The sequence below is a fragment of the Balaenoptera acutorostrata genome, chromosome 3 (assembly GCF_949987535.1).
Source record: "Balaenoptera acutorostrata chromosome 3, mBalAcu1.1, whole genome shotgun sequence".
NCBI classification, from domain to species: Eukaryota; Metazoa; Chordata; class Mammalia; order Artiodactyla; family Balaenopteridae; genus Balaenoptera; species Balaenoptera acutorostrata.
This window is the reverse complement of record NC_080066.1, coordinates 62,404,337-62,472,711: the sequence shown is the minus strand read 5'-3', so window position 1 is coordinate 62,472,711 and position 68,375 is coordinate 62,404,337. Positions and strand designations below refer to the sequence as shown.

Sequence of the window (68,375 nt, the reverse complement as noted above, 5' to 3'; positions counted from 1 at the left end):
AGAAGGAACACAGCCCTTGCTGACACCTTGATTTGAGCCCAGTGAGATCCAGTTTGGATTTCTGGTCTCCAATACTGTAAGATAATAAATCTGTGTTGTTTTAAGCCACTAAGTTTGTGGTAATTTGTTACAGCTGCAATAGGAAACTGATACAGACTGTTTGCTTTTTTCTAATTGATTTGAAGATGTACTTTGTATGTTCTGGATATTAATCCTTAATCAGTTATCTATGGTGCAAATACCTTTTCCCAGCTTGCACTTTATCCCCACCCTTCATATTCCCCCAGCCTCACTCCCTTCTATCTTCAGCCCTTGCTCAATGTGTCTGCAGGAGGACTCTTGGTTAACTTCCTTCTCCCCGGACAATAAACATAATAAATAAGTAAACTATATATGTTAGCAGGTGATAAGTGTCATGAAACAAAACTGAGCAGGATATAGGAGAGCTTGGGATGAGGAAGGGCTGTAATTTTAAACAGGGCCTGTCAGGGTAGGTCTTACTGAGAAGGTGATATTTCATAGGGGGTTAGCCATGTGGATATCTAGGGGAAGAACATTTCAGGAAGAGGAAACAGTGAGTGCAAATGCCTTAAGACAGGAATGTGCCTGGCATATCAGAAGACGAATAACAAAGCCATCTTGGTTGGAGCAGAGAGGGCTAGGGGGTGCGGAAAGGGGCTCAGATAACAGAGGCTCCATAGGCTCTTTTAAGGACGTTGGTTTTTAGGTTAAGTGAGATGAGGACACTGAAGGGTCTTGAGCTGAGAATTGACATCTAACATGTTTTAAAAGGATCACTCTGACTGCTATGTTGAGAATAGACATATTCTCAGGAGGCAGGGCTGGAAACATAGAGGCCATTAGGAAGCTGTTGTGGTGGTGCACGCAAGAAAGGTGGTAGCTGGGACCAGGAAAGCAGTTGTGAGATGCCAATGAGAGAGGAGTTCCAGAATAAGGAGAGGGTCAAAGGATGGCTCCAGTTTTGGACCTAAGCAAGTGGAAGAAAGTACTCATCACCTGAGATGGGGAAGGCAGCCAAATAGGACAGATTCGGGGGGCAAGATTAGAAATTCAATTTTGGACATGTTGGGTTGGAGATGTCTATTAGACATTCAAAGGGAGATGTCAAGGAGAAAGGTATGTGAGTCTGGTATTTTATTTTTTATTTTTATTTTTTAATTTTTGGCCAAACCTCGCGGCATGCAGGATCTTAGTTCCCCGACCAGGGACTGAACCCGTGCCCCCTGCAATGGAAGTGCGGAGTCCTAACCACTGGACCACCAGGGAATTCGCTGAGTCTGGTATTTTAGAGAAAGGCCTGGGCTGGTGATTTAAAATTTGGGGTATTATTGGCAGAAAGATGGTGTTGGATGCCATGAGCCTGGGTGAGATCGTCAAAGAAGTGAATATAGAGAGAAAAAGACAAGAGGACCACTCAACTAGTAGTCACTCTAGTGTTAAGAATTATTGGAGAGGGGCTGCCCTGCTGGCGCAGTGGTTAAAAATCCGCCTGCCAATACAGGGGACAGGGGTTCGAGCCCTGGTCTGGGAAGATCCCACATGCCACGGAGCAACCAAGCACGTGCGCCACAATTACTGAAGCCCGCGTGCCTAGAGCCCGTGCTCGGCAACAAGAGAAGCCACCGCAATGAGAAGTCCGTGCACTGCAACGAAGAGTAGCCCCCTGCTCACCGCAATTAGAGAAAGCCTGCGTGCAGCAACGAAGACCCAAAAAGCATCCAATAAATGAATTTTAAAAAAAGAAAAGAATTATTGGAGAGAAGCAGATGAACCAGTGTAGTAGAAGGGAAACCAGGAGAGTATGGTCTCCCCAGTGCAAGTGAAGACAGTGTATCCAGGGAGAAGTAGTGATCAACCTGGTCAAATGCTACTGAGAGGCTAAGAGGAGGGCTGAAAATAAAATTAGGTCACTGATGACTTTGATAAGCATAGTTTCAGTGGAGTGTGAGGGTGAAAGAATGGATAGAGGGGTTTAAGAAGAGAAAGGGAGGAAAGATGTTGCAGGCAGCTAGTAGAGATGGCTATTTTGAGGAATTTGCTGCAAAGGTGAGTACAGAAATGGGGAAATAGCTGGTGGGGAAAGTGGAGTTGAGAATCTATGTTCTAAAGATGTGGGTTGACTCTTCCCTCAATACCTACATCTTGTTGGTTGTCATTCCAGTCTGTTCTACCCCCATAGAATCTCAAATTTACTTCTCCCCAGCCCATTACCCCTGCCCTACCTCAGGCCCTCATCATCTCTTGTCTGCATCACTATAGTAATAGTACAGTGTGTCCACCGCGCTGCCACCAGTGGAGTCAGCCTGGAAACCACTGGCCACAGTTCTCCCTTGCTGATTCCCTTCCTAAAGGAGGAAAGTTGGCTATCTGGATGGGGGATGGATGCTGTTTCCTGTGCCCAAATCAGGGTCGCAGCAGGAAAGACAGAACACACTCCAATTAGAGTAATGTGAAGAGAATTTAATAAAGGGACTTTTCCCAAAGGCATGGGCAGGGTGTAGGGAACCACAAAGGTTAGTGCAGTTGCCTGAGATTAGTAACTGCGGGCCCTGTTACCCAGAGGTTTGAAGAGGGTTGGAAATAGAAGATATAGGTTCTGGAAATCTCTGTGAAGCTGCAGAATGAGTTTCCCCCAAGAACCTGGAAATAAGGTGGCCACTGTGAGATAGAAACCACCCTCCCTCCGTCCCTGAACAGATATGAGAGTAAATCCAAGGTGTAAATGTGCATAAATATGTGACTGAAGCATTTGGGAACCAACTAAAGACCATCAGGGTGGTGACTGGGGGCTCCTCAGTGGGGTGGGGCTACACCAGGCCCCTAGCTGGGTGAGCAGAGATCCCATCAATTGTATTAAGTGAGCTAATAAAGGTAAAATGTTTACAGGAGCCTAGCACTCAGCAAGCACTAAGAAAGTAGCTGCTACTCTTAAATCCAGCTTGGAGAGAGGCTCTGCGAACAGAAGATCAAAGAAAAGGGGTGCCCCCAAAGCAGCTGGGGAAACATATTCAGGCTCTTGTCCTGGAGATACTAGGCTGAACTGAGTCCTTAGAATCAAGGCTGCCCCTATGGCGGGGGACAAGATCTCAAGGCTTCTTGGCTGAGAGACTTATACCATCCTTTCTTCCCCTCCTGGGGTTTCCAGGTTCACTGGGCTAAACTTCTGGTAACTGGGCTTCCTAAGAAGCAGCCCAAACTGCCTTGATCTATTGATACAAATATTTGGGTCTGCCTGACAGTTGAATTTCTCTGTGTAAGTTAATACCTGGGCTTCTGGGGTTTGGACATAAGCCTGTATCCTGGCCAAATGCCAGCTCTGCATAGGGAATTGGATCTATTCACTGCACCAATGAAATTGGTTTTTGGAGCCAGAGGCCTGCATATTACACCCCTCAAAACAGCCTAAGGTGCCCACCTTTACAGCGCTACCTTGTGCCAGTTAATCTGCAACAAGTGGGAGGAATGAGAATGAGGGGGAAGGAAATTCTAGTTAGAGCGGTAGACAAGGCTCCAGGGCATAGCCAGGAAGGGGAGTAGGGCCCAAAGCCTTTGCTTCACCTTAGGTACCTCCTCCTCCAGAAAGCCTTCCTTGATCCTTGCTCAACCCAGGCTGGAATAGGTGCCCTCCCATTCACATTTCATGGCACTGGTCTCACCGGGCAGGGAACATCTCTTTACTTGTCCTGACACATCTGAGCTTCCGGTAGGTAAGGACAATGCCTTATTCATCTTTGTAGACCAAGGGGCCTGGTACAGAATACTCAGTTAATGTTTCCTTGAGTGCAAGATTGAATGAATGAGAGACAGAATGAATGAATGAAGGACAAGAGGGTGGACTTGTCATTTGACAAGAGGGTGTCAAACTCTCCGACTGCCTTGTTGTACTGTAATCTCCAGTGCCCAGCACAGTGCCTGGCAGAATCAATGCCCAGGGTCAAGTCCCCTTTACCTCTTCCCGGAACCCTACCCTGACCACTCCTCTCTCCTGGGTGCTGCTGGCAAAGACAGGACATCCAGTCTCCGCTGGCCGCCGCACAAAGCAACACGGAACCCGTTCGTGCCCCGTCTTGTTCCCGTCGCTACAGATGTAGGGTCTTGTCTTCCCCCGCCCCGAAGGAAGTCGCCCAGGACAGGGGTGCTCCTGGCCTTGTCTGGCTAGGGTACTAGGACCCGCAGCAGCCAGTATCCAAACTATCCAAACCTTCTCAGGCTTCTTCCATGAGGGCGCCGCTGGCTCTGGGGCCCCCTCCAGAGAGCAATCCCCGGGCGGCGCCACGGCCCCGTCGCCCGCGGAGCTGGGGTGGGGGGCAGGGGAACGAGAGGGGGGCGTCTGCGGGTCTCCACGCACACTTCCTCAACCCTCTCTCCGGGGTCCCGGCTCTGGCGCCCTCCTTGTAGCACCGCACTTCACAAACTTTAGGAGTTTGTCTCACTTGCGTCGCGGAAAAGGCAGGAGGGTGACGGAGCCCAGGAGGCGAGGCGGCGGCCGCAGAGCTCCGTCGCGCGGCGCTTAAGCCCCTGGGGGTGAGAGGTGTCTCCCCGCCAGGGCGGACGGGCTGGCCCTATTCCCCGACCGTCTCCTCTCTCTCTCTCTCTCTCGCATCCCGATCTCGGCGCAAGTGAGTGAGGGCGACAGCCAGAAGGAAAAGCGAGGAGTAGGCGGCAGCCCCGGCTCCTGCGCTCCAGGCCAGTGGGAGGGCGGAGCCGGGCAGTCCCCGGCCAGCCAGGACGCACGGAAGTGCTGTGGAGTTCGCCCAATTCCCCAGCCTGCTTTTCCTTCTCCCTCCCTCTCCCCACCCCTCACCTCCCCCCCCTCACCTCCCCCCCCCACCCGGCTATTCCCTCCTTCCTCTGGACGCCACCTCCCGGAATCGCCTTTTTTGTTGTTGTTTTGGAGCTGGCTTCTCACTGGCGGCGCAGAGGGGCTGCGAACGCTGGAGAGGAAGGCGGGCTGGGGGCACAGCCCGCCGCCCACCGGCGGGACCCGGCGGGGCAGAGCGGAGGACGGACAGTCGGCTGGGCGCGCCATCTGCTCTCCAGAGCTCACTCTCCAAACTCCTGTTGAGTGTGTGCGTGCACGCGAAGGGTGGGGGTCCACGTCCCGCGTGCGGGACTGGTTACCGCGGGGTTACCTTTGGCCGGGGGTCCTTGGACTCAGATCTGGGTCAGCTTCAGGCTCAGAAACTACTGAGGAATTAGGCAAACAAAAGAGGCCACTCAGCTAGTGGCCAGAAGTCGCCCGAGCGCCTCGTCGCGTCCCCTCCTTTCCCCGGGGCGGGGGCCGGTCACTTGGGGGCGGGGAGAGGGCGCCCCAGCCGGCTGGGGGCTGGGGGCCGGGCCGGGCCGCCGGGGTCGAAGCGTTGGCGGCCTGTTGTGTAAGCCTCAGTCCTTGTTTTCCCGGCCTGGCTAGTTGTGAAGCCGGACACATCCACCCTTGGATTCGATTCAGGAGGCTGCTGCTTTTCTCCTTGCCCCTCTTGGATTTTCTGGATTTTTGAAAACCCAGTGGCCCAGGAAGAGGAGGAGGAAGGAGGAAGGAGCAGATCTACAGAGGAATGTGAGAGCCTCCCAAGGCCTGTGGAGCCAGAAGGAGCTGGGAGCCAGAGCTGCCGGGGTTTCTGGGACGGTGGTTTCTGAGTGATTCTCTTCTATTTTAGAACATTGTTCCAGTGGAGAGTGTCGAATTCTTGCCCTCTCAGAGCTGACTTCTCCGAGTCACTTGACTTTGCTTCTGGGAGTGGGAGGAGGAGAGACTCTCCCTTTTAGGGGCTGAGGAAGGAAGGGAGGAAGACCATGGACATGAGCTCTCCCTGCCCACAGGCGTGTGCAGGGAGACCTGTTTCTGGGCCGTGGACATTGCTTTGAAGAGAGGGAGGCTGGACACCATCTGTGGGTGCTGAGACCCCGCCGTAGGGGCTGAGAGACTGAGGGCTGTGGCAGACCTTGAGTTGCTAGTGCATTCTTGGACACCCTAGCAAGTGTCCCCAGTTCTGGGCAGGACTCTGTCCTCATCTTTCTCTACCACTGGCCCAGACATGGCACTAAAAGGCCGAGCCCTCTATGACTTCCGCAGCGAGAACAAGGAGGAAATCAGCATCCAGCAGGATGAGGACCTGGTCGTTTTCAGCGAGACCTCGCTGGATGGATGGCTGCAGGGCCAGAACAGCCGCGGTGAGACAGGGCTCTTCCCCGCCTCTTACGTGGAGATCATCCGTTCTGGCACTAGCTCCAACCATGCCGACTACTCCAGCAGTCCTGCAGGCTCTCTGGGCACTCAGGTGAGCTTATACAACAGCTCCAGCGTGGCAGACCCTTCCTGGAGTGGTGGGGGCAGTGGCTTCCTCTCAAACCAGGGTAGTTTCGAGGAGGACGATGATGATGACTGGGATGACTGGGATGATGGATGCACAGTGGTGGAGGAGCCACGGGCTGGTGGGCTGGGCGCCAACGGGCACCCCCCACTCAACTTCTCCTACCCTGGCGCCTACCCCAGCCAACACATGGCCTTCCGGCCCAAGCCACCCCTGGAGCGGCAGGACAGCCTGGCATCTGCCAAGCGAGGCAGCGTGGTGGGGCGCAACCTCAACCGCTTCTCGTGCTTCGTGCGCTCTGGCGTGGAGGCCTTCATCCTGGGTGATGTGCCCATGATGGCCAAGATCGCTGAGACATACTCCATTGAAATGGGCCCTCACGGCCCCCAGTGGAGGGCCAACCCCCACCCATTTGCCTGCTCCGTGGAGGACCCCACCAAACAGACGAAATTCAAGGGCATCAAAAGCTACATCTCCTACAAGCTCACACCCACACACGCTGGCTCACCTGTCTACAGGCGCTACAAACACTTCGACTGGCTCTACAATCGCCTGCTGCACAAGTTCACTGTCATCTCGGTGCCCCACCTGCCAGAGAAGCAGGCCACAGGCCGCTTCGAGGAGGACTTCATTGAGAAGCGGAAGCGGCGGCTCATCCTCTGGATGGACCACATGACTAGCCACCCCGTGCTGTCCCAGTACGAGGGCTTCCAGCATTTCCTTAGCTGCCTGGATGACAAGCAGTGGAAGATGGGAAAACGCCGGGCCGAGAAGGACGAGATGGTGGGCGCCAGCTTCCTGCTCACCTTCCAGATCCCCACGGAGCACCAGGACCTGCAGGATGTGGAGGACCGTGTGGACACCTTCAAAGCCTTCAGCAAGAAGATGGACGACAGCGTCCTGCAGCTCAGCACCGTAGCATCGGAGCTGGTGCGCAAGCATGTGGGGGGCTTCCGCAAGGAATTCCAGAAGCTGGGCAATGCCTTCCAGGCCATCAGTCATGCCTTCCAGATGGACCCCCCCTTCAGCTCCGAAGCCCTCAACAGCGCCATTTCTCACACGGGCCGTACCTATGAAGCCGTGGGTGAGATGTTCGCCGAGCAGCCCAAGAACGACCTCTTCCAGATGCTCGACACGCTGTCTCTCTACCAGGGCCTGCTCTCCAACTTCCCCGACATCATCCACCTGCAGAAAGGTAAGAGCCAGTGTGGGCTGGAGACCCTTACAGCATCTGCACTCTGCTGGGCACTGAGGGTATGAGGATGGCCTAGACCGAGCAGAACGGCGCAGCTAGTCTTTCTGTCTCTGTCTCATTCATATGTTCAACAAGTGTGTCGAGCACCTGCCACCTATTCTAGGTGCAGGGATATTATTATGGGCAGGTCTGATCCCTGTCCTCGTGGAGTTCACTGCTTACCTTCTTGTTGTCTGTTCGTTCGTTCATTCATTCATTCGTTTTCTCTGTTTCTGTCTCATTTACTCATTTACCCATCATGCATTGAGCCCTTCAAGATATCAGGCTGGGGTCTGGGAACACGGAGCTGACTGGGGCCCAGGACTTGCCCTTGAGGAGCCCGCAGGCTCATGGGGGACACGGACACAGACCCAGATAACAAGAGCGCAGAGTGTAGCCTGTCTTCCCACTTGTCACAAGCTTGCCTCCCTGCCTTTGCAGCTGCAGAGCCTGTTCTCACCGCTGCATATCCTATCTGTGAGCTCCCTCCCTATCTGTGTTGCTGCATATCCTATCTGTGAGCTCCCTCCCTATCTGTGTTCGGGAGGGTGGCTGTCCCTATTTTGCAGATGAAGAAGCTGTGTCCACAGAATGGTGGTTGCACAAGGGGTCCATGGCCCAGCTGGGACTGTCCCGTCCTCCTGCACCTCCCCAAGGACACATCCATCTTGGCCACCTCCCAAGCCCAGCCATGTGTTCAGTTCTCACGGCCCCCTCCGTACGGGAGGGACAGGATGGGTCCTTGTTACTGTGGGGCTGTCAAGGAACTTCCAGGGAAGTGACTCATAGCCGGGTCACCTAGGGGCACCCGGGCTGGGCTGGGGGAGGAAGCGGGGGTCTAGGGCACTACCCACACAGTCCGTCCAATTCCCCCTTCCCCAGCCTGCCTTCTCTTCTTGCCTGAGCAGTGAGTCAGGAGCTGACCCGGCAGGTGGCTGAGTCTTGGGGACTACAGGCAGGGCAGGAGAGAGGTGTGGTCTTCCCCAGGGCTGCTTGGTAACTAAGGAAGAACGTCTGCAGGGCGTGGGGCTGGCTCCCAGGCCCCTAGGCCCTGAGGTCAGGCCTGGCTTGGTGGGGAGTTTTCCTGTGGGTGAGGCCAGGAGGCAGGCCTCTGGACTGAGCCTGGGGGACAGCAAACACCACCACACTACCTGGTCCCCAGGAGAGTCTGGAGTAAACCCGCCTTGTTCTCCTTTACCAGGAGGTTAACTTCTAGAACTTCTCCAGCTCCCAGCCTCCTTTCTCCCCTCACTTTCTCTTCCTCCTTCTCCTCTCTGCCCTTTTTTTTCTCTTCTCCACATTCCTCTCTTCCTCCTTCCCTTTTTTCAGCTTCAGGAGACATGAGGCCTGAGTTCTGGTCTTGGCTCTGCCCCCAGTTTGCTATGTGTCCCTGGGAGGTGCTTTCCCCTCTCTGAGAGTTAGTTTCCTGATCTGTAAGACAAGGGAGGGTGGACACAGTGAGCTCTTAGGCCTTCAGAGGGATGGGTAAGGGAGAGACTCCTGAGGAGGGTCTGGTCGAGGACAGAATGATGCCTTAGATCCGGCTCTGAGCTCTGGGCAGGGACTGGGCAGGGATTGGGCAGGGATTGGGCAGGGACTGGGCAGGGGTGGTGGCTGGGGCCGGCTGGGGCAGGTGTCACCCTGTGCAGTAGTAGAACCACACTCACTGCTGTGCTACGGCCTGGGAAAGCTGGTTCAACCAGCTCCTTGGATGGCATGTTCCTGTGTGGGCAGCAGGATGGGGGAAAGCAGGGGCATAGCTATTAAACAGCTGCCCCCATGCAGTGTCTGGGGACCCTCACCCAGGGCAGAGCGGGGGGCAGGAAGGCAACCCCATACTCAGGGCTCCCAGGCTCCCACTGAAGCAGGAGGGGGTAAAGCCAGACTGGCCTTTCTGCCCCTGGGGCAGGGAGACAGAGCTGAGAGAGGCCACTTCTGAGTTTCCACTGGAGGTGTTTCTAAGGTGAGGGGCCTGGGGTGATGTGTTCAACCTCAGGCAGAGGCTGCCCCACCTTCCCGGACCCGGAGGACCCCTCCCCATTAAGCCAAGTTCTTTTGGGCTTACTCTTCCTCCTTCTGGGCTCTGCACTGCCACTCCTAGGCCCGTGGTGGGGCAAGTTAGGGAGGGGGGCTTGGAATCTGGCTGAGACAGAATTGGGGGAACCACAGCCTGATGGGGGGAGGGGGGATCCCATGTTGGCCCTGTGGATGGAGCCCTTTCACAGAGGAAGGAGCAGGAAAATTGGGCCCTGGGTCCCCAGGATTCTGTCCAGCCTGTTCATACATCTGAAAGATGGCGAGCATGTGGGAGAGGCCTTGGAAGGAAGGAGATGGGAGGCCTAGGAGGGGTCAGGAGACCAGGATTTGGACAAGTGTTGCCTCTGAGGTGACCCTGAAAGAGTTTCCTCGCCTAAGAAAACTTAGGAAAAATGAGCCATGGAACCTGGTTGGCACTGAGGTGCCAGCCTGTCTGCCCACTGGCCCAGCCCCTGGAGCTCAGTTTAGGGGTCTCCTAAGAGAAAGGCAACCATGTAATTTACCATCCAAACCAGGGCAATCTTGGGGGTGAAAGAGAGCCTTAGTAATAGTTACCCTGGGACAACAAGGGGCAACAGTGACTGTCCAAGGCCCCTGCCTGAGAGCCAGCCAGGGCAGGGCTCGGTCCTAAGACTCATCACAAGCCACGGAGGCTGGTGTGGTTCCCTCCGTTTACAGATGAGGGGCAGTGAGGAGGAATGATAATCAGAGCAGGAATTGGAGCCCAGGTGTCTCTGACTCCACAGCCAGGCTGTTTCTACTGTGCCAGACAGATAGGGGAGGGAGCTCCCTAAGGGATGGGTGCCTGGGGTAGACAAGCCAGAAGGGGAGGGAGCAGGGAGGGGGTTGGGTGTTCTAGCACTAACTGAGCTGGCATCCTCGGCAGGCTGGAGGCAGGCCCTGGACCACAGAGCATGTGTGGAGGGGCCATGGAGCTCACAGGTTGGCCAAGGCAAAGTGGACCTTGGAGGACCAAGTTCTTGCCTGGGGGAATAGGTGGGTCCAGCCTCTATGCTCTGGGCCATCATCTAGCTCTCCTTCTACCTCCCCTCCTAGGCTCCCATGAACACAGAATTGTATCACCAAGAGCCACCACCAGCTGGGTCTTGGCTGGGACTGAAAAGCAGTTTGCACATAGTTGCGAGTAGCATCGGGAGCTCTTACTCTGTCAGGTGCCATCCTAAGTACTTTAAACATATTAGTTCAATTAAACTCAGCTATAACTATAGGATGGATACTATTATCCCATTTTACTGGTGTGGAAACTCTAAAGCGCTATTCCGCTGTGAGCGATTGTCAGCAGCATCACATCTAGTCCAACCTGCCCCATTTGACAGTGGGGAGACCTGTAGCCCTTGTTGGAGGTGACACAGTGGGACTAGGATTCAGACCTCCTGCCCTCAACCTAGGGTGGGCGGTAACTACCTCCAAGAGGTAGGGACAAGACAGATCAAGGTGGCATTTTAGGGGATATGCCTGGGACCCTGGGGCTCTGAAGCTCCAACCCTCCTTTCCCTGTCCCTGGGACCCAGCCTACAGGACAACTGCCAGGTGAGGAGGTACCCCTGGGTCCTCAGCTCTCAGATTGAGTCCTAGGTGGAATGTGTGGGGTGACGGGGGACAGGCCTGAGCCCTGAGTCCCAGTCTGTCTCTGGGGTGCATTAGTGTTAGCTGGTCCCAGTCCCACATCTGAGTCACAGGGTGGAGGGGTGACAGAGAGCAGGGTGGGGCCTCCCCCTTCCCCCACAGCCTTCGCCCCCCATCTCTGGCTCCCTGCCTGTCTGCGGATACCTAGCAATTGCAGTAGATTCATTCCTATTATCTGGGCCTCAGTCTCCTTCATCTAAGGCCATGGGCAAGAAAAGCTTTCTTAAATGCAAGTCCACCCCCAACGCACCCAGACTTTCTCAGGAAGGTGGAATCCAGGCTAGTAGGTGCCCTTTGCTGAAGCCTGACTCTAGTTTCTTTGTTCTACTCTTTTCTACTTTGCTTCTTATGGTTCTTTTTACCCCTTGGGACCTTCTCAAATTCCTGAGTCCATTGTCTGGATGCCCCACACATATGCCTGGGGGACCTGGCCTGGGCTCCCTGCAGTAGAAGTGGTGTCTACCCCCAGCTGTGCAGGGATACCTCTGGGCCAGGCATCCCCCACTTTTGGAGCAGGAAAGAGGCTGCGAGCCCCTCGGCAAGTGCCATCCTGCCAGGCCCTGAGTTTCCTCTGCACAGTATGGGGGTGGAGAGTGAGGGGGTGGTGGTGGGTGTTGGACAGCTAGTCTCTAGGGCCCCTCCAGCTCCGAAGCCTCTCATGGGGTCCTGATCTTGGGCCTTGGGGTGATCCCTCTCCTGCTGCCCAGACCTGGGCAGTCAGAATGGAACAGGAGGCGAGAGAAGTGGTTCAAGGAAGGTGGCAAAAGGACTGAGTGGCCTGGGAGCTGGGGACTGCAGAGTTCTTTTGGGTGCTGTGTGAGCAGCCCTGGAAATGCTCCAAATTTGAGTCTGTCCGCCTGAAATGCTACTATTTGCCAATTAGCCACACACTTGCTATCTAATATAGGTACTGCTCCTTCTAAAGGCATTCAAAGTTATTTCCAGCATGTAGTAGATGCTCCATAAATGCATCCTGAATGCATTTGAACAACTTGAGAGTAAAAGGAATACGTTTCAAAGGTCCACGAGAGACCTCCTTAAGGGAGAGGTGGGAAACATGAAAAACGAGCGTGTTACTTGTGTGCAGTGGATGCTTTGGAAGCGCTCGGGGAGTGCGCTGTCCTCCGTGCCAACCCCTCCCACCTCCTTAATCTTCTTCACACAGTGAATTCCCTACAGCCCTGCAAGGAGTACCTGCCAGGCGCAGGCAGACTGCCTCACCGCCTCAGCAACTGCCCCCACCGGCTTCAGCACGGAGTCAGTCAAGTGCTGTTAATTCAGAACTGAAATTCTTTCACCAAGTGCTTGTTGATTCATTCACATTCTTCCAAATTGGGTCCCTTCCCCAGGTTCATCCCCTGACCCCCTCGTCTGTCACCTGGTTATTATACTGGCTTCCTCTAGTCCCCTGGGGGCTGGGGTGAGGAGGGAGCAGGGCCTATATGTGGGGAGACACACACAAAGGAAAACTCCAGGTGGCTTTTGAGGCTCTGTTTTAGAATCGGCTGGGTGATGGGGGTGGGGAGAGCCCTGGTGAGCGGAGATGGGGAGGCGGTCTGCCTGGGGGATGCTCGTGTAGAAGCGGCGCCCCATCAGAGCCTTGAATTATGCATAGAGGGATCCAGGGGGCAGAGACTGGAAGGTAGGAAAGAAAGCTGAATTTGATGAACGTGGGGTCAGTGTGGAATGGGTGCAGGGGTCAACTCCCAGAGGGCCCCACAGACCAGGAGAATGGGGGACCTAGCTCTGCAGGCAGAAGGAAGCCAGGGGAGGCTTGGAGCTATGGGTGTCCAGCTTGGCTGCTCTTCAGGTGCTATGGAGAACCTCTCAGAGGCTGAGGCTGAGGTGGGGAGACCCGTGAGGGGCCTATGGTAGCAGTCCAGTGAGGCTGAATCAGCTTGGCAGACACATATCAGGATCTGCTGTGGGCTAGGCTTTGTTCTTGTTGCTAGAGACATTGAGCTCACAGCCCAGAAGGAAGCGGTCAGAGAAACCACAGGGTGGTAAGAGCTGTGGCAGAGGGAAGCCCAGGGCACCTGAGAGCATTGAGAGGCACCTGATGTACTGGGGCTGCAGGGAAGGCTTCCTGGAGGAGGTGATGTTGGAGGTGAATGGGGAGCCAGCGTGAGGGGTGACGAGGCCTGTGGTGGGTGGGGACGGCCTGGTTCTAGAAATCAATCAGCTGGCAGGGCAGGGCTGTGACTGGTCAGGTGTGGGCTGCTGGGGTTGCCACAGGTTTGGAGGGAAGATGGTGCATCTGGTTTAGGATGTGCTGAAGGTGAGGGTTTGGGGGACATCCTGGTGGAGACACCCAGGTGGCTGGACCATGGGTCTGGACTCCATGGAGTCCAAGAGCGAGGCCTGATTGAGCTGATGAGGGTATTGTCTGCCCTCGAGGGTTCTCACCGTGGAGTTAGGGAGCGAACTGGGGAGACCGGAGCCCTAACTTGTCCTTGTCCTCTGCTCTGCCTGTGCCAGGTGCCTTTGCCAAGGTGAAGGAGAGCCAGCGCATGAGTGACGAGGGCCGCATGGCGCAGGACGAGGCAGATGGCATTCGCAGGCGCTGCCGCGTGGTGGGCTTCGCCCTGCAGGCTGAGATGAACCACTTCCACCAGCGCCGCGAGCTCGACTTCAAGCACATGATGCAGAACTACCTGCGCCAGCAGATCCTCTTCTACCAGCGGGTAGGCCAGCAGCTGGAGAAGACGCTGCACATGTATGACAGCCTCTGACCACGTGTCCCTGGTCCTCTCCCCGCCCCTGGGGCCTGGTGGCTGCGGTGCATGCTGCCCTCCAGACCTTCCCACACCAGCAGTGCCTGGCTGGTCAGGGGTGGGCTTTGGAGGAGTCATGGATATCCCTGGGGAAGTCCCCCACCCCTTAGAGTTAGGGGCACAGCAGGGGTGAGAATGGGGCCAGGAGCCCTCCAGGCCAAGGCCTGGGCTGCTGGTCAGTCACTTGAGGTCAGGCCAGGGTCTTAGCCTCCCCTAGAGCCTATAGCGCTCGCTCACCTGGCCACCATCCCTTCGTTCATTCAGCAGACGCGCAGGCCTGCTGCGGCCCCGGGTCAGACACTGGGCATCCAGGGCTGCGACACGCCTGCTCTTGGGGAGTCCCCAGTTGAGGTGGGGGTCAGACCCAGAAACAGGCAGGGGCAATACAGAAAGATTGATGGTAAATAGCTCGCAGAAGGGACCACTCGTTCTGCCAGTCAGGGATGACTCTGTGGAGTAGGTGACATTCAAGTAGTGTCTTGAAGAATGACAAGGACCTACCAGACAGTAAGTGGGGACAGTAGATGGGGAGGGCATTCAGAGGAGAAGAACAGCATGGGCAAGGCTGTGGAGGCATGAAAAGACCCCATCTTCTCTCCTTTACCTTTCCCAAGCAAATTTGGTGCCCCCCTCGGTGGTGTCCCCTTGTGTGACAGAGGGGAGGGATCTGCCTTGCTCCCATGCCCCTGTCCCCGCCCCATCTCCGCCCCCCCCCCCCCTGCAGGAGGGGCTGCAGGCCAACTCCCTCCTGACTCCCCTTCACCAGCTGAGCCCCCTCACCCCTTGGCTAGGGGACCATGCAGCATCTTTGCCCTGGGCTCAAGGTGCTAAGACAAGCCTCGGATCCCAGGACCCTGGTGGCACCTTCCTGGAGGGGACACCCAAAAGTTACTGGGTATTTGAGTTCACCAGCAATAGCTCCCACACTCCAAGTAGGCTTGGGCCTCAGGCTCCCAGGGACCAGCTTACCCACCACCCCAGGGATCCTGGGCCCACCTGCCCACAGCCAGCCTCACTGTGATGCCAGCCCAGGTTCTGGTGGGATTGTGCTGTCTCCCACCCATGTTTACATCCTCGAGGGGGCTCCCCCCACACCCCCAGGCCAGGGCGTGGTCCAGCAGTGGGTTGGGGGAACTGACAGGTGCCACTGCTGGCCCCCCCAGGAGGTCGTGGCTGTTCCTGGCTGCTGCTGCTTCAATCTTCTTTCTTTCTTGTTTTCTTGATAAACCTTTTACAGTTAAGATAACAAAAATATGACTCCTTATTTGGATCCCATGGGGATGAGGGTGGGGGAAAGGATACAGCCCTAATTGTCCCTGGGAGCGATTGGACCAGATTCTGAGGTCGTGATGGGCACAACATTTACCCCAGAACCTCAGAAGTTGGGGGGAGGATGGTGCTGGAGGCAGGGGCTAGCTGGGGACCTCTGGGTGACCCTGGACCCCAGCTGGATGCATACCCTTCCCAGACCTCACTCTCCTCATCTCTCAAATGGGTGGAGTCCTGCCAGGGGTTTGGCTTTGCTGCTCTGTGATCTAGGACTGAAGGTCACGTGAGGAAGGGACAGTCTAATCGATAGGGGGTTCCTCTCCCCGGGAGGGATATCCCAGCCTTGCCCACAGGAAAGCCCCAGTCCAGGGGAGGGGGTGGTGTCTCAGAACCTGTGTCCTTCCCCAAGCTGTCCAGTCCAGGCTGCCCAGCCCTGCAGTGGCTGCCCAGTTGGAAACTGAGGTGGACCCCCGAGCTATGCCCTTGGGGGTGTCCCAGGCAGGATGAACAGGAATCTGTTTGCACACGGGAAGGAGGGGGGCTGGGGGGCCGCGGTTCTCTTGGGGCAATGGGGACTTGGTGGAGGGAGGGCTGCTGGGGTCTGGACATCAGGGGAGGCTTTGGCCGGGCTGGGGGCGGGGGAGCTCATGGCAGTGAGATGGAGGAAGGGGTGGCAGGTGCAGTGGGGAAGGGGCAGCAGAGGCTCCCTGTTCAGGGCAGAGTGTCCTCAGAGGATCTTTTGGAATGGGCCCCTGGCCCTGGGTCAAAATTAGGTCAGATTTGGGACTTTCTGTGGAATTTTCCCTTCTCTCCTCCCTGCCCTCCTTCCTTCATTTTCCAACCCATCCGAGGACCTTCCCACCCTTAACCTCTTCCCCTCTCCAACCTCCAGGCGGCCTTCTGCAGTGAGCGCTCTGACCATGGGCAGGGCGGTGGGGGGTCTCCTTCCCAGGCCCAGTCAGCGCTGGGGGCGGTGGGAATGCTCTTCTCAACACACAGTGCCTGGAAAGTCCCCTATTCATGCTTCTTGCCCTGGGAATAGTATTGCCCTCTTGTGTCTCTTTCTTGAGCGCGGGGCCACCTCCCATGCCTTCCATCCTCCGGGTGAGGGGTTGGTCTGACGCTTTTCTCAGGAGGGGCTTGCACCTAGGAAAAGCATCAGAACGTGAAGTCTTGGAATGGGCCAGGCCTCCTCCAGGCATCCTGAGGGCTCTAGGCAGGGACAGACATACATGTGAGGGGAAATGAGGATGTCACAACCCTTCTCTCTGGTTCCTTTCTATCTCTGTGTGGGTTTGAGTGTTGGGGGAATTTGAGATTTGTCTGGGCTGGCCGGAGCCTCTTTCAGCAGGGGACTGGGGACCAGTGTGTGTGTGGGGGGTATCCTGGTGGTGGCTGGGCCTGCGGGCTGGCCTCAGTCTCATGCCAGGCAGATGTTCCAGACTGAGCTGAGCCCAGCTGCCTCCAGTTTCCTCCCTGAGGCGGGTGGAAAACAAGGCTTCTCTTTCTGCCCTGGGCAACTACCAGGACCTGGAGCTGAAGGGTGGGGGACCTCTGATCCCCAGTCTTGGCCCAGCCCAGGAAAGGAGTCTGCTTTGTGGCCACATATGGGGGTTGGGGATGGAGGTGGCCCTCAGATTCTGCATCCTATTGCTTCCTGGACACAGGAGTGCCATGAACCACCATGCCACAGCTGTGCCACGGCTGTAACAGAGCCAGGCCTGGTCACAGACGCAGTTGCCCAACCCAAAGCAGACAGAGCCATACAACCTGCGCGCGGCACACAGGTCACACCTGGCTCCACACTCACACACACATATGCATGGTCATGTGCTTGCACAACTGCACTCCCAGCCACAGTGCCACAGACTGTCACACATTCACAGCCACGTCCACACTCGTCCACGCCCACATGCATGTTGTCAGTCTCAGCCACGTCGTCACTCACAGCCATACCATAGTACTGTGCACGGTCATACACTCGCGTAGTGACACACACACTCAGACACACATGGCCATGAAGTCACACATGCACATACAGATGTGTCACAAATGTAGATGCTCTTGGACTCCACCTGCACCGCCTCCTGGGGGAGCCAGCCCCGATCATCCGTCATCTGACATCACCAAGTTCAATTCCTCATTGCACAGATGGGAAACTTGAGGTCTAGTGAGCAGTGGCATTTGGCTGCATCACCCAGTGGGGCGGGGGTATGCTCTGGGGTCAGAGCCCAGTTCCCATCAGGCTCTGGCCTGGCCTTGCCCACCCCTGGGTCAGTCCCCAGGGCCAGGCTGCCTCTGAAGGCCCCTGGCTGAACCTAGTCAACAAAGTTCCAGGCATCTCCCATCTTCGGAGCCAGAGCTGAGGCTGCAGCATCAGAGTGCAGGAGCCAGAATGTGGTGGGCAGGGCCCAGGCCTGGGCGGGAGGAACATTCCTGCACCATCTCCTCCCCAAGCCTGCGAGGACTGGGCCCGCCCTGCCTGCCTGCCCGCTGACTCAGGCCTCCAGGAGCCAAGCCAGCTTGGCTCCCTCACCCACCCCCAACCCACCCCAACCTGCTTCCCCACCACTGCGGCTCTGGTACCTCCTTCCGCTGTTTGGGGCAAGAGGAGATGGTGAGCCCTGGCAAAAAGACCATGAGGAAACATAAAAATTCACCTCCCCCAGACATAGCTCAGAAGGGTTGATTGTGAAACCCCACTCCCGGGTTCAACAAAGCTTTTTTCCTTCGGTTTTGTTTTGTTAGTCAAACCCCAATGCAGTCCAGTCTGTTTAAAAAGCAGTGTCTCACACAGCTGTGGCCTCCTTGGTCCGCATGGCAGCCCTGGTAGGCATCATTATTCCATTTCACAGACAAAGAGACTGAGGCTTGGCCAGAGGGAGGATGGGAACTGCCTAGGATCACACAGTGGGGCCCAGGTGGGGCTGGACTTGAACCCAGCTCTCTGGCTTCATTCCCTAAAGTCACCTTGATTAACTCACATAGGTCTGGAGGACGAAGGGGTAGCAGATCTTCGCTCCAGAGTTGTGAAAGAATGGGAGGCTGGCAAACCAACTGCTGAAACGTGCAGGGACTTTGAGGGTCGGGTGAGTCCCGCCAGCCCCCCAGGGATGAAGAGGCTGAGGGCGGCATTGCACAGTGGCGTCTACAGTGACTCAGGGTCTCCGATTACAAATGAACATGTGTGAGGAACATCACTTCACTTTTCTGTAACTGACCTGAATTTCTCTTTTGCTTTCTCATTAACCAACCTGATAGAAAATAATCTGAAATCAATTTGGGACCCCTCCTTTCCCCAGGGAGGCATGTAAGTTTTGGGGATGGCGCATTTGAAGACCCTACACAGGCCCCTGGCACCTTGAATTTTAGAAGCTGAATTCCCTCATCCTATCACTCATATGAAAATTTGCCTGCATTCCACATTAAAGGTCTTTCACATATACCTACTTGAGCTGGGTTCCGTTAATTACTTGACAATGTCTTGTAGATATTTAATTAAATTTTCTTCATTTTGATTTTGTCTTTTCTTTCTTTTGCCTTTTGGTGTTCTGCTACTTTTTTACCCCTTGGCTGCAGACGTTGTGGGTTCTCGCAGGGCTCCTGGACCCTGGCACTGGGCCTGTGGTGCCCACCATGGTCCTAGGTTAGCATCGGACCCTTTGGTCATTTTCCCCTACCTCCTGCCTTCCCACCACCTGCTCCTTTGATCCCCACCCTTAAGCTTCCGTGGGTCTGGCCCTTTCTCAGTTTGGGGCACTCCAGATTCCCTCAATTGCCCCTGTACCTTGTGGGCCTCAGGGAACCTCAAGGGGCTGGCACAACCATTCCACAGCCTCCACCACATGCTCAAGCACAAGGCGCTCTGGGAGGCTGCTTACCCTGTGTAACCCTGTGTCTCCTGAGGTCTGGTTCTACCTGGGAAGGGGTCCAAGTCTCCACTCCCCCTGGATCTCCAGCCTCTGGGGCTTCTACCTCCCCCAGTGCAAGTGACACTGTGGTGGATACTGGATGGCCGGTATTGCACAACCACCCTGTATGAAAGAGATTATCAACATCATTTTACAGACCAGGAAATGGGGCCCAGTGAGGGAGGTGTAGAGTAGCCGAGCCGGTGTGAGTGGTACCCAGGCCTGGGCCACCCGTGTTGGGAGGCAAATGGCTGATGCCTGAGGTAGGAGCTGGAGGCTGGCTGGAGCCTGGAGGCACTTGGAGCCTCTTCCAGGCTGACCTTATTCCCTTTGCTGTCATTTTGGAAGCAGTGCTCTGGGTGAGGGTAGAATGAGGCACCAGCAGACAGCCCTTGCTGCCCCCCAGACAGCAAAGCCCCTTTCCCTCCACTCCTCAGAGGCAGGACCCGAGTGGCTGAGCCTGAGTGCAAATCCTCTCTACACCTACTTGTTTTAGGGATGTTTCTTAACTGTTCCATGCTTCCATTTCTCCATTTATAACAGGAGTTCCAGATGGCTGTTAGGAGGGTTATATGAGCACATAGCAAGTGCCCAGTAAGGAGTAGCTGGGATTACCAGCCTCTGAACAGCCCTAGAGAGAGGCAGGGCCAAGAATATTGTTACCCCACTAAATGAGTGAGAAGACTGATTGGATGAGCCCTCTAAGGCCACACGGTGGGTGGATGTCAGGGCTGGGCCTGGGTGCACAACCGCGACCGTGTGCTACTCTGTGCTGGGCATTGGGCTAAGTACCTCCCATGAGTTATCTCACTGGTCACAACGGTCTGGAAGGTGAGAGCTATTGCCAATATTTTACAGCAGACGGAGACTCAGGGGCACTGAGTCACCTGTGTGAGATTGTGCAGCTGCTCAGTGGTAGGGCTGCTTCTGCCCGGACACAGAGCTGTGCTGTTCCCACTGCACCAGGCCACCCTTCCAAGGCTGGCAGGCTGGGCAGGGTGGGGGCAACTGTCCTGCTGTAGAGCGACTGCAGGAGTGCCGGGCATTGAGGGGAGTGGGGCAGTGCGGGTAGCTGGTGGGGATTGGGTGGAGGTGGCCGCGTGCCTTCAAGGCAGCAGGTGGAAGGGCAGAGGGCTTGGCCCACAGAGAGCATCGCGCAAATATTCGAGTGCTAATTTTCTGTAGGGCCTCAGGCTGGGGTGTGGGAGCAGGATCTGGCTGCAGTGGAGGCGGCTGGACAGATGAGGCCAAGGGCAGGGAGCTGGGGTCAGAGGCAGGATTCTGGTGTCCAGGAAGAAAGTGAGTCAGGAGCCTCCTTGCTCAAGGGGCCAATATGGGGGCGGGAGTGAGAGTTGGGAGGGAAACGCTAGGACTGGGGATCCTGCGAGTGCCGTGCCGAGGCTGAGCGGGAGAGGGTGTGGGCTCTGGTTCTGGGGCTTCCACGTGGGGCAGGGTGGGGCAGGCAGAGGCGGGGCGCTGCGTCTGTGCCTGTGCCTGCTGTCCCGGAGTGTGTGCTTCCTCCTGTGTGTTCGCTGGGGGCCTGCCGGTGTGCGCGCCTGTGCCCGTGTGTAGGTCCCCACCGGGGCGCTCTTTGCCTGCAGTCGTCTGGCTGCACATGATTTTCCCCATGTCCCCGCCTGGAAAAGGCGACACCCCTGACCTCGAAGCTCTGGTCCTGCTTTGGAATCATGCTTAGCTCCTCTCTTTCTCTCGCTCCACAGCCACCTGTGAGCAAAGCCTTGTTAGCTCCTCAAAAGAGATCCCACATCTGACCTGTCTCACCATCTCACCGTGAGGCTCAAGCCACCGCCACTCCTGCCTGGACTACTGCAGTAGTCTCCAAGCTTTCTTCTGCTCTCTCCCGTTCCCCGATAGTCTAACAGGAGCCAGAGTGATCTTTTAAGACCATATTCTAAATCAAATCATGTCTGTCCCGTGCTTTCAACCTCCAGGGCACCCTGCCATTCTTAGGCCAGATTCCAAACTCCTGCCTCAGCCCACGAGGCCCTCTGATCTCACTTTGGAACTCTGTTCCTTTAGGTCACAGAATTCCAGACCTACTGGACTGCTATTTCTTACATATGCCAAGCTTGTTGCACCTCAGGGCCTTTGCCTTTGTTGGTCCGCTCTGTCTGGAATGTTCTTCCGCCCAGATGTCTGTGTGGTTTGAACCTCAGTTAATTTGAGTCTTTGCTTAAAATGTCACCTCCTTGGAGAAGCTTTCCTTAACTTCTTAGTTCTCGTCTTCTGTCCCTTTACCCTGCCTTACTTTTCTTCATTTTACTTACTATCAATTGCCAATTATATGTGTGTATGTATTTAACTTTTTATTTTGGAGAGTTTCAAACATATACAAAAATAGAGAAGCTAATATAACGGATCCCTGTGTGTCCATACCTCAGCTTCAACACTTATCAACCCTGGGCCAATATCTTACTCCCCCGTAACCCTTGCTTCCAGGAAACTCTAGCATCACACAACCTCCTCTGCAAATACTTCAGTGCAAAAGTTAGATTTTAAATGTATCTGTTTGTTAGAAGGCAGTCTACCAGGGAGCTGGTGTTACTCTGTCTTGCCCGGTGCTCTATTCCCAGTGCCCAGCACGGTGCCTGGCTCATAGCCAGTGACCCGGTATGTCTACACGGCTGTGTCTCAGGTCTCTGGGGAGGGGGTGTGTGTGGGTTCTGGTTTGCACAGGTCGGCTGCTGTCAGGGAGTGAATCTGCACGTGCCTGTGTGCGTGGCCGCACGTGGCAGTCCCTTGAATACGTGTGTGTGTGCACACGTGTGTGTCGCCGCGGCAGCTGGTGGCTGAATGCATGCTTCCTCCCTGGAGTCATCTACCACACCGCCCAGGACCCGGTGACTCGCTCTGGGGAGTATTTCCCTCTTTCTCAGCAAGGCATGGGGTGTGAAAGGGTGGGAGGGGGATACGCATCGGACCCCCCCCACCCCCGCTCTGGAGGGCTGGGTTCCAGGGCAGGGTGGCCCGGAGAGCCCCTCCCTGTTCTCCACACACAGCATAGCAGGAGGCTGTGCTGTTCCAGCCGGCAGAGCAGGCAGCCTCCTTCCTCCCTGGCACTGCAACCTGCCCTGTTGGGTTGGCATCAGCTGGGTGGGGTGTTGAGTAGCTATGTATGAGGGGTAGTGGTACCCCATCCTGGCCAACTCCTAAGGCTCCTCAGGTGACTCCTGGGTAGTTGGGCAACTGAGGCCACTCAAACTGGGGGCAACTGGGTGCCGAGTTCTGGTCCAGGGCTCAGAGCCCCCCATTCCCCACCCCAGTTCTGCACTGTAAGGGGTTGACCCTGGGAGGTGGGCAGCGGGAAGAAGTGCTTCCAGCCTAGCACCAGTGTACTCCTGGGGGCTGCTTCCACTCAGACCCAGCTTCCACAGGAGTGTCCCTCAGTCTGATCCCCAGAGCCCTGTCTGCTCCAGGGTCCATCGCCTCCTCGCTCAGGCTCTGCATCATCTTCTTCCCTCCACATGCTCTGCCTTAGCCTCAGCACTCCCTGTTCTTCAGGGCACAGCCTAGGCTCCTCTTCCAGGAGGCCCTGGAGCTCTGGACCCCCCTGAGTTCACCCCACCATCCTGCCCTCCTCCCCCCGGGCAGGCAGGTTCCAGCGGGCCTCCTCCCTCTTGGGTCCCTGGAGCCAAGCCTCTTCCAAGGTGGCCAGATGGTTGCCCCCTACAACCTCAGGGAGGTCCTCTGAATCAATGGGGCAGGGGTGAAGGGAGGAGGTCAGAGTGGGGCTGCTGGCTTCTCCTACCCAGAACTTGACCCCTTGCCGTACACCTCACTCTCCCTGCCCAAGCCAGCAAAGCAGAGTGTCTCCATGTCCCTCTTGGCCACACGGGGGATGCTTGCATTTGGCCTTCCAGGAAGACTGAACAGTTGTTCAGCACCTACTATGCTCCAGGCACTGTGATGCCTGTAATAAATTATAAAAATAACAATAACCCCAACTTTGAACATTTGTGAAGCACCTACAACATACCAGACCCACGCTAGGCTGTTCAGTAACAACTGCTCTTATAGTGTGTTTATAGTTTAGTGAGTGTTTACTACGTGCCTGGTGCTTTTCTAAGAGCTTTGCTACAGCAATGACCCTTTGAGAAGAAGCCTTGGTCAGTTGCTCTGTTTTTTTTTTTTTAATAAATTTGTTTATTTATTTATTTTTGGCTGCGTTGGGTCTTTGTTGCTGCACGCGGGCTTTCTCCAGTTGTGGTGAGCGGGGGCTACTCTTCGTTGCGGTGCGCGGACTTCTCATTGTGGTGGCTTCTCTTGTTGCGGAGCACGGGCTCTAGGCGTGCGGGCTTCAGTAGTTGTGGCATGCAGGCTCAGTAGTTGTGGCGCACGGGCTTAGTTGCTCCGCAGCATGTGGGATCTTCCCGGATCAGGGCTTGAACCCTTGTCCCCTGCATTAGCAGGCAGATTCTTAACCACTGCGCCACCAGGGAAGTCCAGTTGCTCTGTTTTGATAGGTCCTAACTCAGGCAGAGGAGTGGGCGCTGGCCTGGGCCTCTAGCTAGCCACATCCCATGGCGCCGGTACGGACAGGAAATGGGGCAGAAATGAAGAAGTGGGGCTCTAGGCAGAAAGCAGGCAGCCTGCTCCCCCAGGCCTGGCTCCATCCTCTCTAGGGTCAATTATCCCATCAGGAGTTCGAACAGGTGGGTGGACTTGTACAAGTTCATTGGGCAGACGCAGTCACCCCCTCTGCCCTCCCTCCTTCAGTTCATGTGTTCTGACCCCAGACTCTGAGGTTCTCAGGGCAGATCATGGGGTGCAAGGGCTAAGGTGCTGAGGCCTGGAACCTTCTTGGGGTCCCCAGGCCCTGCCCCAGCCACCTGCCCAGGTGCCACCCCCACAAGGCAACCTTTTAGCAGGGCTGACTCAGAAAGGGCCCTTCCGGCCTGAGTCACCGCCTTCCAGGAGTGCCCAGGCTCTGCCAGCCTCGCCTACCTGCCTGCTTGCTCAACAGCCCTTTACAACAGGCTCCGCCTTCCCCAACAAGACCTGGCAGGGCTCCCCCTGCCGCTCTCTGGTTCTTGGAGGTCTCTGTCCCGGCCAGTATGACTGGCAGCCCTGGCCCACCTGCACTTGCCTCGATGCCTTTCTGGGTGCCAGGAATCCCACTGCTGAGAGACGCATCCTTGGCATCTGGAGGGGTTCTGAGCCTCCAGGAGGCCCAGCTCTGCCAGTGAATTGCTGTGTGATGGTGGCAAGTCACTCCTCTAAGGTTGGGACTCCAAGCCCCCAAGCTGAATGCAGGGGTTCCTGTGGGTGGGGTAGAGGCGGGCCACCCTTGGCTCTGCCTTACTCCTTGCCTATAGAGGCTGGGATCAGGTGGTTAAACCAGCTGGCACAGGGGGTTCTGAGAAGGGGCAGGAGAAGCAGGGAGAGGCTGAGTAGGAGGGGTTCTGGGTGGTCTCCCCGCTCCTGCCCTATTTAATCCACTTTGACTCTATCTGTGGTGGGCTTCCACATTTGATGTGGTCAAAATGTTCTGCCCATGGGGTTCGGAGCAGATAGACCCCAGGTGTCTGGATGGGAGGGAGCCATGGGTGGGTGTGGAGAGACAGAGAAGCGAGAAGGGACAGAGTCAAACAGGCTCCTTAGAAACTTAACGTCTGCCTGGGCTCTGGATGGGGGCCAGAGCAGCAGTAGGGAGCCTCGCCTGCCCTCCTGGGGGATGAGGGAAGCTGGGAAAGGAAGTCTGGGTGGGACTGGTGGTCAGAGACCTTCTGGGCCTGCGGGAAGGAAGGGGCTCCATTCTGGCAATAGATGTTTCCCAATCATCTCTACATGCCTAGCACTGGGCCGGCTGGACACTGCCCCAAGGGAGCACACAGCATTGAACTATGTTTACTACAAGGTGCAAAGGGCTGGGGCCTTCGCCAGGCTTGGGGGCCTCAGCAACCTTGGAGGGGAGGGGAGTTGGGTGCCCCAAAGGCACTCCCAGTACTGGGGCAGCACATAGGCTGGGGGTCACAGCCAGCATTTGTTTTAGGGGGCAGAAGGGACAGCTTGGCAGCCTCCATCCAGCCTCTCTTGCTCCCCACCCTCTGCAGGATAGAGAGCTCTGGGAGGCCCGTCTTCCCTTCTTGATCAGGCCTGGGCCGGACAGCAGCTTCTCCACTCCTCTGCCGGCCGCTGCTGCTCTGCCCTGGGGGAGACCCAATGCACTGACTAGTGACCTTGGCTGGACACCTCCCTTAGTCCCTCCCTCAGCAGGCAGGGAGGGGCCAGAGAGGGAAGGACCAGCTGGATTGCAGAAGGCAGGGTGCAGGGAGCTGCTGCACTGTCCAGGGACCTGTCTTTGGGAGGTAAAGGTGGGAGTGGACAACCCCCTGCAGACCCCCCCCCACTGGATTGGACCTGGCTGCCGGCCTCACCCTCCTCTGCTTCAAGGACTTAGACAACCCATCTAATCTGGGCTTCAGGACTGACACTTGAGCCCTCTGTGAACTTACAAGGCATCAGAAGGAAGCCTTGGGTTTAGCTCTAGGCTCTGGGCTACCAGAGCTGGCAGTTCCCGTGTTGGGGACCCGGGGAGCTCTTCCAGCTCCCGGCTGAGGCTGTGTTTGGGTAGAAAATTCCTTCTTGGCCACTGGTTGACTTAACCAAGGGCTGCTTCTGTCTTTAGGGTCTCTTAGGACATCTGAAATGTGAAGCACAACCCACCAGTTATCCTGGTGGCCACAGGGGGCTCTCTGAGGAGTTGGCATGTTTTATGAGGACAGCAGCTATCAGTTAAATACTGTACCTCATTGCACTGAGAATGGAAATGTGAGCAGGAGGTAGGTTGGTCATGCTTGACATTAGCCCCTGCTGCTCCTTGCATGGAAAGGCCCGACACTCTGTAAGGAGAGAAGGAAGCAGCCAGAGCCAGCTGCCCTCCTACTCTGGACTTCCCCGCACCAGCTAGCTCATGCCGCTGGGTTAGGGCATACATGGTGTGGTAGTTACTCATTGGCATGTCTGGGGTTCTTCAGGAAGGGCCGGGTAAATTTCTATCTGCATCTCCCACAGCATTTTTGGCACCAAATACCCTTGCCAAAAATGCCTGACTAATCCTAGCGGTAACTACCCAGGGATGGCATTAACTGTGAGAGGACCTAGGATGGGATAGGGGCTGTGGAGAGAGGGGTCCAGCACATCTGGCCTCCATCTTGGCCCCACTCACTTGCTGGGGTTCCCTCACTTGTGACATCATCCGGGTACCCCATCTCTCCAGCGAGTGCAGCGTGGCTTCCAAGTTCTGCAAACTCTGACTCCTCGGCCCCGGGCAGTATGAGCTCCCCACTGCTGCCAACCCCAGGTGCTGCAGCACCCCTCGGAGGATGGCCTGGATGCTACGTATACCCCCAACACATCCAGTGGCAGCAGCATCAGGACCCAGTGACCAAAGGTGTGGTGCCCGGCTGGAAGAGCCCTCAGGAAGGGCAGCTGTGTTATTATGGTGGTTAGATTACTGACGGCGCTGCATGAACTCCCTGTGTTCCTCTTGGATAACAGTAGGGACAGCTGCTCACACAGAGCCCCATGCTTGCTCCATGCGGAACTGCCCTGTGTCATAACTTCCTGTCTGCACACCCGTCCCTCCCACCAGACTGTGAGCCCCACGAGGGCAGGAACTGTGCCCAACTCCAATAAAAGCCACTGACAGCAAAAAAACCAAAAAAACCCCCCAAAAAACAGAACAGGAGACCCAAAGAGAGATTTCTTGGGGGGCTGCCCAGGTACCTCTATCTGTTTAAAATCTGGAATCTTCAGGGCCCAGAGGAAGATGCTAGCACCCCTGGCAGTTCCCACTGGTCAGGAGTGGTTGGTTGGGGGGTGGGGAGGAGGAGGAGGAGGACCATGTCTCTTGCTTCCTATTGGAGGACAATGGTTCCAGCTCTATGGGTTCCACAGCTGCCATAGCAACTCCACTTAAAGGGCCAGCTCATAGCATGAGGAGAGGGGCTCAAAAGGAACCCCATCTTTAGCACCCAAGAGGCTAAACCATTGAGGGTGGTGGGCAGGGTTTCCCAGCTGGGGATCTGGCGATCTGGGCTCCTCTGGCAACCCCTACTCTGTTCCCCACACCCCCTTCACCATCCTTCCTACTGTGGGGTCACTTCCCAGCTCTGCTGACGTCAACTTGGGTCTGGTGATGGGCAGGACATCCTGGCCCTTGGCTCAACGTGGCCAGCTCCTGGGACTGTGGGAGGGCCATAGGCAAGGAGCACTTAACTCTTAAGTTTGTATGTGCACCTGTGTGTGTGTGCATATGAATTACATAGGAAAGTGTTTATCTCTGTGTTGTGTTTCTGAAGGTCTGAAAGTGCACAGCTGTGAGCACAAGTGCACATTGTGTGTGTGTGTGTAAGATGGTCAGAGGTTCCTGGACATTCCTGAGCACTTGTGCACAGGTTGGCTCCTATCCTCAGTGCCTGGGAGGAACCAGCTCCTTAAAGGAACGAATGGTGAGTTATTTTGTAAGGTGGGTAGCAACCTCCTTAAGCCTGGGGTGTATATCTGAAATCTGCAAGGGATTTACCTAATAAATTGAGGTCCCACATTTAGAATGGGTTCCGAGGTTGGTGTCCCAGTGAAAGACCCTCTCCCAGGTCCTGCCCACTGTCCAGCCCAGGCTTGGGGGGGCCGGATCTGTGTCAGCCCGTGCCAGCTCACTAGGGGCAGGCCAGGCCAGGCCGTGTGAACAGAGAGGGTGTCATCAGGCCTCTGGAGAAACCTGAGCTGAGGCCAGATCCTGCCTGGCAGGTCTGCCACCCTCGTCTCGGCTTACACTCCCAGGGAAACTGGTCGCCCTGGGTGGAGACTGGCCCCAGATATCAGGGCCCTGAGGATGCAGCCTTGAGCTCCCGGGAGAAGCAGGGCAGAGTGTGGGGTGTGGCGTGGAGACGCCCTTGGCAGGGCCTCTGGATGAGGCTGGCCTGGGGCGTGCTGGAGAGACCAGGCTTGAAAAGGAAGCTGGGGCCAGGATCGCGAGCTCTGGGTATGGAGGGATCTCTGCAGAGCCCCCCACTTATGGGTCCTGGCCACCTTCCACGAGGGGGAGGCTTTCAGTGTGGCAACAGGAGTTGGCTGTGCCTCAGGGGTCTGGTCTACTCTATGGTTGCCTTGCTGTGCAAGGCTCTGGACAAGCCTCTTCTCCTCTTTCTCAGTCCCCTCTTGGTTCTCTGGGGGCCCTTCCGGCAGTGATCTACCAGGATTCTGGGTTTCCTCCCCAAAACTTCTGAGAGTGGGGGAGGCTCTAGGAGGCTGGATGCTGAAATGCGAAAGGCATTGTGGGGAGGGGTGGTCCAGGGGCAGCACCATGGGGAGAGGGAATCTTCTCTCTTGCCCTAACTCCTGGTTCAGGTGTTACAGATGTTGAGCACAAGGAAGAGGTGATGCCGCTCAGCTGCCGAAGCCTGGCCGGTGCTCTCCACCCCCATTGCAGCTGTGCTCAGGCCCCAGCCACCCCCTCCCACCTCCCCCCCCAGAGCTCAGACAGCTCTCCTGCTGCTTTTCTTCTGAGGACTTCAACCTGCTTCCAGGGCTTGGGGTATTCCCTGGGACCCAGAATCTGTCTCCATTGCCCATGACCCTGGGAAACCCTCTAGAGGGAAAGGACCAGAGAGTGGTGGCTCCTCGGCAACTCATCGAGGGCCTTCTGAGGATGCTGTGTCTCAGATCCATCGCCGACCACACGATGGACTCTTGGGCCATGTACAGGGACAGCTGACTTTTCAGAACCCTTGCTGCTTGCTCTGCCTTTGAGAAGCAGCACTCTTGGTCCTCTTGTTGGAAGGGTAAAGACCAGCAGAAATCTTCCTCGTGAAAATCTCCAGGGAGCTGAGGGAAGGCACCTCTGGTGGTCCCCCTCTTCCCCCAGCCTTGGGATCCCCAAGTCCCCCTCTCTCCTCATCTTTGCTGCTCCAACCTCTTGAGAGATGGATGGAGAGGAACAGACCCTGGTGGCCTAGTGGTTAGGATTCCAGGCTTTCACTGCCGTGGCCCGGGTTCAATCCCTGGTCAGGAAACTGAGATCCTGCAAGCCGCGCAGGGCGGCCACAAGTGGGAATTCGGGCCCCATCTCTCCTGGTGGCTGAGGTCTGGCGGGATGGCCAGATGACCAGTGTAGGCTAGTGTGGCCAAGGGCCCAGTGCACGGTCAGACAAACAACACACGGCTGTCCAGAACCTCTTATCCAGAAGCACCATTTATCCAGGCCCCATGGAGCCGAGTGCCCCCAAGTACCCGCCCCAGTCCTCAGGGGAGCACAGGCACTGCAGGGGCCCATGGCCTGAGATCCTGCACGCTCCCCAGCCCAGCCTACTCTGGGGCCACAGACCCATGCTTGTCTAGCCATCAGCCCATCAAGGTGGGGCCCTGGGAATGAGCTGGCCTCAGACCCTCCTCTATTCCTCACCCCAGGGGCTCCACCAGTCTGGGCTAGCTCAGCACCATGTTAAATAGCTTCCTTGCAATGCCCCTTAAATAAACCCATCCCAGAGCAACCCACCCACCTTACACCCTGGATATATTATTCCACTGGCTTATGCCTTCTAGAGAGTGGGAGGACTCTCTCCTCCTGCCCTCTGCTCCAGGAAATACCGTCTCCCTAAAAAACCAAGGGAAAAAGTTTTCCTCTCAATCCTGGGGCAGAGATGAGGGGAGGCCTGGCTTGGAGTGGAAAATCCAGGAATCCCCATCTGTCCCTCCCTTCCCTTTCTTCTTGCCTTCTTAGCAGCCTGGGTCAGGTGTGACTTACCCAAGGTCACAGACCCAGGACCCAGAGTCCTGACCACCTAGGAAGTGGCTCTGGTTTTGACAGCCCACACTAGCTCCAGGGCAGGGGACTGACTCCAAGCTTGCCTCTGCCCTTGGCCCCTTGCAGTTCTCCTGGCTCAGAGTGAGCTGGGGAGGTTACAGCTCTTGACTCCACTTGGTCCTGGACCCCTGGGGCTTCCTCTTAGCACCCTCCACCCCTGGTGTCCCCAGGGCTCTCTGGCTCTGGGGATACTCAGACAGCACCAGGGCATGGGAGCAATGGGGCCAGGGCCTGAGCAAGCCTGTCCCTGGCCCCATCAGCATCTGGGCCCAGGCCAGGCCTCACACCCAGTACTGGCCGTTCTTGAGGGCAGGGTTGGATGTCCGGCAGAACTGCAGCAGCTCTGGGTCAGGCTGCCCCCCTGGCGGGGCCCCCTGGCCAGGCACCGCCGTGAGGGGGATGGCCTGGCCCGGCTCCACCTTGCGGAAGGTCTCCGTGTCGCCGGCCAGGCCGTTTCGGGGCTTGGCAGTCAGCACCTGGACGTCGTGCTTGCCCGTCTTGTTGCGTTTGCGGAGGTAGAAGAGCAGAGGCACGATGAGTGCCAGGAGCAGGAGGACCAGGCACACGGGGACGATGATGCTGAACATGTTGGCCTCGAGAAAGCCCAGGAAGTGCCCCCTGGCCACGGTGGGCACGGGGCTGGAGGCCGCCAGGCCTGGCTCACCAGTGGGGGTGCTGCTCCCCGGCTTCCCTGCTTCTGTCCGAGCGGCCTCAGGCAGACTGAGCAGGGCCACTCTGTAGGGCCGGGCTGCGTTGTAAGGCTCCGTGGCAAAGTCCAGTGAGGCCACGGCAGGAGGGACACCCCTTGCCCACAGCTCCACAGTGAGACTGTCGCCTGCAGGTCCAGGAGAGCTACCCTCCGGCCTGCCCACCTCCAGCCCCAGCCGTCCATCCTCAAGGTCCTGCTGGGTGAACTGCTCCACAAGCTGGCCGCCCCTGGGCTCTGTCCTGGCCCGGGGCACGCGGACCACGCGGCCATGCCGGGGTCCCGCCAGGAGCCGGAAACGCGGCACACTGCCTGTGCGGTTGGCCAGCTCGCCCGCATCTAAGACAGTGGGGTCCAGGCGTAGGGTGGCACCCTGGGGCCACGGCCCACCTGTCCACACATGCAGCAGAGCCCTCACGGTGACATTCACCGTGGCGGATGCGTTGGCACCCCTGGCCAGTGCCAGGATGCTGAATTGGTCGTGAGAGGAGGAGAAGCTGGTGAAAGCAAAGACCACTTCACCCTGGTCTACCTGGAACTGGCTGAAGGCTGCGGCAGGCTGCCCGCCCACCAGGAGATGCCCATACCGGGGCCCCTGGGTGAGGCGGTAGGCTGCGTCTGCCTCCTCCCGATCGGAAACCACCCGGAGCTGCTGCCGGCTCAGGGAGGAGCGCCCTAAAGCTTGGGGCACCTCTAGGGGTGCCCGCAGCTGCACCTCAATGGCCGAGGGCAAGACGTCCACGGCCAGGGACATGGGCAGGGGCGGGCTGGCCCCATCAGACACACTCAGCTGGAAGATGCCCACCACGCTGCTCCCATTGGCCACAAAGTCCAGCCGCCCAGCATCCACGTCGGCCTGGGTGAAGCAGGTCACAGGCCCCGGGCTGGCCCCTGCCAGGCTCAGGAAGCCATTGTGGGGGGCCCGCTGCACCTTGTACTCAATCTCCCCAGGAGCCGAGTCTGGGTCCACCACGCTCAGCTGGGCCCGGGAGACGGGGCTGCGGGAGCCCCGGGTGAGCCGGAGCGGGACGGAGGTTTGCGGCTGAGGCGGCTGCTCATTCACATCCCGCACTGTGATGGCGAAAGCCTCTGAGGTTTGGGGTCCCGCCACGGAGGCCCCCGCGGGCCCCTGGAGGTGGGCACGGAAGCGGAAGCCATCCTGCTGGGTGCCCCCGCCGCCGTGGGTGTACACCAGCTGCCCTGCGGCCAGCTCAGACTGCAGGAAGTGGGGCCGCCCGGTGTGGAGGGGCTCCTCGGACACCATCAGCTGGCCCCGCTGGGGGAACTGTGTGATCTGGAAAAGCACATCGTGTTCCGAGCGCCGGGGTGCTGGAATGCTGGCCAAGAAGTTGGAGGCATCGAGGGCGGCTGTGGTGATTTCGGCTCGCTGGCCTTCCGAGACCCAGAGACCTGGGGGTGGGACACAGGCTATGAAGGTCCCGTCCACTGAGGGGAGAGCCATGGACCCTCAGATCAGGGTCTCCAAGGCCAGGTTTCTCCCTCCCCCCTCAGACCAGGTACCCCAGGTTGGGGCTCAGGGTCCCAGGAGGACCAGGATCGTGTCCCCCATTCTGACCTCAAAGCCTCCCCACCTGCCCACCCTCCCTATAATTTACTAGGTCCTGGGAGCTGACGTGAGCTGCTGACCTTGGCCTTGTGTCCCCTCCTATCTGGGCCTCTCCCAGTGTCCACCCCCCCACTCAACGTTGCCATCCCACCATGCTGTTCACCTTTGTTCTTCCAGAGGCGGCTGGGGCGCTGGGGACAGGTAGCTTCAAAAGACACAGTCACAGCAAGGGTGGCGGCCATGTCGGGGGCAGGCGGTGAGGACAGCAGGAGCTCCAGGGCGTCATGGGCCTCCCAGAAGGGCTCGGGGGGCATCTCATGCTCATACAGAACATTCCCAGCATACACCTGCGGGGAGAGCCCGTTACTGGGACTAGAGGCAGGTCCAGCCCATGGTGGCCAGGAGTCCCCACCTAGGCTGGCACCGGCACTGGGCACTTGGGTCTCCCTGACAGCCCCTCGGAGCCCAGCCCCCCTGGAGGCTCTCCCCACTGTGCCTCGCTCTATGTCTGTAGCCCATGCTCTCCCTCACCAACTCAGTGGGTCGCCAGAAAACAGTCACGTGACAGTGAAGAGCCAGGCTCTAGAGTCAGATGCCTGTGTCAAATCCCAGCTCTGCCACCTTGGGCAAGTCACCTCAAACCTCTGAGCCCCTGGGAAAAGCAATACTCTATCCGTGCTTCTCTCGACAGCAGATCTTTCCTCTTTTGCATGAAATCCCTTACCCTCTTCCTTACTGAAGACACTGCTTCTACCATCTCCTGTCTTTCTCCCATGGCATCAATTTCTCCCCAAACGCATTATTCCCATCGTTACGCAACTATGCTATCCGCCCACCTTACAGAAGAAACTTCTCTTGACTTCACTTTTTACACCAACATTTGCTGCCCCACCTCCCGCACTTTTGCTCTTCTTTGCAGCAAAAATCCAAAAAGAATAGTCTATACTCTGCCCCATGCTGTCTCGAGTGCACTCCACCCAGGCTTCCACTCTTATTGTCACCAAGGGCACGATGGCCTCTGTGCTGCTGGACCCAGCGGTTGGTTCTGAGGCACTGGACACAAGTCAGCATTCCTTCCCCCAGCCCACCCGATGGCTTCCAGGAAGTTCTGCTCCCTTGGTTTTCCTCCAACCTAACTAGTCACTTCTTCACAGATGCTCTGGCTGGTCCCTCCTGTTCTCCGCAATGTCTGTGGCTTGGCTTTGAGACTATCTACAGGCACTGCCCATGTGCTCTTGGTGGGTCTCACGTCCTCAAATGCCAGCCATGAGAGGACCCCCTTATTTGTATCTCCAGACTGGGCTGTGCTCTCCTGAACTCCAGGCTCGTAGCCATCTGCTTCCTGGGCAGCTCCTCGAGGATGTCTGAGGGACATCTCACACTCAGCATGTCCCAGACAATCCCTGACCTGCCCCGCCTCTCCCAGCCTTCCCACTCCAGAGGGCACAGCTCTGTTCTTCCAGTGGCTCAGGCCCCACACCCTGGAGTCACCGCTGATTCCTCTCCTCCTCTCACACACCATCATCTCTGGCCTGGATTACCACAAGAGCCTCCTAACTGTGTCCTGGCTTTGGCCCCTGCTCCACCCCGCTCTACAGTTTGTCCTTAATGCAGAAGTCAGAGTGAGTCTTTAAAAATGTTAAGTCAGGTTCTGTCTCTCTTGCTCAGACAGTGCAATGGCTCACCAACATTTGGCTTCAGAGACCCCATGTGACCCCGTTACCCATGACCTCACCTCTTCCAACTCCTCCCATGGCAACTCCACTCCAGCCACACCCACTGTTCTCTAGGGCCGTCTGCGTGTTAAACCCCAAGGAATAGTCTCCACTTCCATCAAGAAATCCGTTCCCTCCCCCTTCTAATCCCAATGTGTCCTCTTGGCTTATCTTCTGTTTTCCCCTTTTAGGAGACACAGGGAACTATTTTCCTTCTCTCAGAAAAACAAGACTTATGCAATAGTGAGATGGAAGCCGACCGGGGTCACAGTGTGCAGGAGATTCTAGGAGCAGCGGGGTTGTGGTGAAGTGGGGAGCCCTACGTGGTCGAGAAGGGGAGCAGAGCCCAGTCAAAGGGGTAGCTGCTCTTCAGCTGATGGCCGGAAGAGGGAACACAGGCCCTTTAAGAAACGGAAATCAGGGTTTTGGTTTTTTTTGGTGTGTGTGAGATCCCCTAATTTAAAAATATTAAATGCATGTGCAGGCCAAATAAAACACATATTGACCACTAATTTTAAAACATTAAATGTATGTGCAGGCCAAATAAAACACATCTGTGGGCTAGCTGTGGCCCACAAGGACTGCCAGCTGTAACCTCTGGCTCAGGGTGACGGTGGGCAGGAAGGAAACGGAGACCCTCAGGAGTGGGGGTGAGAGCTTGGATGCCTGGGTACAGGAGCTACTTGTGGGTGGGAGGTGTCTGGCTGGGGATGAGGTAAGTCACAGGCAAGGTGGGGAGGGGTCCCTGACCTCTGGGAATCAGTAGTGACCTTTGGTCCAAGAATCTTGGACTAGCGGTCCGAAGGCATAGCCCTGGTTTTGCTTCTTACTAGCCATGGGCTCTGAATAGTCACCTGACCTTTGTGAGCCCCAGTTTCCTTATCTGTAAAATGGAGACACCTGGTCCCTGCCCTACCCAGCTCAGAGTATTGCGGCACAGTGGCACTGTCAGATACCACCCAGTCCTGCCCTGCCCACTTCTCCAAGGGGGGGAGGGTGTGTCTGCCACGAAGCCTCCTCCCAGCTTCCCTGGGTGGCGCTGCCAGCCTGGCCCCCTGGTGGCCATTCAATCCAGTCCTTCAGATTGCTGGGGTGTGAGGGAAGCACTGCAGGGTGGGGGAGGGGCCTGAGCTCATCCTGTTCCCTCCCCCTTCCTGGGCATCCGATGACAAAGCCTCTCAGGGATTCAGGGTGCACAGCTGCTGCAGCCTGCTCAATATTTCATTGTGGGGAGGGGCAGGAAGGGGGCCAATGGAAGAAGCTGGGAGAACAGAGAACCCAGGCCTGGGGGATGTTGATGTCAGCGACCTGAGAAATCTTCCCACCCTCGTTAAAGTTACTTCCTTCCCCATGCCTGAAAGACTACCCCCGCCCCACTCCGCCTTCAGGGAGAACCAAGGCTGCCCTGGAATGCTTGGCACCTCCTGCACTTAGAAGGGGCCTTAATTTAAGTGATGGCTGCTGGCCCCACTGGCACAGTTAGCACAGAGAGCTCTGTGATCCCAGCAGAGGCAGCCTAGCGGTCTGCCTCTTCCCATGGCTGAGAGCTCTAGTTTTCACTGGTGGCCTCTGCTGCGCTCTGGGACAGCTGTGTCCTGAAGCTGCCATGATGGATGGATGGCAGCTTCACTCCCAACTTGACTTACTCAGCTGCTTCTGTCCGCTCGTCTGCTTTCAGGACCCGCTCTGCTTCTTGCTGGCTCTTGACCTGAGCTCCAGGCTCACACCTCTGCCCACAAGCCCAACAGCTGCCTTTATCTCAAACTCTATTCCCTCCAGACCAAACACTGCCCCTCACCAGCCACTGGGTTGTCTAGGGTCCCCTATGCAGTGTGCCTTTCCCAGCCCTCTAGGGTCCAACTGCAGTTCCTTCTGGAAGCCAAGCCCCACAACCTGATCCCTGCCCTGGGACCCTATAGCCCTGACTTCCCGCATCCTTCTTCCTCCCCCTGGAACACTAAGCCCCATCTGCCCTACCAGCCTGGTAGCTCCTGGAGGGCAGGGCATGCAGAGCCTGGACCATGGCAGGCCCAGGGAGCGGCTGCCAATGAGGCTGGAGCTGGCACCCGTGTCTACATGTGTGTCCAGGGGCAGAGTGGGCCACTCGAGGCTGGATGGAGTCTAAGCGGTGGCTGTAGAGGGTGGACCTTACCTCTGCCTGCGTGAAATTCTCCAGGGCCTCCCCGCTGCTGCCCTGCTGGGTGTGGAATAGCCGGCCAAGCCGGGGGCCCCGTACCACACGGTAGAACAGGTGGTGGGGGTCGATGCCTGTGCTGGAACTGGCTCTCAGGCTCTGGCTGCTGAGCGGCTGGATGGACCCTGCGAGAGGCAGAAGGGGACGGTCAGCCTCTGACCAGGAGGCAGGGCAAGGCCTGTGACTGCTGGGGAGGCAGCCTGCCCCTGGCATGGCACACCCACCTGGGCAGATGGTCAGCGTCCGGCTGCCCTCCAGTGAGAGGAGCAGCTGCTTCTGGGCCGTCACCCGGAAGAAGTGTCCAGTGGACGTATGCTCGCCATCAGATAGGATGAAGCGGAAGCCTCCGTCCGGGGCTCCTAGGACAAGCGTGGAGTTGGGTCTCGCTGGCCCACGCCGGCGCCCATCCTCGGGGCACCCCCACCTCTCGGCACCCACCTCTGTGTGAGAACAGCACGAGCCCGCCGTCGAGCTGGGCCTGGGTGAAGCTGTGGACCTCGGCGCCCGGCTCTGTCCGCAGCACCACCTGTCCATTGCTGGGCTCCTCAAGGGTGTAGACCAGGTCCTCGGGGCCTGAGTCACCGTCTGTGCCCCTAAGGGCCTCCGGAGGGATGGGCACAGTGGCCCCCTCCCACATCTGGGGATACAAGCGTGCGAAGGTTCTGCCCCCACCAAGCTTACCCACTTCTTTCCTCCCTGGCCCTGGGGCCACCATCAGGGCTCCAACCACACTGCCATCTGGGTTCCCCTGCACAAAGGGCCCTCCACCCCATTCATCTTCCCCTGTTGGCCAGGGCTCCCACGCCCAGGCTCCCTGGTCTCCATCTGCTCTAGTCCTGCTTTTCCGTCGAGGCCAGCTCATGAACCCCAAGAAGACCCCAGCTCTCACCCCCTCCCCAGAGATCCCCAGCCCTGACCCAAAGTGCTGCTTAATGTGGCTCACTGGCAGGGCAGGGGTCTCCCTTCAGACCCTCCATGGTGAGTCTGGGCAGGGGCTGGCACACGATGGGAATCGTGATTTTTGTCTGCCCAGGATACTTAGAAATGGGCTCCCTTTCCTGGTGAGGGATGGGGTGGGAGGCTTGGTGAGCTGGAGAGGCCAGTGTCTTGCAGCACTGAAGCAGCACTGGGATGGGGGCCCAGGTGTTTCCAGTGCAATCACGAGCCCCAAAGCAGGTGGGTGAAGGCTTCCTGGGGGCAGGCAGCCCCTCCCCATGCTCAGAGTGAAGGGGAGCCCCCCTCAAGCCTCCCACCTGCGAGCAGGGCAGGATCCTGTTCCTGTTCCAAGGGTCCTGTTACAGGTCCTGCTGGGTCAGCAACTTATGAGCAGTACTGGGGAGGGGCTCCCATACCTGGAAAACTGAGCCCCCTGGGATTCCCTCCCCCAGCCCAAGGCTGACCTCAGCCAGAGCTCTGGAAAGAAGGCGGCAAGGCATAGACGCCGGGCTTTAGCACAGGGCTCCTGGCACAAACACGGTGGACAGCACCACCTGGTGGCTGAAGTGCTACACAGCACCATGTGACGGTGGTCCCAGGGCAGCCCTTAGCCTGAAAGATTCTCAGAGCCCCATGTCACAGACAGCCCAAGTCAGCCCTCTTTTGAAACCTTCCATGGCTGCTGCTGACCCAGAGTCCACACTCTAGAAGTCAGCATTCAAGGTCCTGCTCATTTGCTACCCTGCTGTGTGGCCCTGGTCAAGCCACACCCTTTCTGTTCCACCAGTAACTTCTACTGTGACCCTGGAGAAGTTTTGTCACCTTTCTGGGCCTCAACTTCCACCTCTGCTGGATGGGGGCACCACTACTCTGCAGTAGTGTAAGAGGCAGGGGACTGGGGAGCCAGGCGGTGGCCTCCACTTGCTGGTGGTGGGAGTGGAGAGAGCAGTTGGAGTCCACCCTTAAGGGTCTGAAAGAGCTTTCTTCAGGAGTCCTGGTCCTGAGCCGTGGAAAAAGCTTCCTGCTGAGGGTGAGTCCAGGGAACAGCAGGACCAAGCACGTCCATTCACAAGGCTGTCTATTGCACTTATAAGTGTCCAGTAATAAAGCCCCACACCTGTGTCCTATTTTCAGTGCAGTCGCTCTTCTCTCTTCCCAATAACCTAGTGAGGCATGTGGCAGGATCGCCATTTTACAGAGGAGGAAACTGAGGCTCACAGAGGGGGAGCTATGTGCTGGCCTCTCTCTGGGAGGGGAGGTGGGAGGTGGTCCTAGAATGCTCTCACCTGCAGGCCTGTGTTTGTGGTGAGGACGGGGGGTTGGTCGTTGACAGGCAGGACGGTGATGGTGAAGGTCACGGGATGGCTCTGGCGGTCCATCTCTGAGGCATTAGCCACTAGGACGAAACTGTCTGCCAGCGTCTCACTCCCGTCATGCACATAGAGAATCAGCTGCTGTTCCACCTGCAGGCAGGCCCGGGGCTAGAGGTCAGGCCCCAGCAGGCCTGAGACCCATGGTGGGTCTCAGGCCCAGCACGTTTCATGCCCTGCCTTTGGGTGCAGGAGGAGATTGACTCCTCCAGAGCTTCAGTTTCTGCAGGTGGCAATGGGGACAATCATTTCTCCCAGAGCGAAGGAATGAAGGAGTGGAGGAAATGGGGACATTCATCTCTCTCTGCCAGTGAGGGAGGATGAGATGAGGTGCTCTGTAAATGTGGGCTCCTGCCTCCTATCTGTGCATACCCCCAGACTATGCCCCCAGAGCTGGGCTGCACCCTGGGCCTCCCTGACCATACCTCTTTCCAGGAGAAGGTGCTGAGGGTCCGGTCTTGAGGTCCTTCCTCTCTCTGCAGGACCCCATGCTGGGGTGGCTCTAGCACCTGCAGGTCAAGGCCCGGCAGCGTGGGGATGTAGGGCCCAGTGATGCGGAGCAGTGGAGGGGCCAGTGTGCGGGTGCCGCCCTCGGGGACGCTGAAGTTCAGCGCCTCCAGTGGGATGGCAGCCGGCAGCACCTCCAGCTCCACGTGGACGCCCTCGAGGGGAGCACCCAGGCCTGAGGACACATCCAGGGAGAAGACATCGCTCCAGGCCTCAGGGCGGGAGTGCAGGTACAGGACCCTGCCTGCGTCCACCGCCTCCTGGGAGAAGCTGTGCACAGGGTCCAGGCTGGGCAGCTCGGCTGCCGTGGCGCTGTGGGACAACATCACCAGGTGGCCAGAGCTTGGTGGGGTCTTCACTGAGAACACAATGTCTGCCGGTGGCACTGCCTCCTGGGCTGCCTGGTTATGAGAGGGGTCACAGAAGGAGGCTGCTGAAGCCTCTGAGGTACACACGCCCTTGGCGATGTACACAATCACACATCCTCAGATCCAGTGACACGGACATACAGCCTCACCACACACAAATGTGTGGACAGAGACACATATATGTCACGAACGTGCACACACACACACACTGACTGCCCCTGCCATGCTACTGCCACAAGAGGGTGCCCCATCCTTCTCAGCGACACATTCCTACAGTACAGGCCCTAGGCAGCTTGCAGACCCTGGTCCAGTCCAGGGCCTGGAGGAAAGGTGCTCCCTCATCTGATGGTCCAGCCATAAAAGGCTATACACCACCCCCAAACTCACATTCCTGTTCTGTCTCTCTGCCTGGAATACTGTCCCTTAGTTCCCTGCTGTTAAGTCCCAGACTCTTCAAAGCCTGGCTCAAATGCTGCCTTCTCCCAGCAGAAGACTTCCCGCCACCAGACATGTTTAGTCACAGTCTGCCCTTACGTCCAGACAGCCAGAACCACAAGAGGCTCAGAAGTTGGCAGTGTAAGAGAATAAGGCCTAGAGAGGGCAAGCAACTGGTGTGAGGTTGCACAGCAAGGCAATGGGTCTGCTGGATGGCCTGCGGTTGCTCTGTGAGGTTCCTGGGTGGTCAGCAGCCCTCTCCAGACCCTGAGGCCTGGTCTGAGGTCTGGGAAAAGAACTGAGGACATGGGGAACTTCCCTGGTGGTCCAGTGGTTAAGAATCCACCTTCCAATGCAGAGGACGTGGGTTTGATCCCTGGTCGGGGAGCTAAGATCTCACATGCCTTGGGGCAACTAAGCCCGCGAGCCGCAGCAAAGGTCCTGCGTGCCTCAACTAAGACCCGATGCAGCCAAAAATAAAAATAAATAAATAAATAAATATTAAAAAAAAGAAAAAAAAGAACTGAGGACGTGGGAGCTGGGCGGTGGGGGCAACCAAGCCTGTCTTCAAGGCCTATAGTCCTCAAAGTTTGTACCTGTTAAAACCCTCCACAGAGCCTACTCTTGTTCGAATACAGATTCTCAGGCTCCACATCAGAGTCTATGGTCTGGGTGGGGCCCAGGAATTTGAATGGCTGGCCACAGCATGTACACGTGTGCACATGACATGTGGAGGAACACGCAACCCACAGGCAGCCGTATGTACAATTAACTCCCCAGAAACCCTCAGGCACCCAACATGCACATGTACAGCTACATACCTAAGGCACATACACACACTGGCCCAGAAGCCACCACAGGCACATCCGAAACCATCCAAGCACTTCATGCCCCTCCGGCATGAAGGCTGGAGGGAAGGATCCCCTTTACCTGGCCCATACCCCTGCTCACGCCCTCAGCCCTTTACCTCCAGCTGGTCTCTTCTGATCTCAGCCGCCTCCCCCTGGAAGACATAGATCTTCTTGTTCTGGACCAGGTGCAGTGGGGCCAGTGGCCCCTCTAGGGCAATGGTCACTTGTAGGGCGGCATCTGTGTGCACAGGCCCTGCCTCCACAGAGAAGGCCAGGGTATCACGGGGGCTGAGGCTGCCGTTGTGGCTGTAGAGAATGGCCCCATCCAGCAGGTCCTGCTGGGAGAAGGTTGTGACTGGCTGGCCGCCCCGGAGCAGCTGCCCCCAGCGTGGGCCGGCTGTGACATGGTAGTGGACCTCATCCCCACCGCGGATATCTAGGTTGGTGTCCAGGTGGAGCACAGCTGTGTCGATGGTGCCCTGGCCTCCTTGAGGGACCACAAGGCTGGAGCCGTTGGCCACACGGAGGTAGGGCTCCGAGGCCTGCACTTCGAGCAGCGCTGTGGCCTGGTGCTGCCCATCGGACACCTGCAGCTGGATCCAGCCGCGGTCGGCCCCCGAGTGCACGAACAGGACCCGCCTCTTCCTGAGGTCCTCCTGGGTGAAGCGGTAGATGGGCCGAGCGGGCTCATCTACAGCCACGATGCTGCCGAAGAGGAGGTCCTTGCGGGTCAGCACCAGCTGAGCATCAGCAAAGCCGGAGTCAGCATCGCTGAAGGCCATGTCGTCGGTGGTCAGCAGCCGCTGCCCACCGCGGGCCACGTGGAAGACGCGGCTGATGGTCTGCACAGGGGCGTGGTCATTCACGGGCTGGATGGCCACCCGGAAGACACCCCGTACCTCCTCCCAGGCCACGTCACCACTGCCCTCGCCCTGGCGGGTAGCCACAAAGGGAATGTCATCTTCCGTGGTCTCAGAGTCGTCATGCTGGTAGACCAGCCGGCCGTGCAGCAGGTCCTCATTGGTGAAGGATGTCACCACGGTGACACTGTCCTGTGCCCCCTGCCACACCAACCTGCCGTGGCGGGGCCGCTCCATGACCTCATAGAGGTAGCTGGCACTGTTGAGACTCTTGACAAAGAGGTGATCGGCAGAGAGGACGCCCTCGCCGCCCTCAGGCACTGAGAGGAGGACGTTGGTGAGGACAGGGGCGTCCGGATCACCACCGATGTGGATGGGGAAGGTGTAGAGTGGGGAGAAGTGTGGCGGGGCTGTGACCCGGAAACGGAAGGAGTCCTCGACTGCCTCTGAGGCACGTGCTGTGGCCCCGTAAGTCAACCGGCCCGTCCGCAGGTCATCCTGGGTGAAGCTCTGACCGTCTGACAGCCGCGTGCCCTGTAGCTGAAGATTACCCTTCCTGGGGGCCTGAACCACCTCATAGTGGAAGGTGGTGGGGTTCGGGCCTGCCTCCTCCAGGGTGGCTTCCAGGTGGGCTGTGGTGATGGCCTCCTGCTGGGCGTTCTGGGGGTGCAGAGGCTCCAGCCGCAGCAGCCACACGGTGGCTCTCTGGACTGTCACCGGGAAGGACAGATTGCTCAGGGTCTCCTGGCCCACCTGCACCTCCAGGGCCACGTTCTCCACGGTGTCCTCGGCGCGGTGCTGCGGGTCGGTGCTCAGGTACCTCACGCGGCCCTGCTCCACGTCCCGCTGGTGGAAGGCCTGTGTGGCCCGCCACTCGGTGCCCTCCGCCCCGCCCGCCCCCTGCTTCTGCAGCTCCCCGAACTGCAGTGCCCTGGTGAGTCGGAACAGCACGCTTACATCCTGCCCCACAGCATTTGTCTCAACCGACAGGTTGGAGGGCAAGACAGGTGCAGTGGAGCCCTGGGCCAGGCGCAGCCCTGTGTTGTGGCGGACCCGAATGGCCGGCCGGACGGCCACCACCTTCAGCGTGACCGGTGGGCTGGCTTGCAGCCCGTCGCTGACCCGGAACGTCAGGTCCGGGGCGGGCCCGCCGCGGTGGACGTACACTAGGCTGCCCGCATCCAGCTCCCGGCAGGAGAACTCGGTCGCTGGCTCCCCAGGCTGGTCTTGGCGCTCCACGGGGAGGCCGGCGGGGACACCGAGGAGCTGGAAGGTGAGGCCCTCGCAGGCGGAGTCTGGGTCATCAGCCTGGAAGACCTCCGGGCCCAGCAGCTTCTGAGTGTGTTCCAGGATCACCATGAGGCTGCCTTGCGGGAAGACGACGCGGGGCGGGTCGTTGACGGGGTTTATCTGAATGGGCAGGATGTAAGTTTGGCCCCTCCGAAGGCAGGAGGGCACGGGCCCCCGAGCTGTCACCGACACCTCGAGCACCAGCTGGTCGGAGGTGTCCTCGGAGCCATCGTGGACGAAGCGGGCCTTGCGGTTCACCACGTCCAGGAGGGTGAACATTTTCCGTGCCTGGGCACCCGGGATGTCCAGCTCTAGCTCGCCGTGGCGGGCCCCGCGGCTCACGCTGAACAGCACCTGGGATTTGCGCAGCTCGGCCTCGCTCAGATCCAGCGTGGGCTGCACGTGCCGCCACTCCAGCCAGGCTGTGCCGCCCTCAGCCACCACCAGTGGGCGGATGGTCAGCAGCTGGGTGAAATTGTCAAAGATCGGAGGCAGCCCCGGTTCAGGGGCGCAGGGCTCAGGCAGCTCCATGGCCGGCCAAGCCTCGGGTGCCAGGGTGGAGAAAGCTTCGTATGGGCCATAGGCGTCCTCCTCATACTCGTCCTCCTCCAGCCTGCAGCCGGCCGCCATGCTGCGAGTCAGCAAGGCTTCCCGGAGCCCCCACCTCTGACCATTGATGCTGAGATCCTCCACGCAGCCCAGCAGGGAGACGTTGACAGCCAGGCCCAGGCGGTGTTCCCGGAGATGGCGAGAGGCCTCTGCATCCAGCCCCCCAAGGAGGAGACTGCCTCGTGGCTCTAGGTAGCTAAGGACCCCACGGTTGGAAGTACGTGTGGGGTACTGGTCCACGGAGATTTCCAGCCTGTGAGCATCCACGTGGACACTGACCTCGTGGGGCTGCCCATCGGCCACAGGCACACTGTTGTGGAGCAATACGGTGCCCTGGCCCTTCTCCACCACAGCCCGCAGGTGGCCCTCAAATATGTCCACGTAGATGAAGTCCCCATGCCGGCCCCCTGCCTGGAAGGCCAGGGGCGCCTGCCAGCTCCGTGTGGTGAGTGTAAACTCCAGGGTGCCTTCATCCCGAGTGCCCCAGGCAGGGAAGGCAGCCAGTGAGTGGGGCCCAGAGAAGCCCATGGGCACGTCATCACCGGCAGAGAACTCCTCAGCACAGCCCTCAGGCACGTCTGGGGTCAGTGGCCGAAGGAGGCTGCGGCCATTGAGCGTGGCTGTGTGGAGGCAACCCCGCAGGGGTCGGCTGGCTCTGCTCAGGTAGGGCAGGCCAAGGTTCCCGGTGCCCCCCAGGAAGAGCCCATAGGGGACCTCCAGGGGGGCCTGCTGGACTTGGGCGGAGACATTCAGGAGCCCATCGACTGACAACAAGGCCCAGCTGTCTGACACGGTCAGCCCCACAGTGTGGGGAATGGAGTCGCTCAGCAGTGTCTCTGCCAGGGTCTGCATCCTCACCTCCTCCTGGCCCAGGATAAATCTGACCTGAGGAGAGACGGGGGAATGGGGGATGGGGGAGGCACACTGAATCCATCACTTCTGCAGTAAAAGCATAACTGGTCCCCTACACTTGGGGTCCCCAGAGGGCCTAGGACAAAGGCTTCTCATGCCACTCCTCTCCCTTTCCTGCCATCTCTTTATGCATCCCCCAAACACTCACCCAAGTGATGTCTGTGCCAGGCCTGGATGGGCTCAGGGGACCCCGATGTGAATCCGATGTGGTCCCTGCCCACACAGACCTCTCATACAGCAAGATGCTTTCCTAGAGATTCAGCCTAAATTGTTTTATGTCTCCCCTCTTTCCTTGGGTGAGAGGTGCTAGAAAAATCACCTTGGAATACAGAAGATTCTTCCCCTGGCATAATGGGCACCTGGGAATCCCCTGATGAGTCCCCCTAAGTAAAGCAAAACACCGTGGGGTCACTGAGGCAGCCAGGCTCACTGTTCAGGAATGGGGAGCCCAATCAGATGCTCTGTGTTTTGACCTGTCCAAGGGGAGGTCCTTGGGGAGAGAAGAGAGACATGGTTCTGTCCCCAGGACATTGACACCAGAACCGGCTCTGGTGTGGTGTTCCCACAACCAGATGGTAAGATGGGTGGTGGCAGAGTATGGAAACTGAAAGAGCAGAGCACTAAGACCGTATGGCCTCGGGAGCCCACGTATGGAGCACCTTTCTAGGGGTGTGGCATCAATATACCTGGCAGGGAGGAAGAGCATCAGTGCTGGGTTGTACCAGGCCATGTTCAACAGTGACACCTTGTGGCAGTGAGAAGCAATGGCAGCATGAGATAGACTGAAAGCAGCTGAGGGATTGAGAGGACCAGAGGCCTCTCTCCCCTGGGGTGTGGAAGCAGATGGCTCCCCCAAATTTGGACTAAGACCTCATGTTCTCAAACTCTTCATGGTTAGGGGGAAGCCTCAAGAGAGAGCCAGAAGACTCTTTGCTAATAAAGCTTGTGGTGACTTGAAGGATGAAACAGAAAACTGAGGAAGCTGTGGCAGTATTGGTTGTTCCATCATCGACAGACCGTGGTGAATCAGGGTGATTGGTGCTATTCCAGAGGAGTGCACGGGGGTGCTGGAACCCAGGAGAGGGGACCCAGTCCAGGTGAGGAAGGGATGCCCATGCTGAGACTTCAAGGAGAGGCTGGAGTTAGGCAGGTGCAGGGAATGAGTGAGGCTTGCACCAGGCAGAGGGAGTGTAGTGAGCAAAAGCCTGGCAGCAAGAGACCACAAGACGGCAGGGAACTGAAAGCAGTCAGGGGGGTCAGAACACAAAGGACCGGCTAGGGGTCGTGGTGAGAAGTGTGGCTAGAGAGCAGGAGGGCAGAGCTGGTTCATGAGGAAGTCACACCTTCTGGGATGCTTCTGTCCATCTCACAGTGGGGAACTTGAGACCTCAAGGTGAAAGTGACTCCCACAGGGTCACACAGCCAGTCGGGGGCCACTCAAAGCTAGAGAAGGAGTCCAGCAGGGAGATGTCACTGACCTGCAGGCGTCCAGAGTGGAGCTGCAGGAGGAGGTAGTCAGCCGGGCCTGCCGCCAGGAGAAGCAGAGCTTCGGGCTGGGACGTAGAAAACTCCAGCTGTAGGTCTATGTCAGTCAGAGCCATGGCCACAGGCACCTCCAGGTGGTTCTCTCCGAAGAAGGAGGCTGTGTGACAGAGAGAGCTGTGGTGAAGCTTAGCCCCTTGCCTGGAGGAGAGGTGCTGCAGGGTGGACGGGTGGGCTGTAGGGAGGGCGTGGCATGCTGGTGCTCCCTCACGGTTCTCCTATGTGGCGCTGTCCCGTGGCCTCATCTGGTCCCAGCACCTGCTTGGTCCTGGCACCAGAAGGCACGGCCTCACCTTGTGTCCAGCCCAGACCCTGGCTCTGCAGGAGGCCAGACCCAGCATTTCAAGCATCTCAGGTCTCTTCCTCAGAGGTTTCTGGGGCCAGAGGCCTCTGGCAGCTCTGGCTCTCTTCCCCTGGGCCCCAGATGAATCTCCATCCTGGGTCTGGCTCAAAGGGAAATGGTCACTGGCCTGATCACCTGGCCCGATGCTCTCAACCCCCAGGAATGACGCTCTAGGAGAACCACCTCTACCCAAGCTGATCCCTGCTCGAATTCCTTCTCCTAAGCGCCCATATGGTTTAGCCCCTGGGTTGGCTGGGACCACAGCTGGGCTCTGGTGGTGGTAAGTCAGGCAACCCACCCATCCCTGCGTCTCTCTTCGGCCATGCTCCCAGCTGTCTTTGAGGGTAGGGGGGGCAGCTTGTTGGCCTGTCCATCGAAGAGCAAAGGCTCTGAGGCTAGATGGAGACCACGTGCAGTGCCGGACCCAAAATGGGCCAGACTTCCTCCATCACCCTGTATTGTTTCCTGCTGCTTAGCTATTAAAGGTCCCTGGTGAGCGGTCAGATCCGGCCCCTTTATTTCTACCATGGCCAGGAAGCCAGGGATGACAAGAGCTGAGTTCTCCAAGCCTCGGTCTGAGGCTGAAGACAAGGTCTGGGAGGGGATGACGGTCTGATGGGCAGGCCAGAGGGCCTCCCAAGACAGGAGGTCATATTTGGGGTTTCCCAGGGTCAGTGGTCACTGTGTAGGGCCCCTTTTGTCCCACACTGGGACACCTCCTCTTTTTAAGTTGTCACCCCCTCCAAGCAGTTTCCCCAAATAAGCCTCCCTTGGCCTCTAACCTGCTGCCACAATTTCTGGTCCATTCCTTTTGTGGAGATTAGTGCCAAATATAGTGTTGACTCTCCCGACTTGACTGGGCTGGGAGACAGGGCTGGATTACAAAGATGATTCACCCCCCTGGGGCTTCTCTTAAATCCGGTGAGAGTGAGTAAAGGCTGATGGCCTGGATAGGGATGATCTGGCACCAGCCATACACATGCTGGTCCCCGGGCAGCCTGAGCCAGCTGACATGCACCTGAAGAAGTAGCATCAGCCACTGGAGGAATCCCAGACTTGTATGTCCTAAGGGCAGCCAACACAGCCTGGAGGGATGGAGGGATGTCCAAGAAAGATGATGCTCTTCCCCCCCCGGCTGAGCTGAAATCCCTTCTACTTATCCCCTCGTGCCAGCACTTGCTGGCAACACCAGAGCCTTGTTTGGGAAGCTAAAGGAATCAAAGGAGAACTGCAAAACCTTCCAGGCGGACACGGCCCAGCAGGCCCAGGACACCTCAGTGCCCGTGAGGGACAGACCAGGGAACTGGCAGCTGGCAAGCACCTACAGGGGTGCCTTATCTGCAAGATCATCGATTCTTAAGAACAAAATGCAGCACACTAAACTGAGGGCAGCCACAGCCGAAGAGGGGGGGCAGGCGGCCCCGTAGGACGGAGCCACCGCCGTGGCACGTAGGAACTCAGAACAGCTGGCAAGAGCTGATTGTTACATTTTCAGGAATTTTGCAAGCCAGGTGATGTTGCCCAGTGAGAATGTTTATACCACGGAAAGAGGCAAACACTACAAATCAGGGCTCCCTCTCTCCAGGAGAGCCTGTTGCTAAACATTTACCTGCCTACCACGCAGGGGTTGGGGGCCCGCTGCTTCCCCTGTGTGGGAGTGAGCACAAGTCCTCACCCACACTCCCTTTTGCTAAAGGTGGATGTCAACCTGCCAGGGCACAGTCAAGCTGAGGAGCAGGCAGGAACTGAAGTAGCTGGCTGGCTCTAACCACTGAACCACCTGCCTCCAGCACCCTCCCAGCAGGGGAGAGTAGCAGCCTGTTAGGCCTGGTTTTCCAGGCCAGAGTGGGAGGGTGACAGGAAGCAGAGGTTCTTTCCAGAGAGCTGGGGGTCTGAATGGGCCCATTGAGGGGCTGAGCCCTGCTGTTTCCTGCGGGGCCAGGCGGGAAAGGGCTCACACAAGCTGCCTTGTGCTGCTGGGAGCGCACTGGCCAGGCAGCCCCCTCGCCCCAACGGAGGCCTCTGAGGCCTTGCTGGCCAGGATTTTGGAAACTCTGACAGTGCCACTCCCCCCACCTCCTGGTCTCCTTCTGCTGCCTCTCTTACTGTCTCTGATGGGCTGCAGTTGTAAGAACCCAGAATCCCTGTTCTGGGCTGGGGGCAGGGGGACAGTTGGAGAGGGGCTTCGAATGGAGAGGGGATGCAGGATAAAGAAGTCATGAGCTTGGAGTCAATCCCAGAGGGCTTCCTGGGGGAGGTGAGGGTTGTGTAGAGGAGCAGAGAGGGAGGGAATTGGGCAGTCTCAGAGGGAAGCAAGGCCAAGAGACTGGCAGGGATATACAGGTTCTGGAAATGAAGACAGAGGAGTAGAGAGAAAAGAAGCATGGGCCACACCAGGCTCAGCAGCCTGAGAGGGGTGCCAGGGCAGCGGGGGGAGGAGAGGAGGCATCATTACTGCCTGGAGAACTGTCCTTGACTCTGCTGGGCCAAGAAGACCCATGATTCATCAAAACACCAGTTCAGGCCTGCAGCAGCTATGTGGGCTGCCCTCTGGGCCAGAAGAAGGGGCCCAACTCAGGCCTCAGTGTCACCATTCTGTAAAATGGGCACTCCCTCCCACTCTTTTCTCCTCCTGTCTGTGGGGATTAGTCCTGGAGGTCCCTTTCTGGTCTGGGTCTGCTCTCAAACGTGAGTGTGCAGAGGGTTAATGGTATGGGCTGCTTGGGTGGCTCCAGGCCTTTGGCATGGGGGGAGCAGGACACCCCAAAGGGTCTGGGGGACAATTAGGAGGGGCAGGACGAGTGCCACAGGTATGGGTTTCTCTGCCTGGAAGAAGATACACAGGTGAATGTCCAGGGGGGTGTAGATGTGTACTTGCATACGTGTGCAAGTATGTGGGTGGCTGCTGGGAGTGTATTTTGGGTTTGCGTAAGGCTGTGTGTTTGTGCATGTGTACGCGTGTGGGCTGGGAGCTGCCAGGACAGAGCAGTGATTGTGCCCAGGCCTGTCCTGCCCCTCGGTGCCCGCCCGCCATGACTTTGGCTGTGCCTGGCTCCATGAAAGGGGCAGTGTGTTCCTGGAGGGTTGCTGCCCCTCCCGCCCGGCACCCATCCACCCGAGAGGTTTGCTGAAGGTGGAGAATCCCACAGCTTCCCACCCTTCCTGCCCACGAACAGGGCGCTGCTGTCTGGGCCCAGGGTGGGCGCTCCATACGTCTTCCTGAGAGGAGGGCTGGGAGCACAGAAAGAGTCTGTATCCGTCCCCACTGCGGCCCTTTCTCACACAGGGGGATGAAGCCTAGGCCAAGGTCCCCCAACAAGCCACCCTCTGGCAGAGCATGGGTTATGCTGGCATCTCCTGGCTCCCTGGGCCACTCCTAGGATGTTTATGAATGGGGACCTGGTCCCTGTCCCTGGGGGACCCCAAACATGAGGCTTACTTCCATCATGGCGCTCAACCCTCTGCCTATCAGCAGGATTTTGGCCTCTCAGTCTCTCTCAGGCTCCCCACCCTCTCCCAGGCTGGCCAGGGGCAGGGTCTCAAGCATGAGTGCCTTTCCAGTCTTGGGGTTGCTGCAGACCCTGCTCCTTCTGGGTCCTCAGAACCCCTGGGGCTGGCCAGTCTGTCTCTCTCCCCGTCTCTGTCCCACATGTCCCTTGTCTCTGCCTCTGCTTTTCCTCTTCTCTCCCTCTCTTGGTCTTTGGCCCCCCTCTTCCCTCTGTCCCATCCCGGCTGTAACTGGGAGCACCACCCTTGCCCCAGAACAGTCCAGAGAGCCAGACTTGCCTCCCCAGCCCTGGGACCCTCACTCCTTGGTGATGGGTTCCACAACATCACAGTTCTCTGTGGCCCCTGCCTGCAGTAGGGTACTTGGCTTCCACTTACCAGACAGACAAACTGAGGCTCCAGAGGAGAAGCAATCTGACAGAGAGAAGCAGAAAGCCTGCAGCTCCTGGCCTTGCCACCTGTCGGAGCCCTGCCTGCCTGGACACCCCACGCCGGGCAGTCAATCTCTGTGTGCTCCCTCCCACCACATTCCTGGTTGCCTGGGAGCAGCTAGGCGGCCCCAGAGCTGGCATGCGTCATGGGCAGCAGCAGCATTCCTGGGTGTCTGCTGCTGCCTGACTTTATAAGGGAGAAAGTTTGGGAGCCTAGAGCTGCCGGCAGGATGGCCGGTGGAAAGTGCCCGGCCCCACAGTCAAGGGTGGGTGGTGGGAGACCTGGACATGAGGATGTGGGGAAGTTACATCCAGTGGTACCGAGGCGGAGCAGGAGGTGAGAGACGGATGGGGAGAGACTTGGGAACCATTATTCATTCATTCATTCATTCACACACAAATATAATAATGTAGCGACGGGGATGGAAAAGGAGAACTAACCTGGGAGATTCAGAAAGCCTGAGAAAGATAGTAAAAGTGAGAATGAGAAATAAAGACCCCCTCCTCCACAAAGACTGAACTCAGGGATCCAGACGGAGCCCTGAGGAAGGAGATGGGGGAGGAAAAACCAAGAGAGACAGAAAAGGCAGGATGTTGGCAGTGAGCCTGCTGCCGTGCACAGGATCTAGGAGGGTGAGGGGGGGGCACCCCACCAGCCAGCTGCGGAGGGAGGGGGCAAAGCTGGGCTTTTCCACCGTAGCCTCTTGGGGTTTGGCACCAGGGGTAACAGATCCTGGTTCTAGATCTTGGCCCTGGGTAGGCAGCGGTGAGGCTGAGAGAGTCACCCTGAGGGAGTCTGACGGGGGGCTGCGAGGTGGGGTGTTCCGGGAGGGCCAAGGCAGGGATGAAGGGCTCTCTGTCTCCCCTCATGGGTGCGTGCGTGTGAGTGGCCCACCTGCGGGCTGAATGCCGGCCCTGTGTGAGAGCAGGGACGGGCCCAGGGCTCTGCCCCCGTCACCCAGGCCCTCTGGACCTCAGACCTGATCCCCTCCTTTCACGCCTCCAAGGGACTTGCTTTTTCGTTACCAGCACTCTGCCGCCAAGCCAGGGGACCTCTGAGGAGGGTGGGGTGGAAAGTTCCCTCTGATTTAGAACCAGAGCTTCAGCTCCCAGGACTGCCGGTGTGGCCGATGCTCCCTACTGCTCCCGCCCATTTCATAGCTGGGAAAGCAAATATTCTGAGATGAGAACTCAGCCCCACAGAGCACTGCAGACTCCTGAACGGCCACAGTGGGCTGCGTGTGGGCGTGAGTGTGAATGAGTGCAGGGCAGCGCCACGCGTCGCAGCGGGTCGAGGTGAGCGTGGGCAGGTGAGGATCTGGTGCGGTGGGCCCAGGCTGGCTCTGGGTACTGGACCATGACTTCCTGGCCACGCCTGCCTCCCTCCCTGGGCTCTCGGGCAAGGGAGAAGCGGTCACTGCATCTATTCAGGTGTCTGCCCTTCCCTCAGCGTGTTCCATAGCCCCCCAAGGCTCAGCCCTCCCAAACCGAGCTATGACCTTCCACCAAGCCTGTTACCACTGAAGGTAACGGGGGAAAGTTACGGGGATGACTTCAGGTCAGACCAAAGGGACAACATAACCTGCCCTTGGTGGTGACACAGGGGTCATAGAGCCAAGGCTAGATGACCTGCCAGGGCTGGCTGCCTGCGAGAGGCTCACACACCTGCAGACCCACTGTGCTCACCGCGCTGGCTCTCCTACCCACTGATTCCAGATCAGGGAATAACCCAGAGCCACCCCAGAGGCCTACCGACCGCCTGCTCCTCTCCTGCCCTGTGAGCCACAGCCATAGGAACAATGGTAGGTTAGCTCAAAATCACATGGGACTTGAAGAAGCAGCCTTCCTCTTGGGAGACAAAAGCTGTCTCAATAGAGAGCAGGAACGCCAGGCACTGTCTGACCACCTCCCCGTCTCAACACTACGGAGACCTCGCTGGGGTCAAGATGGCCCCATCCCTCCTCGCTCCAAGAACTCTTGAGCCCTGAGACTCACTCTCGGGGTACTTGGCCTCTTTGGTTGCCTTTCTGGTTCCTTTCAAGGCCAAGGAGGCCAGGGCAGGACAACAGTTTCCTTAGCTATTGGCTGAGCCCTGACTCTGGTCACTGGTCTCAGCTACTGGTCCTCTAACCAAGCATCCGGAGGCCACCCATGCTGAGTGGCATACACTGGGGAACATTTCCAATTCAGGGATCCCCTCTGGAAGGTGAGTACCCCTGGAGAGGAAGCAGGGAACGGGTGGGGTGGGAGATGCTGAGCTTGGTCCACAGACATCGACAGGGGCAGGGTTGGTGCCCTGGGCTCCCAGCCACATGTTCCAATCCTGGGGCCACGTGGGGCACAGAGGAAGTAGGAGGGAAAATGAGAGGTTTTGCTGGAAGAAGCAGCCCAGAGTCCACCCAGGCTGGAGGGCAGGGGTGTGGAGGAAGCGGGGCCCTCAATGGAGTCTTTGTGGAGGCCCTGCTGCTCCCCAGGGTGGGGCTGCTGTGGCGTGGAGCGATTCCAAGCGGCTTTTCCTTGCCTTATAATTTTCCTCCTTATAGGGCAGCTGAGTGGATTTCTATGCCCTTTTCCACATCCCGTTCCTTCCGGCTTTCTTGGCCCCAGAAGCAAGGTGGGATCCTCATCTCAGTGGGCCCAGGCTGAGGTAGGGGCCCTGGCAGGGAAGAAACAGAGTGAAGACCCCTCGCCTGGCATGGGTCTGCAGTCCCCCACTGCAACAGGGTCCTTGTGAGGTTGCTCCCATTTTACTGGTGAGGAAACTGAGGGTCAAAGATAGCAGTCATCTGTGTTAGGGCCTAAAGATGAGCAGCTGCAAGGCTGGGATTCGAGCCCCTGTGGGTGTGGCCCCAGAGCTGAGCGCTGTGGGTTCCGGGAGGGGTGTGTGCACACAGAAGCAGGGAGGCTGGGGTGGGGGTTTGGTTGCTGCCTGTGAATCGGAAGTGGAGCATCTGCTGCTGGCCCCAGTGGGAGGAGGGTGTGAGAGCTGGCCTCCTGCCTGGGAAGACACACTTTTTTCCCTTCCTTTCCGGTCCTCCTCGGTCCTCAGTCCTCAGGGGCTCCGGGCTCCCTCTCTCAGGGTCGGGGGTGGAGGTGGGAGGGAGTGAGGAAGGAAGGGGAAAGCATCTGCTTTCGATGGGTGGTTCGGCAGCTGGCCTTTCCCAGTGTGGCTGGATGGGGTCTGGTCTGGGGCCGGCTGGATCAGGGAGGGACCTTCTTCAAGGCTGGCTGAAGATGGCACATTCCAGAAACCACTGAGAGTGCTACCCATGCCCACGGGGGTCTTGGAGGTGAGAGACGAGGGTGGAGAGGCAGGGGGTGTGGGCTCTGCCCAGGGTGAGAAGCCTGCTCTCTGATGGGCCAGCCCCTCTCTTGGGCAGAAGCCAGAGGTGGGAGGCCTGTTGCTCATCTCCAAGTCTCCCCATCGCTCTGGGATGAGAAACCGCTAAGGGCAGGGCTGCTGGGGAGGTGTCTCAGGGCTTCCCCCAGCCTGGCAGGCTGGCCTTGGAGACAGTGAGTGTGCGAGCTGGGACGGGGGATAGTGGAAGCAATGACTGTGGGTTTGGACAGAAGCCTGGACGGATTTGGCACAGATTGTGCTCAACAGGCTGTGTGCCTTGGAGAAGCCACAGCCATCTGTGCCTCAGTTCCCCCATCTGAAATACAGGGAAGAGGGGTGGGATGACCCCACAGACAGAAGTCCCACATCCAGGAGACTGGGGGAAGCAGAGGCTTGGGTCAGGGATCATCCCCCCAACACACACACACACACACACACACACACACACACACACACACACACACCACACACACACACACACCTGGCCAGCCCAGCCCAGCAGGAAGTGGACACACACACACACACACACCCCTGGCCAGCCCAGCCCAGCAGGAAGTGGCTGGTGGGGAAGTGTGATCACTACAGTGGGTACAGCACAGCCACCTCTGGCCTGAGGGGCCACGGGCCTGGCTAGACTGGAGGCTCTTGAGGACAGGACCCAGGGCCTGTATCTCCGGGCCAGCGCGTCTGCCATCCAGGAGGCCCATACACATGCACCAACAGATGAAACATGAGCACCTAAGGGAATGCAAGGATCAAATGGTGGTGACATTTGCCCCATAGGAGGGATTTCCTAACAGCATTGCTGTCTGACAGCAGCCAGGCAGAGAAGCAAGTTCCTGGCACTGGTGTCGTGCCAGCAGGAGTGTGTGGCCTAGGAGGGTGGGCCAGGAAACCACAGTGTCCTTGCTGGTGGCCTCTGTGCTAACCAGGTTCTGCCAGAGATCCCCAGACTGAGACCCCCCGGCCCCCGCTCCACTGCTGGGCAGGCCTGACTCCTCTTGGAATAGTTCCTTGCCTAGTACCCCCATCTGACAACTCCGCAGACCCCTTCAGTCCGTCAGCACCCACTGAGCTGTGCCCCACCTCTGCCACCCTCTCTCCAGCCCACCTCTTCTCCCCTGACCTCAGGCACTGCCTCTTTGCTGTCGTACCCATATCTCTGTCTCAAGCACCAAGTCTCCAGGGCTCTGGGCCTGCCTGCCAATGCCCCCTAGACGTCTACACCAGGAACATCTATAGGAACCCCCAAACCCAAGCCCACCCGCTCAAGCCAGACTCAGTATCAGCTCTCCTCCAACCTGCTCACCACCTAGTGAAGGCCCCACACGCACCCACTGCTGGGCAGAAATCTGAAAGTTGCTCTGACCCTCTCCCTCTTCCTGACCATGAAGGAATGTTCCATCCATTCAGCTCCATCACTTGTCCTTCAAGTCTGTCTCCCCCTCTTGCTTCTCTGTGCCATCCCACAAGACACATGGTCACCATCCCTTGCTGCCTCCCTTTGCTAATTGCAGCCACAGTTAACCTAAATTGAGGTACTCCATCCTCCTCCCTTGCCTGGATGCCTTCGATGGCTCCCCAGTGCCCCACCATCAAGCCCCAGCCCTCTGGTGTGGCACTGAAGGTGCTGGGTGACCTTGCCCCTGCCCCGCCAGGCTTTCCTGTTCACTCCTTTGAACACCCCACCTGCCAGCCTCACCAGACCTTGGGCTGTTTTCCATCCACACCTAACAGGTCCCCATTCTGGCCTTTGCTCAGGCTGGGCCTTCTGCCCAGCAAGCTCTTCTTTCCTTTTTGCCTGTGAAGTGCCCTCATGCCCCTTCAGGGAAGAAGTCATCCCCCACCCTTCCCCATAGCCCGTAGCTCCTTCTCCGCATTTGGGGTGCACAGAGACTCAACTGTGGCTTGGGGAGTTGTGTGACTGTCACCTCTCTCTGTTAACACTGTGAGCCTCAAAGGGACAAGACTGGTGACGGGAGATGGCAAGATAGGAGGGAGGGGCCCAACAGGGCAGGAGGGGTGCCACATTCCCTGGCTGACCCAGCAGGGAGGGGCTGCACCTGGGAGCTTGCCCCAGCTCTGCCCCCCACTTGTCTTACCTCCAGGCTTCTTTCAGTCCTCCTCTGCCCTCCAGGGCCCCCGGTGCCTGCAGCCGGGGGTGGGGTGAGGCTGGACACAATGGCTGGGGCGGACTGGGGCACTGCCCCAGCCAGGGAGCGCTTTTCTGGGCCTGTGGTGACAGTCTGGTGCTTGTTTTTAAAGAAAATAGAATCAGAACACCTATTTATAGCTGGAGGCCATAGCCACAGACAGGAGATGGATGGGGTCTGAGGCGCAGGCTCCCGCTCAGGCAGGGGCTGGGGGTGGAGCCATTCCCAGGCCCCCTGCCCCCCTTTCTCAGCCCCCAAGGAAGTGCCTGTGGGATCCTGACATTCCCTGGGACAGGATGTAGCCTGCGCTTTGGGGCAGGGGAAGGAGGGGACTGGGGTGAGGAGGATGGAAATTTTCTCTCAGAATCGGTCCCTGGGGCCCAGAGTCCTTTGTGGGAATGGGTGGAGGTGAGGGTGTGTTATATGTCTGCCAGGCACAGGAGGCAGAGACGGACCTCTGGGGGTGCGGGTGCCGCCTGCCAGCGGACTGGGTAAAGGAAAGAGAACAGCGCAGCCAGAGAGAGACGCAGGGATGGGGAGAGAGAGATGGAGAGACAACCTCGGGGAGGACAAAGAGACAGGCAGGGGTCCGGGGAGAGAGATCTGCAGCCCAGCGGACGCCCTGAATAGAGGGGAGATAGAGGAAGCAAGCAGAGATCTGAAGCGGGGGTTTCCGTCCCAAAGAAAGTCTTCACAGCGCTCTGGGCAGACTGGTCAGTCTGAGTTGGATCCAGGTGAGGAAGGGCAAGAAGTAGGCATCTCTGTGGCCTGTACCCAAGAAGGCCAGGCCTTGCCTACTCCTCCCACCCCCAGGACCTGGAGACCCTCTGTTCCCGGCAATCTAATGCTGGGAGGCCCAGGTCCGTTTGGAGGCAAAGCAAAGCTGTGGGGGCAGAGCCGATGCACACGGGCTTTGTCGCCAAGATCGCGGAAGGACTGTCCTCGACAGAGGGGGCAGGGCAGTTCCAGGACTGCAGGGGACAGGTCTGGGCTCTGACTTGCTAGGAGGTGAATTCCCCAGGCCTGGAGGAGTTACAGGCTGAGGCTATGGCCTGGGCTCACACCTGCTGCCAGTCTCCATTCAGACCCCTCCCCTCCCTTGGTTGTGCTGTTGGGGGCTGCGGGGTGGCTACAGCCTGGGGCATGTGTCATGGAGCTACAGCCACAACTGGTGACTCAGACAGTTAAAAAAAGGAGCAGCTTTGAGCAGTGACTCAACTGGCTCTGGAGGGGCTGGGTGGGTCTGGCTGGTACAAGATGGGGTGACTGGGTTTATTTTTGGTAGGGTGGGGCTGGGGCTGGGGGCGGGGGTGGAAGAGGGGAACTGGGGGTGGAGAGGAGCCACTGCTTTCATCCCAGGAGAGCCCCAGGGCTCTGTGCCAACTTAGGAAAACGGTTTCTTGATGCCAGAGAGCTCTGGCAGGCTGAGCCGCCTCTCAGCCCTGTTCTGAGCCTAGCCTGCCTTGCTGTGTGGACCCAGATAAGCAGCGGGCTCTCTCTGGATAGAAGCAGAGATCTTTGTCCTATTCCCAAGAGGCTTGAGCTCAGAATTTTAGAGCTGACCTTGGAGAATGAAGATCCTACCCAGAGGCCTAGAGACGGACAGAGGTCTGCCCAAGGCCACACAGCAGGGCCAGGTATCCCAAGGGCTGCCATTACACATTTGGCTCAGGTCCCTACGATATCTCTTCTATCCCAGGGCTGTCAACAGTTGGAGGGACGGGCTCCCATTTGAGTACCTGCCCCTGGAGAGGCTCAGCTGGGCTCCACATGAGTGTCCGGAAGCACATGGGCACCAGATGTCCAGAGACGGAGCCTCAGCCAGGGGCGGGAGCCTGGATTCTATTAGCACACATCTGGGGAGCTGACCAGTCTTTGCCCAGTAGTCTGTTCAGAAGGTTACCTCTCTGGGGGTGAAAGCAGAGGATGCCCCCACACTGGGATCTTGACTTGGGGGCCCAGGCTTTTTATCCAGAGTGTCCCTCCAGTTGGCACTCCCCAAGGCTGCTCACCCCACTCTGTAGCCATTTCCTGAGACTCACTTCCCCTCACCTCCACCAACTCTGATCTTACGCTTACATGGACTCAGGCATCACCAACACCCCTGATGGGTCCAAGCAGCCCAGGATAGAGAGAATCCCTCAGCCTTCGTTCTGGATCCTGCTCCTCATGATGCAGCCACTGCTGCTTAATGAGTGGTGGTAATAGCCCCATGGGAGCTTCATGGGAGCCGTCTCACATCACTGGGCCCTGGCCTCCAGCCCCTACCTCCAGAGGGGCCCCTGAAGTGTGGGCAGAGAGCAGGGAAAAGACAGGCTTCTAGGCTCCCCATCCTATAAAAGTTCCCAAGGCCTGCTCCTTCTCTCCGTCCCCACCCATCTGCTCTTGGGACAGGGTCTACGTTTCATTTGGTCATTCGTTCAACAGATTGATTGTGCTACGTCCTGGCTCAACCATCTCCATCCAAGGGACCATTAGGCTTTGGGGTGGGGCTGCAAGGGGCTGTCCTGCTTCTCCTCACACAGGAGAGGTGTGTGGACCTCAGCCCAGTGAGTCAGTCAGATGCAGGGCCCACCCCCACCCCCCCTTTCTGAAGGGTCCTGGGCTGGCGGGCAGAGGCTGGCTTGACAGGTGCCCTGGGAGCCTGCCTCCCCCTTTCCGTGTCACTTCGTCCTACACAGACCCCCTCCAATCCCCTACTTTGGAAACTTTCTCAAAGATTCCTAAGCAGGAACCACCCCCCGACCCCCTACCCATCCCCCGCCACCACTGCTGGGCCTGCCCCACTCCAGAAGAAGATGGGAATAACAGAATAACAGCAACCTCAGGACCAGGCACCTATGAGCATTTACTCCAGGCAAAGGGCTTTAATCCCCAACACACATAGGAGGTAGGAATTATTTATCCCATTTCAGAGAGGAGAAAACTGAGGCTCAGAAAGGCCAGGTCACCGGCATCAAGTTGTAGGGCTGGAATTAAATTCTAAGCTCTCTAACACCATGTCCTTTACCACCATGAGCCTGGCCTCCTGTCTCCCCCAGCCCTGTAGAGGTTCCAGGAGCTGAGGACTCAGAGGAGGGAGAGGTGGGGCCTGAGTCAGTCCTGAGGGGCGGGAAGGAAGCTTACTCTTAGCTGCTCCAAGACGCCCAAAAAGGGTGATTCGTTCCTGCCCTCACCACGGTGAGAAGAGTGTGTGTGCGCGCGTGTGTGTGTGTGTGTGTGTGTGTGTGTGTGTGTGTGTGTGTGTCTGGGCCGGAGGCCTGCCTGGATGGCCTCCAGCTGTAGGAGAGCTGGACTGGCCCCAGTCACTGCACACAAGGGAAGGGGCAGGGAGGGCTGGTGTCGTGGGAATCAGCATCCTGGGCCCACTGATATTTATAGCTGCCCCGTCCTGAAATGTGGGAGGGGGAGGGGCTGGTCTTAGGTGGGAACGGAAGTTGGTCTCCTCTCCTCCACCCCCTCTCCATCTTCCCAGAGAGAAGGATGGCCCAGGCTAGAGGCCCTGGCCTGGTGGTGGAGCTGGGGGCTGTGTGTCCTGAGTTGGGGGCTTCCCCCAGGCTTCTGGCTCTGGGGGTGGACACTCTCTTTGCTAGGACCTGAGCCAGGCTTCTGAGAACACTGTGTGTGTGTGTGTGTGTGTGTGTGTGTGTGTGTGTGTGTGTGTTTGCAAGCGTGTGTCTGCACACACAGGTACGTACACCTACTGGGTGTCACGCTGATGGAGGTCACAGAACAGGGGCAGGGGCCAGAGGAAGGTAGGGGGAGAGAGGCCTGTAATCTCACAGAGATGGAGGGCAGGGCCCCAGAAGGGGGGCAGACCAGGCTGTAGGCCTGAATAATCAATGGTTGGAAAAGCCTCCCAGGGGTGGTGATGCTGGAGCTGGACCTTGAAGGATGGAGAGAAAAAAAGAAGAGCAGTTGCAAGCAACAGCTTGGGCAAAGGTGGAAGGGTGCCAGGGATTATGGATTATTATCTGATGGTCTAGTTCATCAGCCAGCCTGTGGGACACAGCATCACCTTGAATGTGGAGGCTGATCTACTGGGGGGAGGGCCCAGCCACAGCCATGGTGTCTTTGGGCCTGCAGGCAGGTGGCACCATGAGGCTGCTGTCTACCTGGATACTCAGGACAGGGTCTGGACAGGGTCTGTCCCATTTGGTTCCGAGAGGGACAGCAATGGGATGCTGGGGCAGGAGAGGCCAGGTCCCCAGGCCTGGCTGGGAGGAAGGTGGGACTACGTTCTGCTCCCTGCCTTCAGGCCCCCAGACTTTGCTCCACCTGGGGAAGGACATTTTCCAGGGGCCATTGATATCAATCTTGATCTGGATTCTTTGAAAGCCAGGAAGTCCTTGTATGTGACCTGACTCTCCCCTGCTCTCAGTATGTTTTAACTCAAAGCAATTAATTGGTTTTCAAGCCTTTTTTTTAAAGCCACAGAACACTTTATCAAAACTGTATCTTACACAAAACACCGATCTGTAAACACACGTTCATGAGACTGCTATGCATGAATCAGGGTGGTGCAAGCATCCCGTATTCCCAGATATGGCAATGTAAAGACCTGGAGCACCTTGGACACAGTCTGAAAACCCCTGGTTGGCTCAGTGATCTCTATGCCCCTTGTGGGCCCAGTCCTGGGTGCAGCAAGATAGTGGAGACCTCAGAGAAAAGTAGATGGGAGGTCTGCCCTTGGGGAGCTGCTGGTCCTGTGGGGAAGGCCACACCCAAACCAGGGTACAAGGACAAACAGCAGAGAGGTCTACCCCCTATCCTGCTAAGGATTTGCTGTGTGACTCTGAGAAAATAGCTGCCCCTCTCTGGGCTCTGGTTTCCCTATGAACCATGGAGGGCTGGCCTGGGCTGTGGAGTCTCTGCAGTGAGGTCTGGGAGGGGAGGCTGCCTTACTGACCCACCATGACACTTAAACCGCAAGACAGACACACACTGAAACGGTTTAGCATGAGCAGTGGCGGGAGGCCTGGCTAACGCACGTCAGAGCTGGCAGGGCTGGCTCTTCTGCAGGCTGGGAGCGGCAAGGGCGTGGGCGGGAGCTGAGGGGGAGGAAGGAACGGTCAACAGGAGAGGCACTGTCCAGAACATGAGTGAGCCATGCCACCAAGCCACCTTGACGGCAGCCCCAGAGCCACTACCCTACATCTGAGACAGATGGGGCTTCATTTGCCACCCCAGCTGTCGGTGGAGGAGTGGTGGGTTTCCTTGAAGAAGATCTGCTTATGCTGTGAGGAAGTGGGGAGGGTTTGGAAAGGTAGGGGGCACTTGCTGGAGGGGTCTGCAGAGATGGGAACAGAGATCTGGGGTCCTCAGGGACCTGTCTCTCTCCTGAAGACCTGTCTCTCTCCTCTGCTGGGGGGCCCGAGTCCACTGGTCGGTGGCTGCCCACCTGGCCTGATCTGGGAAAGGCGGCTGTTGTTGGGGTGAGTGAGAACACTGCGGCCTGTGTACCCAAAGAGGGACCTGAGGTCAGTCCTTCCGGTTCTCAGAGCCTCAGTTTCCTCATCTGTAAAATGGGGAATGTTTCTTGACTTATAGGGCTGCTGTGAAGCTGCAGGACAACATGGTTAGTGCCCCCCACGGAGTGTCTCTGGAGGTAGCTCTGTTATAAGAGAGCTCCATCCTCTCCCCTGTTTGGACTTACGGACCCTCCTGAGAAGCAGAGAGCCAGGAGCCCCTACCCCAGGGAGAATCCAAGTACAAAATTGTTCATACAAATTCGGTTCATTCAAAAATTACTCATACACACTCAGTAATAATGGAAATACAGTACTTTTGAAACACACCCTAAGCCTGCACCTGGAGGAGGAGTCTTAACTCTGGAAGGCTCTACAGAACTGGACCCACGCTGGGTCAGGGGCATGTTGGAGGCAAAAGGGGAGCTGGATGGGGCCAGGAGTCGGCGGCAAGGCAGTAAAGGGGCGGAGGGACCTGGAAGGGAGCAGGCTCAAGTCCCAGACCCAAAGGCCCCCTTGTTTATTTGCTCTTGGCACTGAATAGGAGCCCCAGGGCAGCTCAGCACCCCCTGCCCCCATCTCGTCCTCACCTCCTTCCCTGAAGGCTCCACCCAGCCCAGGTCTGTGAGCACCGCTGGTTGTGTGCACTGTTGCGCGGGCTCACATCTGTGTGCGCCAGTGAGTGTGTAGTCAGGGCTATTTCCAACTCCCCCTCCCCTGCCCGCCCCCTCCTGGGCAGCACGCCCAGTTCCTCACACCCCACTCCCCTCCGGCCCTTCATCAGCCGCCTGGCCCACCTGGCGCAGCCCCCTCCTCGGGCCCCCCAGGCGGGCAGTACTGAAAGGCTCTTCTTGTCCTGGCTGGGCAGGCGGGTGAATGTTGGGAGGGGGTGCTCAGTTATACTTGGTCTGGAACAGCTTTTTCAGAGTCCGGGGGGGCTGGGCCTAGGGCCCTGGCCCCTGCCCTGCTCTAGAGGGCTGGGGCAGTGTACGTACACACACAGACACACAGACACACACAAGGCTGAGAGGCTGTCTCCAGCACCACTCGTTCGCCCGGACCATCCTTAGAGGCAACAGAATCTACCCTGGTTCAATTCCTTGCACCTGAGGCTCCCCTGTCCCCACCCCAGCCCTGCTCTCTAAGACACCCCCATCAGTTCAGAGCCCTCACCCAGATTACACAGGAACCCTCTCTGCCAGCTACTCCCGCCTGAGTCCCACGTGAGCCCCTCACCTTCTACCTTTCAAAGTCAGCTATGCCAGGCAGGGGAGAGGTGCGGGAGCCACTGGCACTGCATGCTCTGTGCTCACTCTGACCTCCTAGTTTTGCTTGTGCTGTACCCCCTGGCTGGAAGCACATCAGCTCAAACCCAATCTCCCCAATGCCTGTGGCTCTGCTGGGCCTCCCACAGGGCTTAGACGGGGCTTGACATCACACTTATCATCCACACTGGCACAGGGGCCAAGTCTAGCGGTCCACGCAGGTGGGGAGCTCCCACAAAGTGGGACTAGGGGCTTTTGTTGGGCAGCTGGGCTTCTCTGTGGGTTACAGAACTTTGCTTCCTCCCCGGGTCCTCAGTTTCCCTGTCTGTACAATTGGAAGGTTGGCCCAGGTGGTCTCCAAAGGTGCTTGACTCTCAGGTCCCATGACCTGGACGCCCTGGAATGTTGATGAGTGCAGGGAAAGCATCCCAGTGTGCCTCACTCTGGTACCTGAGACTTGGGGGCCTTTGGGGCTAGGGGTGTCCAGGAGGGGTGGGAGTGATACCTTCCTCGGTAGGGGCTGTCCCTATTGCAGAGACCAGGACAGGGGGACAGAGGGGACATGGCATGGGGACAGAGGTGGGCTCTTGGAGGGGAGCTCTGCCTGTGAGGGGGACAGGATACTAGCTCGCCCACCCCCTCACCGCTTCCAAATCCCTCCTAAGGGCCGGGGTCAGCTTGATGTTATAAAACCCCACTGGCACCATGTCGCTCTCCTCTCTAAAAGCTTCGCTGGCTCCCCACTGCCAATAGGGTATAGGCTGTGGACTGCATTTTGCCATCTCAGGTTTCTGTGCCCCAGTCCAGTGTCTCTTCCTGGCTTGTGCTCAGAATATATATACCTTCCAGCCACGCTGCTGGAACTCCTTATCTCAACCTCCCTCTGCTCATAGCCCCTCAGAGCCTTTGCTCACTGAGCCCTCGCCTGGAGTTCTGACCCCCTTCCCATCCTCCAAGGCTTGGCTCAAGGATCACCCTCTGCCCCGCCCCAGCTTGCCTCTGAATTTCTCTTCACCATTCTCCTCATCTGGATCTTTGCAGATACGATAGGAATTGCTGTTTGAGTTTTAGTTTGCCTTTCTGCCTCCTGAATGAGTCCAAGCCCAGCCTATGCATTTCTGTGCACTCCTGACTGCCCAGCACAATGTCTGCACACTGTTGATGCTGAGAAGGTATTTGAGAATGGCTCTCAGTTGAAGCCCAAGGAGGTGGGTACCGGAGTCCCCCCCTTGGGTGGAGGCTGGGCAAGCAGACCTCTCTAGTCAGCTCAGATGCCCCCTTCCTATCTCTCTAGAGGCCCAGCCCACAACCCAGGCCCTGAGACCTTGAAGGATGGGGTCCCTGGGGACAGGAACAGGGAGCCCGGGGATCCAGCTCTGACTCACCCCACTGGGGGGTCCTCCCCTGACTCATTTCCCTTTTGGGTGCCTCGTGATTACTGTCCATTCTAACTGGCTTCCCCATCTAATGGGGACAAGGGTGTGGCCTAGGTCCCTGGAAGGGAGACTCAGGCCCTTCTTCTGCTCAAAGTTGTTCTTGGGAATGGTCCCGAAAGATGTAGGCTGAAGCACTGATTCATACATACATGGGTAGTAATGACTGATGGGCCCTGAGGCCACAGTTCTTATGGCATAACTAGACCGTGCCTTACCTAAGGGAAGAATGCCATAATGTTGGGATTTCTGGCATTGCAATAGAGACGGATACATCCTAGCACCTCTCAGACGGCAGTCTCTGCTGGGGTCAAGCACCAATGCCTGGGACGGGGAGGTGTGGCAGGGGGGTGCCCAGAGCTGTCTGAGGGGCACAGGATATCTGAGGGGCACCAGCCCTGCCTCTAGGAGGCTGAAGAGTGGGTGGTCCTGTCTGTCACTAACTAGGCCTTCTCAGTGGGGAGAGAGGAGAGAGAAGACAGGAGGGGGAGGAGGCCAGGAGGAAGGTGGTGAAGAGGCCAGACAGAAAATGCACCCGGGAACAAGGGGAGCAGGAGCAGAGCTGGGGCGCAGCTGGAGGAGGCCCCAGGAGGTTGGGGTGCTTGCGGGGCCTCACACAGGGTGGGGCAGGGTGGCTTCCTCCCCATTTCATGCCTTGCAGCACTCCCCCTTCCTTGCCTGGGTGTCTGAGGTGGGGGACTCACTTCTCACTGTCACTACATGTCCTTTGGGCACCAACTCAGTCATAGCCTGCTGGGCACAGGGAGCCCAGGCGGCACTGGGGTGTCCCCACTGCATCTAGAGAACAATCCTGCACAGAGCCACGCCCTAGGGAAGTGACCCTGGGGCCAACCTCAGATAACCAGAGCCCACATGACCCCCTAGATCGAGAGCCATGGCTGGGGGTCCTGCATCCCCTGGGGGTGGGGTGGTACTGCCAGAGACCCCAGCCTGGGGTGGCAGAAGTGCAGTCCCCTCGTTTCCCAGTCTGGGGGCCACTTCTGGGTCCTCCTGTCCCTTTCCTCTACCTAAGAAACCCTCCGCAGCTCTTGCCAGTCTAGGTCGGCGTCTCAGGCCCCTCACTCACCTGTGGATGCTGGTCCCACCAACGTAGCGAAGGTCAGAGCCAGGGTCAGGGCGGGGGCTGAGAGCAGGAGCCGCGGGCCCGAGCGCATCGCGGCGGGCTGGGCAGCGGGACTGGTGAGGAGCGGAGTTGGGAGCCTGGAGCTTGGACGCCAGAGTCTCGAGTTGAGAGAACTGGCGCGGGCTGGGGCTCCGGGCGTCCCGCCGCCTACTTAACCGGGGGCGGGGCAGGCGCCGACTGGCGCGCGCGCTCCGATTTCAGGCCGGGGCTCTCCTGTCTGCCCCCCACCCATAGTCTTCTTAAAGGGCCCGTGCTGGGCTGCTCCTCCCCGTCAGGGGTCAGGGGACCCTTACAGCTCTATCATTCCCAGGCTCCACCTTAGAGATTTGGGACAAAATCCCAGAGGAGCCCAGACCTCCTGGGCTCTGGCGCAAGGGCTCCCGGAGAGCTCCGCTGGGAGGAGATGTGAGCTGAGCTAGTCCCGTCACTTCTCTGCCCTCTGCTCTCGCCTGGGTTGTGTCAGGGGCGTCCTCACGCCAGGCCTAGAAGGAAGGACAGATGCCCTCCACCCCACAGACTGCTTTTGGGCTGCTTTGCCTCTGAAGTCTCTTCAGGACGCCATTTGGGCAGAGAAGCACCAGCCTGAGGTTCTACACCGCTCTGTGCCCACTGGCATTGCAACCTTGACAGGACCTCAGTTTCCCAGTCTGTAAAGGAGAAGTGTTCTAGAGTCTCCCACAAGGCAGGAGGGATTCTCAACTCCCTGGTATCATTTATTTCCCTCGAACTAATCCTGCAAGGTGGGTGACAACACTCCTGCCCACACTTTATGGAGGAGGAAGCTGGCTCAGAGCTGGAAGTGGTTCTTGCAAGGCCCCCACATGGAGAGTAGGTCCCTGGCCACATGGGACCAGAACCCCAGGCCGCCTGACTCCCGAATCTGGCTGTTTCAACTTCCTGGGCTGCCTCCTGGACATCTGACCCTGGATTTAGCACCTACCTAACAGCTTCAGGCTGGGGTCCTGCTCCTCTTGGTTCCCTCCCAGGCAACAATATCAGCCTTGTCCCAAACAGGAGAAAGGGCAATATTATCGCAGAACGTCCAGCACCTAGAGGCTCTGCCTGCGCTCTGCCTACCCCTAGCATCAGCGGTGCCTGGCTTCGGTTTCTCTGTCCAGTGAATGGGTGGAAGAGTACCCCTGGAGTGTTTCCCCCTCCTTTCCTCCATCAGAATCTCTCTGTCACACCTGCCTGCTTCAGCCCACCCCCAACCCCATCCCACCACTTGCTGTCTCCCCAGCCCCTCCCCTTGCCTGATGGCAGTCCTACCATGGGTACAGCCCTTCAGAATTTGCAACAAAATTTTGCCCCGTTCTGCAAATGAAGAAACTGAGGCTGAGGGAGATTAAGGGACTTGAGCAAGTCTACACAGCTGCAAAGAGGTGGAGCCAGGTCTTTGACCCCAAGCCCAGGGCTCTTACCACCACAGCACAGTGGTAACCGGGGCTCTGGGTTCAAATTCCAGCTCTCCTGCTTGGCTGTCCAACCTTGAGCAAGTCACTTCACTTCTCTGTAGCTCAGTTTCCTCATCTGTAAAATTGGCTTTGTGAGGATTAAATGCTTTTTTAAAAAAATAAATTTATTTATTTATTTTTGGCCGCGTTGGGTCTTCGTTGCTGTGCGCGGGCTTTCTCTAGTTGTGGCGAGCGGGGCTACTCTTTCGTTGTGGTGCGCGGGCTTCTCACTGCGGTGGCTTTTCTTTGTTGCGGAGCACGGGCTCTAGGTGTGCGGGCTTCGGTAGTTGTGGCACATGGGCTCAGTAGTTGTGGCTTGCAGGCTCTAGAGCGCAGGCTCAGTAGTTGTGGCACATGGGCTTCGTTGCTCCGCGGTATGTGGGATCTTCCTTGACCAGGGCTCGAACCCGTGTCCCCTGCATTGGCAGGCGGATTCTTAACCACTGTGCCACCAGGGAAGTCCCAGGATTAAATCCTTTAATGTACCTCAAGTGCCTAGCCCGAGGTATACAGCAGGTGCTCAACGTATGCTTGTCTTTTTTCCTCCTCGCCCTGTAGTCCTGCTGCACATCCTCCATGTGTCTCAAAGTTTGTATTTAGCTTCCAGAGGCAGCTGCACACAGTAGGTACTCAATAAATACATGCTGGGGTTGAGTAAGAAGCCAGTTGCTGCTGTTCTGTGGGGATTTTGGCAAATGCAAAACTCCCATCCAGTTCACCCTAGGACGCCTCGGTCGGGGCTGTGCTCAGTTGGCCTCGGTCGGTGGCAATAAAGCCATTGATTCCGCGCTTGTCCCTTGTTTTTCCTTCTCCCCAAGTCAGCAAGGCACCTGGTCCTTGTTAAGGGCTAATTACTGGCCAAGTGTGGGCCCAGAGTTGCGGAGGCTGCTGAGAAGACAACATTTGGAGGAAAAGAGATTTCTTTTTAGGAATGAAAAAAGAAAGGAGGAGAAGACTTTTGCTTCTTTATGAATCAAAAATGTGGGTGGAGCTTTCTACCCACCCCATCTGCCCATCCTTCCCCCTCCCCATCTTCTCCCATGTCCTCCCCTGATCCCCACCTACTCAGATTTACCCACCGCTACCAGGAGTCATTGGTCTGTCTGTGGAGCCTCCAGACGGAATTCCCGCCCACAGCTGAGATTCAGGTCAGGATTAGCTTGCAGCCTCCCCCTGCCTGGTTGCTAGCTGGGGAGAGAAACACAGGCCTGGAAAAATAATGGCAACCAGCACGGCAGTAATAGCCCACACTGGCTTCTCTGCTGGGGCTTCTCAGTTTACAAAACATTCACCTGGTCTTTTGACAACCCTGGGAAGTGTGTGTGTTGGGGGACAGTGTTCCCTTTTCACTGATGAGAAAACTGAGGCTCTAGTGGAAAAGGGATGCTGGGGCACCGGGGCACATAGGCCTGGCCTTTGTTCAACCTGTAGCCTAGAACTTGACCCCCCGACTGGTGCCGAGCAGCCTCATGCCAGGAAGACTGGCAGAAAGTTGAGACCTCCTGTTGCCTTGGAAATGATCCCTGACTGCCTCTTACTGTCTCAGAGCAAAGGCTGTTAGGCCAGGCAGTGCCTGCTCCTCAACTGTCCTCTCCCCAGCCTCCTCGGCATGGCCCCCCTGAAGCCCCCACCAAATCCCCATCCTGAGTAGAGCCCACCAGGGCCTCTCTAGCATCCTCAGGCCTTCTTCCTCTGCCTTCTGACTTTTGCCCTGACTTTCTCTGGCTTGGGTTGGCCGGGTGTCCCTGGTGACCATCCCCGACGGCCCCTGCCTCCCGGGCCGTATCTCACCTTCCTCCAGGAAGCCCTCACAGCCTTCCTTCTCACCACTGACCTCCCTTTCCATAGACTCCCTCGAGTAGTGATCTCTGTATTCTCCCAGTGCCCCCCAGGGCACACGTGGTTGAGTCAATGCCTCCTGGCCCCCTGGACAGATTTGTTCC

The 68,375-nt window shown here is 57.8% G+C and overlaps 2 protein-coding genes across 4 annotated transcripts; one reads left to right on the top strand and one right to left on the bottom strand.

The window, feature by feature from the left end:
* Positions 1-4,864: 4,864 nt before the first annotated feature.
* On the top strand, positions 4,865-18,811 carry SNX33 (sorting nexin 33). 2 transcript variants are annotated; one of them, XM_057544723.1, is made up of 3 exons: positions 4,865-7,527; positions 13,729-13,934; positions 18,282-18,811. In XM_057544723.1, the coding sequence occupies exons 1-3, from the start codon at positions 6,057-6,059 to the stop codon at positions 18,300-18,302; spliced, it is 1,698 nt and encodes a 565-aa protein (XP_057400706.1). In that variant the 5' UTR covers positions 4,865-6,056; the 3' UTR covers positions 18,303-18,811. The 2 variants fall into 2 exon arrangements, with proteins under 2 accessions (XP_057400706.1, XP_007197727.1); XM_007197665.3 differs by having other exon boundaries at positions 4,866-7,527; positions 13,729-18,811.
* Positions 18,812-29,404: 10,593 nt separating this feature from the next.
* Positions 29,405-65,292, bottom strand: CSPG4 (chondroitin sulfate proteoglycan 4). 2 transcript variants are annotated; one of them, XM_007197664.2, is made up of 10 exons: positions 64,922-65,292; positions 45,831-45,994; positions 40,798-44,325; positions 38,946-39,428; positions 38,437-38,613; positions 36,653-36,851; positions 36,439-36,573; positions 36,173-36,339; positions 32,469-32,652; positions 29,405-32,148 (listed from the first exon to the last, which is right to left on the bottom strand). In XM_007197664.2, the coding sequence occupies exons 1-10, from the start codon at positions 65,007-65,009 to the stop codon at positions 30,314-30,316; spliced, it is 6,960 nt and encodes a 2,319-aa protein (XP_007197726.2). In that variant the 5' UTR covers positions 65,010-65,292; the 3' UTR covers positions 29,405-30,313. The 2 variants fall into 2 exon arrangements, with proteins under 2 accessions (XP_007197726.2, XP_057400705.1); XM_057544722.1 differs by lacking the exon at positions 64,922-65,292 and adding an exon at positions 50,123-50,255.
* Between the last annotated feature and the right edge of the window lie 3,083 nt (positions 65,293-68,375).

What these genes read in the sequence shown, in the direction of transcription:
- SNX33 (XM_007197665.3), top strand. Translation starts at nt 6,057, where the DNA reads ATGGCACTAAAAGGCCGAGCCCTCTATGACTTCCGCAGCGAGAACAAG. An exon ending in CATCATCCACCTGCAGAAAG is followed by an intron (nt 7,528 to 13,728) that starts GTAAGAGCCAGT and finishes TGCCTGTGCCAG; the next exon opens with GTGCCTTTGCCAAGGTGAAG.
- CSPG4 (XM_007197664.2), bottom strand. Translation starts at nt 65,009, where the DNA reads ATGCGCTCGGGCCCGCGGCTCCTGCTCTCAGCCCCCGCCCTGACCCTG. An exon ending in GGTGGGACCAGCATCCACAG is followed by an intron (nt 45,995 to 64,921) that starts GTGAGTGAGGGG and finishes TCTGTCACACAG; the next exon opens with CCTCCTTCTTCGGAGAGAAC. An exon ending in CCACAAACACAGGCCTGCAG is followed by an intron (nt 36,852 to 38,436) that starts GTGAGAGCATTC and finishes TTGTATCCCCAG; the next exon opens with ATGTGGGAGGGGGCCACTGT.